The sequence below is a fragment of the Staurois parvus genome, unplaced genomic scaffold, assembly GCF_062004578.1.
Source record: "Staurois parvus isolate SC_StPar_1 unplaced genomic scaffold, SC_StPar_1.0 ptg000564l, whole genome shotgun sequence".
Taxonomy (NCBI): domain Eukaryota; kingdom Metazoa; phylum Chordata; class Amphibia; order Anura; family Ranidae; genus Staurois; species Staurois parvus.
In genome coordinates, this window is record NW_028318360.1 from 1594985 (window position 1) to 1655932 (window position 60948).

Genomic DNA, 60948 nt, shown 5'->3' on the forward strand with positions numbered 1-60948 from the left:
GAATGGATGTGCAGCCGACAAATCTGCAGCAACTGCGTGATATGAATGGGCAGACTGGTTCGAGATGATAGAAGGGTAACAGTAACTCATATCAATATGGACCAAATCTCTCAACACCTTGTTGAATCTATGCCACCAAGAATGAAGGCAGTTCTGAAGGCAAAAGGGGGTCCAACCCGATACTAGCAAGGTGTACTTAATAAAGTGGCCGGAGAGTGTATATTCATAAGCGGCTGCATTATCTCTCATTACCTCCATCAATTTTTGGTGTTGAGCGTCTTTTGGACTTTTAGTCTCTAGTGCCACCCGCAGGCTTCAATGGGTATTTTACTACAGCATAGACATACTTCACAGTATACTGTATAGTCAATTCTCTAAGCAGTGGTGGTCTAATTTCGTGACATGGGGGGCCTCAAGTGTAGACTCCGAAATCATCAATGAGCCTTACATAAAAGTCAGTGACTGTTCAGTGTCAGAGACTACAGACGCACAACAGGATATAGTCAAAGGCTATATACATGATCAGGGGTGGACTGACCATTCGAGCACTCGGGCACTGCCCGAGGGCCCAGCGTCAGTAGGGGGCCCCATGAGATGCCCGGTACCTTTCATTGGCTTTTTCATAGGCTTTTTTGAGTGTGGGCAAGGACACAGGGGCCCCATGATCCCTTATTGCCCGGGGGCCCCATGAGTTGTCAGTGCGCCCCTGTACATGATACAAGATATGGTCAGGGATTGTGCACATTACAACAGATGGTCAGATACTGTGAACATGTTCTAAGAATTGTTATAGACTGGTGACATGCGAATGCTAGAAATCACTACTATAACAATGCAACCTGGACACACAGATTAGTGTCTGCAGACTTCTGGAGGGTGGTAAATTGTAATCCAATCTAAAAAAAAACAAAAAAAACCACCCAAAACAGTCCCCCTACAATATACAAATAAATGTCATAATGTGCTAGTATGTACCGTATACTCAGGGCCGGTGCTAGACTATTTTGTGCTTTCGGATTTAGGGTGCGTGCATGCGTTCCTCCACCCGACTCCCACAGTATTTGTACACAGCGGGTGCCTGTCAGCAAGTTGTGGCCAATGATTCATGGGCAGGACTTGCTGATTGGCTGTGCGCAATCACAGCCCAGAGTTCTGTGTTGGTAAACAACACAGAGCTCTTTAGGAAGGGAGCGATCTGTCAGATCAGTTAGTAAAAGTAGCACACTGTACACACATTACACATAGTTAGGAACATATTTAATGCCTTGATCACCCTAGATGTTAACCCCTTCCCAGCCCGTGTTATTAGTAGTGTGACACTGATAACTGCATTAATGTCACTGCTGATGTCAGTCAAATCCCCTCAGCATCAGTAAGGCTGGCCATACATTATACAATTTTCTTGAGAAATTTGCTTTAGATTTAGAGAAAACCTTATAATATGAGGTCAAGCCTAAACAACACTTTCAATTGTATCCAATTAGGCAGGCCCTTGCACTACATAGTGGAAGGTAAATCTAAAGAAAATTGGACAGAAAATTGTATAGTGTATGGCCAACCTGATCGCCGCCATTAGTACTATAAAAAAAATTCCAGTATATACTGTATACCATAGTATGTAAGTGCTGTAACTTTCATGCAAACCAATCAAACACTTATTGGGATAAAAAAAAACATGTAGCAGAAAACATTTTGGACAAAATTTATGAAGAAATTAGATTTTTTAAGAAAAAATTACTGGATATGTTTCATACCAGAAAGTATTTTTTTCAAAATTGTTGAATTTTTTTCGTTCATGTCGCAAAAAATAAAAAACTCAGCGGTGATCAAGTACCACCAAAAGAAAGCTCTACTTGTGTGAAAGAAATGCTAAAAATATTGTTTTGGAACAGCATTGCATGACTGCACAATCGCCAGTTAAAGTAGTGCAGTGCCGAATAGCAAAAAATTACCTGGTCTGGCGCTGAAGTGGTTAAAGTGAAATGAAATAAATGCAATATGTTTGAATATAAGTAGAATGTACCTTTTACCTCATCTCTGAAATGCAAGATTTTTCTGCTATTCTCCGACTTCCTGTTCTAGGGTGACTACATTGGCTCTCCATGCCCCCCGTTATGTATGTGAATGTAGTCACCCTTTCCTGCTCACCACAAGATGGACTACAGATCTACGTGCGGACCCATTATGGGAATTGTAGTATACATAGAGTGTTTTACACCACCAGAAATACCGGCACTGCTCGCTCTACACTAGTAGCCATGAGGTGAAGGATAACATTCACAGGACAAAAATGAAGCCTCAAAACAATGGTAAGAGATTTTAACCGTTTCCATACCGGGCAATTTTACACCTTCCTGCCCAGGCCAGTTTTCAGGTTTCAGCGCTCTCACACTTTGAATGACAATTGCGCGGTCATACAACATTGTACCCAAACTAAAATTTTATCATTTTCTTCACACAACTAGAGCTTTCTTTTGGTGGTATTTAATCACCGCTGGGGTTTTTATTTTTTGCTAAATTAACAAAAAAAGACCAAACATTTAAAAAAAAAAAAAAGTTTTTCTTTGTTTCTGTTATAAAAGTTTGCAAATAAATAATTGTTCTTCATAAATTTAGGCCGAGATGTATTCTGCTACATGTCTTTGGTGAAAATAACCCAAATTAGGATGTATTATTTAGTTTGTAGGAAAGTTATAGAGTTCACAAACTATAGGATTTAGCTGAAAACTGATCAATCCTGAAGTACTGACAGCCAATCTAATTTCTTGAGGTCCAAGAATGTCAGAACAGTACAGATATCCCCCAAATGACCCCTTTTTGCAGAGTAGACAGTCCGACGTACTTCATAAGAGGCATGGCGAGTTTTTTGAAGTTGTATTTTTTTTGTCATAATTTTTCGGAAAATGAAAAAATTAAAAAAATTAGTTTCACTATTTTTTTTTTTACATATTGTCACCAATGCAGTACAGCGTCATCATATAACTGGCATGGCGGTGATCAGGGACACTGACTGGTGACAGTATGAAAAAAAAAATATATATATTTTTTTTTTTTATTATTTTTTATTTTTTATTAATTTTGTTTTCTTTTTTTTAAGATTTGTTTTTCATATTTCACTATGACCAAAGTAGTACAATGTTACCATAGTAACATTGTACTACTTTGGGGAAGTGATCAGTATTTTTTTTTTTTTACACAATTTGCTTATAGCAAAAAATTACTTTGCTATAAGCAAGCATTTACCTGAATGTCATTGATTCATTCAGGTTTTTTTTCTTTTTTTTTTTTGTGCTTAGCTGTGATTTGGCCACAGCTAATCACATGACATGTGAATGTGATTAGCTGTGACCATTCACAGCTAGACACTAGTATACAATGGATGGCATGAATGAAGCCATCCATTGTATACAACTGTCATGTGATCCGCTGTGATTGGTCACAGCAGGTCACATGATACCGGCAACGGGGGCCGATACTCAGATCTGTCATCGGCCGTGTCCGAGGTACACGGTCGGTGACAGATCGCGCCGCTGCGCAGCTCTGCAGGAGCGCAATCTGCTCATGTGTGGGAGGACGCCATATGGCGTCCACCCAGAACGCTGATATTTGCCGGCCACCATTCGGCCATAGGGCAGGTGGCAAATGGTTAAACAAAGAGAAAAACAGAGATATTGTATATTTGATATTTTAGAACAATTGATGTAAAAAAAAATTTGACTTTAGTGTCACTTTAATCCTGCATGTGCAGATGTGCTTCCCCTGTAGCACCTCTCTGTACACGTGGTCTCCCCACACATCTGCATACACACATTAAATGCCCATAAACAAAGACACATGCAGATGCATGGAGAAACCACACGTGCGCAGATGATATGTTGCAGGGCTGTCAGGATCTGAAGCTTGCAGTACCATACAGAATCCAGGAGGGGGAGCTCAGACATCAAGAATTGTGTAAGCATAATAAATATTTTAAAAAGTGTATATACAGCGGGTAAAATAAGTATTGCACACGTGGTGGAAAATTTCATGGGGTATGAATACTTTTTCAAGACACTGTAATATTGAACGCGTCACCATTTTTTTTGGTAAATAAATTTCTAAAGGTGCTATTGACATGAAAGTTTCACCACATGTCGGTAGCAACCCATACATACAAAGAAACCAAAACAAATAAGTTCCGAAATTAATTTATGTGTAATAAAATGGAATGACACAGGGAAAAAGTATTAAACACGCTAACTGAAATGTATTTAATACTTCGTACAAAATCCTTTGTTGGTAATGTCAGCTGTAAGGCACCTCCTGTATGGAGAAACTAGTCGCATGCATTGCTCAGGTGTGATTTTGGCCCATTCTTCCACACAGTCTTCGTATCTTGAAGGTTCAGTGGATCTCTTCTATGAACTCTGATCTGTAGTCCTTTCCATTGATTTTCTGTTGGATTCAAGTCAGGTGATTGGCTGGGCCATTTTACCAGCTTTATTTCCTTTCTTTGAAACCAATTGAGAGTTTCCCAGACAAGCAGCCCATTCATTTCTATATATATATATACAGTGGGGCAAAAAAGTATTTAGTCAGCCACCAATTGTGCAAGTTCTCCCACTTAAAAAGATGAGAGAGGCCTGTAATTGGCATCATAGGTAGACCTCAACTATGAGAGACAAAATGAGAAAAAAAAATCCAGACAATCACATTGGCTGATTTGGAAAGAATTTATTTGCAAATTATGGTGGAAAATAAGTATTTGGTCAATATCAAAAGTTCATCTCAATACTTTGTTATATATCCTTTGTTGGCAATGACAGAGGTCAAATGTTTCCTGTAAGTCTTCACAAGGTTGGCACACACTGTTGCTGGTATGTTGGCCCATTCCTCTATGCAGATCTCCTCTAGAGCAGTGATGTTTTGGGGCTCTCGCTGGGCAGCACGGACTTTCAACTCCCTCGAAAGGTTTTCTATGGGGTTGAGATCTGGAGACTGGCTAGGCCACTCAAGGACCTTGAAATGCTTCTTACGAAGCCACTCCTTCGTTGCCTGGGCGGTATGTTTGGGATCATTGTCATGTTGGAAGACCCAGCCACGTTTCATCTTCAATGCCCTTGCTGATGGAAGGAGGTTTGCACTCAAAATCTCACGATACATGGCCCCATTCATTCTGTCCTGTACATGGATCAGTCGTCCTGGTCCCTTTGCGGAGAAACAGCCCCAAAGCATGATGTTGCCACCCCCATGCTTCACAGTGGGTATGGTGTTCTTTGGATGCAACTCAGAATTCTCTCTCCTCCAAACTCGACGAGTTTTCTACCAAACAGTTCTATTTTGGTTTCATCTGACCATATGACATTCTCCCAATCCTCTTCTGGATCATCCAAATGCTCTCTAGCAAACTTCAGACGCGCCCGGGCATGCACTGGCTTAAGCAGGGGGACACGTCTGGCACTTCAGGATCTGAGTCCCTGGCGGCGTAGTGTGTTACTGATGGTAGCCTTTGTTACGTTGGTCCCAGCTCTCTGCAGGTCATTCACTAGAACTCCCCCCCCCCCCCCGTGTGGTCCTGGGATTTTTGCTCACCGTTCTTGTGATCATTTTGACCCCACGGGGTGAGATCTTGCGTGGAGCCCCAGATCGAGGGAGATTATCAGTGGTCTTGTATGTCTTCCATTTTCTAATTATTGCTCCCACAGTTGATTTGTTCACATCAAGCTGCTTGCCTATTGCAGATTCAGTCTTAAAGAAGAAGGTACAGGTCTGTGAGAGCCAGAAATTTTGCTTGTTTGTAGGTGACAATTTTGTTTCTGGTGTCCTTCGATAGCTCTTTGGTCTCCACCATAGTGGAGTTTGGAGTGTGACTGTTTGAGGTTGTGGACAGGTGTCTTTTATACTGATAACAAGTTCAAACAGGTGCCATTGATACAGGTAATGAGTGCAGGACAGAGGAGCCTCTTAAAGAAGAAGGTACAGGTCTGTGAGAGCCAGAAATCTTGCTTGTTTGTAGGTGACCAAATACTTATTTTCCACCATAATTTGCAAATAAATTCTTTCCAAATCAGCCAATGTGATTGTCTGGATTTGTTTTCTCATTTTGTCTCTCATAGTTGAGGTCTACCTATGATGCCAATTACAGGCCTCTCTCATCTTTTTCAGTGGGAGAACTTGCACAATTGGTGGCTGACTAAATACTTTTTTGCCCCACTGTATATATATATACACACACTTTAAAAACAGGATTCTGTGAATGAATGAACTACAAGTCCACTGCATAAGATGGCTTGTGGTTCTCAAAGAACTACCAGGGTGCTGAGTAGTGCCTTGGTAATTCACTGACACTTCTGCAGGAGCCTAACATTGCACCCACTATCCACTGATCACAGATGCAATGATTTGCAGGCTCCAAGGTAGAAAAATAATATTTTTTTACCTGCAAAATCATATGCATTTATTCTTTTTTTGTTGAACTTAGTTTTAGGGAGCAGGTCCTCTTTAAGACTCACCCAACACCGGAGAAAAAAGAGGGTGCATGTCTTTGGAGGCTGACATGAGTATAGCTATCAGTAGAAATAAATGGGGTTGTAGTGCGCATGTGCAGTATGCAGGGCTATGTCAGAAGAAAGATCACTGGAAGCAGGACGAAGGTAAGTACTTGAATGCACTCAGGGGTTAGAGGGCAATTTTTAAAGGACAGCTGCACCAAAGGTGAAGTTGTCCTTTAACCCTTTTGCTGTTACCCACCTATATGTCATGCGTTGGCTACGGGGGTTACACACAAGTATGGCTTATTCAGCAGCCAAGAACATGTGTAACTCAGACAAGCCAGCTGTTGGTTGTACAGCTGTCCGACTGGTTCCATGCACCCCCAATACACCCCCCCCCCATGTTTCCCAGTTTCTGCACTTTCATCTGCAGATCCAGGACCAGCATGGTGGGTGGCATCATATAGAAGGAAGTAGACCAGCGGTTGTCTGTGTGCTGATCTTCCCAGTCTACTGGGTATGAGCCCAGAAGTGACAAATGACTTCACTTCTGGGTTCAGCTGTCACTTTCCCTGGTTGCTGTGGCCAGCTACCAAGCTAATCTATCCATCAGTGCCACCTCATCAGTGCAGCCTCATCAGTGCCCATCAGTGCAAAAAAAAATGTTACTCATTTGAAAACTATTTTTTGCAAAATGTTCCATTTGTTTATCAAAAAATAAAAAACCCTGTGGTGATTAAATACCACCAAAGGGAAGATCTGCCTGTCTCAAAAAAAAAGAAAAGGAAAAAATATCATTTAGATACAGTGTTGCATGACCGTGCAATTGTCATTGAAAGCTGGACAGCGCTGAAAGCTGAAAATTGGCCTGGGCAGAAAGGGGGTGAAAGTGCCCGGTATTGAACTGGTTAAAAAGAATCTGTTACAACAAAATTCTATCACATGGGGGTCTTTTGGTCCCCTATGTGATTAAAAAAAAACAATTACTGAAAAAACACACATACACTGAAGCACCTAAAGCACCCCAAACAATTTTTGAGCCCCTCCACCCCAACATATGAATGTAGACACGAACGTTGGGGTAGGGGCGGACTGACAACTCATGGGGCCCCCGGGCAATAGGGGATCATGGGGCCCCTGTGTCCTTGCCCAAACTCAAAAATCATGGTGCCCTCTACTGACCCTGGGCCCTTGGGCAGTGCCCGAGTTTCCAAATGGTCAGTCCGCCCCTGCGTTGGGGGCACGTACAAACGAAAATGTCGATTGCACTAGATGTAACTTACTGCCAAGCATGCTTGATTGAGAGCAATAATTCTAGGGGCATTATTGACAGATACCCTGTAAGAGGCTTTAACCACTTGCCATCCAGCATATGTATATATAAACATCCTGGACAGCAAGTGGTTATACCAGGATCATGGCTGATTATGATCCTAGTACTGTTTTTTTTTTTCTACAGGCAATGAGCTGTCAGGTAAAAGTGATCACTTTTCCCCTGCTGGGAAGCTGGTTCCTTGGCTCTCCCATTCCTTTGGGGAGCCCGGGACTGCCCTAAGTGATTGGGATAGCTGCCCCCAGAGGAGATGGGCAAACCCTGTGAGGAATAATCCCAGAAGCCACAGGAATTTCGCCACGTCTGATTTCAGAGCTGTCACTCCCTGGCTCTTACAGCCAGGAAAGCATCTAATCCAACACGATCTGTATATGATCAGGGGCTTTGAAGGGCAGAGGTGGAATCAGGGGTCTAATAGAGTAATGATATCTTAATAAAGAGTACCTGTCACTGCCCAAAGCCAAAGTGGAATTGTTTACCTCCTGATAGCAATAAAGGTAAATGAAAAAAATAAGTGAAAAATAAAATGAAAAAATACATTTAAATAAACATAATAAGAATAATATTAAACATAACAGCATCCTTATCTGTACACACATACATACACAAATGCAAGCACACAGCCAGGTTGGGTAGCTATTTACTCAGCTCAACCTTATCTTTTATATTTTGCCAGGAATTGTGTATTATATTGTGTTTGTGTGCACTAAAATGAACTGTAATGTATTTTTACTGACATTTTGTGCTTAATACACCCTTGTGTTAACATCTTGCAAAATATAAAAATAAACCTACCCCTAATTTATTCTCCAGGTCAGGGGTTAGCAGGGCAGAGGACAGGGGAGTCAGGAGGTCTCTGCATAAGGAGGTCAAGAGGGCATGGCACAGGGGGAGGTTAGGAGGACATGGTACAGGGGGAGGTCAGGAGGGCATGGTACTGGGGGGGGGGGGGATTCAGGAGGGAGCGTTATAGGGGGTCAGGAGGGATCGGTATACCAAATAAAATTTTTGTCCTTTTTTCCCACACAAATAGAGCTTTCTTTTAGTGGTATTTAGTCACCACTGTTTTTTTTTATTTTTTGCCCTATAGATGAAAAAAGACCAAACATTTTGAAAAAAAAAAAAAAAGCATTTTATATCCTTTCTGTTATAAAGTTTTGGAAATAAGTAATTGTTTTTTCATACATTTTTCTCAAAATGTTTACTGTTACATTGCTTTGCTAATAATAACAACCCCAATCAGTGTATACTATTTGGTCTGTGTGAAAGTTATAGAGTCTTCAGACTCTGATACCGATCATTGAATATTGATCACACCTGATCAAACCTGATGTACTTATAGCCTATCTCATTTCTTGAGACACTAAAAAGCCAATACAGGTCAAATACCCCCCCAAATGACCCCTTTTTGGAAAGTAGACATTCCAAGGTATTTAGTAAGAGGCATGGTGAGTTCTTTGAAGCTGTAATTTTTTTCCCACAACTCTTTAGAAAATGAAGAAAGTAAAAAAAAAAAGTTTTATTTTTCACACAATTGTGATATTGACAGGTTATTTCTCTCCCACGGCATATGCATATATGCACCTACACCACAGAACACATTCTACTACTCCTCCTGTGTGAGGCTTTTTCATAGCCTAGCCACATAGAGAGACCCAAAATGCAAGGAGCACCGTCAGGTGTTCTAGGGGCATAAATTACATATTTAATTTCCTGACTACCTATTACAATTTTGAAGGCCCTGGAGCACAAGGGCAACAAAATGACCCCATTTCGAGAAGCAAACACTCCAATGTATATTCTGTGAGGCATAATGAGTCTTTTGAACATGTCATTTGTTTCCCACAAGTTTTCGGAAAATGCAGAAAGAAAATGAAAATGTTTTTTTTTTTTACACAAAGTTGTCCATTTATACAATATTTCTAACACACAACATGTACTTACCAAAAAGTACACCCCAAAATACATTCTGCTGCTCCTCCAAAGTATAGGGATACCACATGTGTAATACTTTTCCACAGCCTGGCCACATTCAGAGGCCCAACATCCAAGTAGAACCTTCAGGCTTCTAACATATAGCATGTACATATCAAGAATTACACCCCAAAATACATTCTGCTGAGCAAAGGGTAAACAAAAGATTACCTGTGGTTTTAGTAGTGCAGTTATCCACAGAGGACAGCATTGGTCTAGGCAGCAGGCTGGGACGTGGTCAGCGACAGTGAAAGGAATTGCCCAGGCAACAGGCAGGAATACTGTCTATAGTCAACACAGGCAGCTGGCAGAGATATTGCCAACACAGTCAAAGCATTGGTCCAGGAGACAGACAGAGATGTGGTCAGCAACAGCCAAAGGAATTGTCCAGGCAGCAGGCAGGGACATGGTCAGCACAGCCAAAGTATTGGTCCTGGGGTAGGCAGGAACATGGTCCATAAGCAGGCAGTACAGGTAGCAGGCAGTGGCGGGATCACTTCAGGTGGCATGCAGAGGCATGGTTGATTAACAGGCCAGGGTCAGATGGCAGCAGGCAGAAACATCAGGTTTAGTGACTCAGTCAGGTAAGACCTTGACATAGAGGTAAAGGCTTCTTCCCACCAAAATTTCTTCTGAGCCTCTGGTCTGCAGACCCTAATCCGAGAATTACAAAACCTGGAGAAAACCAAAAACTTTGTTTTCTCCACTTGGAAAAACTATTCTGGAGCCCCTCACATATGCAAGATCCTTGTGTTGTCTTGAATCCCACTAATACAGTGGCAGAGCAAAAAATTAGCTAAGGAGGCAGGCAAAAAACCATGGTTGATTAACAGATCGAGGTCAATTCACGTGGAAGAAACGCAGTTGATAGTTCAAACGGCAGGCAGAGGCATCATCAATAAACAGTCCAGAGTCAGTTCAGGCGGCAAGTAGAGGCATTGTCGATAATCAGTCCAGGTCATACAGGGAAATAGCAGATAGTGGACACGGGAAGATATCTTCACTTCACATATACTTCACTAATTGTGTAGTGATGTATGATAGCACTCTCCAATACAGAGACCTGGCTGGGAGGGACATTGGGGGCAGTAGTATCGGGTGTCACGGCGATTTCCGTTACTGTAACATACACAACATTTTTTGGGGGGTTTGCAGCCTGTTTGGGTAAGAGGGAGGATATCGGGGAAAGGCCTCTCATGGAGTCTGGTCACTGAATCAGTGCAAATTTGTTCAGGGGCATGGCCATGCAGATAGAGAAGGGCTGTAACAATGTCCCTCTTGATATTTCAGGTAGGTTAGGGATCTTTGTGTGCACTTAGAAAAGATGACATAAGAATTGTATAGGGTTAACCGAAACTAGCAGATGGTGACCTTTTTATACCAATAGATTGATCTCCTGGTGGCTAAGTAGGGCTGTAACATCTGGCTGTTCATTTTTTAATATCCACCCCCCCCTTCATGAACTGGGTATAATCATGTATGCATTTTGGTTTCTGGAGGGGACCGTGAAGTTCCACCGAGGTGTCATAATGAATTGAGGAAAGGATATAGACATCTATTTTATCCCTCCACTTTAGGGCTAGTAGCTCTTCATTTCACAAACTGGCTGTTTCTCCTTATTTTAGTTCTTTGGTGACCAATCTTTGTGGGAAGCCCTTGCGATTGGCCTGTGCTGTCCCACAGGCCACAGTTGTCTTTAGACAGAGATGCCGGAATAGTGGGAGACTTGTGTAGAAATGATCTACATACAGATGGTAACCCTTCTCTAGCAGCTGTTCTATAAGTACCCAAACAAATTTTCCACATGCCCCATATAGGTAGGTCATCCAGGGATGCCTAGCTGGCTGTTCTTTCCTTCATACATTTTGAAGTTGTAAGTATATCCCATGGCCCTGTTGCATGCCTTGTAGAATTTTACTCCATATTTGGCCTGTTTACTAGGGATGTACTGTTTAATGGCAAGCCTTCCGGTGAAGTGGATTAGTGGATTCATCCCCACAAATATTTTTGTTGGGAGTAATGATTTCCTTGAAGGTACAGCAAAAAAAAGTTGATTAATAGCTGAATTTTGAACCGTTTGTCATGATCAGGATAATTTTGCGGAGGGCACTGGGTATTAATATTTCAATGTAAAAACCTCATCATTTCATAGCATGCTCTGGGCATACAAGGTGAATAGACTGGCATATGATGTATAGATTGGGTAGACCAGTAGGCATGTACTTCATTTTTTTTTTCAGTCCCATGCAGGGGTAGACTGACAACTCATGGGGCCCCCGGGCAATAGGGGATCATTGGGCCCCTGTGTCCTTGCCCAAACTCAAAAAAGCCTATGAAAAAGGTACCAGGGGCATCTCATGGGACCCCCTACTGACCCCGAACCCTCGGGCAGTGCCTGAGTTTCCAAATGGTCAGTCCGCCCCGGTCCCATGTACAAAGTAAGTTCAAAGAAAATTTTAAATTCCTATACGGTGAGGGGTTTCCACACAGATGGGTGGGTAACTGATGAATTAGGATTGCTGGCAATATATTGGCTGGCATGCAGGTTACACTGCTTCACAGTGTAATTAAGTAGATCATTAGTAAAAAATAAATAAAAATTAATTTGGGTAACATTTTCTGCTTGTATCTGAGGGCCTGGCTATGCTATAAAGGGGGGAATTGTAGGTTCTGACGAATTAGTGGGCAGCCATGTGAGATGTAAAAGTACATCTGGGAGGCTAGTAGGGCCCTACCTCATTGTTTTGGATGGGACACCAGTGGTGGTCAGGTTTCCTTACCTGGGCCATGTCTCTGAGCACTGAACACCTTGTATTTCTGGGCACTCCAGGTAGGTTGCAGTTCTGGAATATGACAGCACTAGAAGATAATGGGTTCCTGGTAGCTGCACGTTTGATTCTTCTCAAATCTTGGCAGTAAATTTGCGCCTTTTTCTCTCAACATGTTTCTTGCGACCCTGTCGACTATTTGCAACAAAACGTTTGAAGGTTCTGTGATTAGCAATTAGCATCTTAGCAATTTCAAGAGTGCTGCATTCTTCTGAAAAGTCAAAAATTTTAAAAAGTCTTTCAGAGTCAGTTAAATCTCTTTTTTTTGGCCCATTTTTCTTGAGGAAAAGAAGCTGCCTAATAATTATGCACACTTTGATATAGGGTGTTGGTCTCCTTAGGCCACACCCTCGCTCATTACACAAATACATATCACCTAATATGCTTAAATCCAATAAGCATTCAAGTTTATGCAGCTTGGAGTTGGACAATATGCATGAAAATGAGGATTTGGTCAAAATATTCCCTCGCCTAATAATTGTGCATACAGTGTAATTTATATTGTGAATGTGTTTGATATCTGTTTGGGCAAGTGATTTTCCCTTTCTGCATTTCCATGGCAATAGCCAGCAGAGGAGCATAAAGTATTAGATTAGCTTTATAAGCCGCGCTCCCAAAATACATAACAGTTTTGTTGGTTAAAGCGGTTAAAGTGGTTGCAAACCCTTACATATACCCAGTGAAGTGACTCAGGTGATACACAGAGATGAAAAAATCCTCCTACATAAGTTGTACTTGTTTACCTACAGCCATTTGTCCCCTAAATCTTTTCAAAGTGCAGAATTTACACAGGATCTCTCAGTTCTAAAAAGCAGGGGGTAGGGAGCTGAAGTTACATTCAGTGAGACAAGCTCTGAGAGCTGATTGGAGAGAAGGGACACAGGAACAGAGCTGAGACTGTCAATCACAGGCTGTGCCCTCCTCTGTCACCATTTTCTCGTGTTGTCAGGAAAACCTGTCAGAAGTGATTCATGCTGATCGCAGAGGAACAAGGCAGCAGATAGAAATGACATTTAGTGCTATAAGATTGAGAAAAGTACACACTATAGAGGGATATGCTTTGTTCATATTTTATGTGTGAGGTTTACAACCACTTTAAAGAAAGTGGGCTCCATTCATTAAAGCAGATTGCATGCAGTATTTACATGGCAAAAGCTGTCTGAGACATCACACCTGATGCTTTGCTGATCCAGCCACGTAGTTCCACTTTGGAGCCAGGGGCACTGGATTGTTACCCCCCCCCCTTTGTCCCTATAGTCCCAGGGTACTGTTATTGTTTTGTCCTGTTGTGGGGATATACCCAGTGGGAATGCCTCCGAGGTTGTCGGTACAGTAGCATGGGCTAAAAATGAGTAGGGTTTTGATTTGACCTATTTGAATGATTTGTAATATTTATTTGCAAAGACTGGGATTATCTAAGGCACCCTTTTGTGGTTCAGAAGTATTTTTCGGTATGTTACTCTCTCAAACGGAATGGTCCTCTCCTCTTTTGGTGGATCCCCTCCATTGCTAGATTGCTGGGCAACCATGTTATATATATATATGTATATCATCCCTGAATGAGTACCTAAGTAACACACCATGCACCTACCCACAGGAAAATGCTCATATGCCCAATGACAAAAAGGAAATTACATCAACATCCCAGGATGAGACCCCTTCCAAAACAGAAAATCATGCTACACTCCATTGACAACCAAGAAACCCCAATACTGGTTCCAAAATGCAAACAATAAAAAACAAGAAGAAAAAAAGGGAAAAATGGCCAGCATGAATAAAGAGCCACCCATAAGCACCATCCATAGGAGTCAATAGCTTGCCCAAAAATAATATCTGTATGCTTACCAGGGATCAGTCACATGTCCCGCCTGCAAAAGGTATCTTACATGCCAGTTGCTGTGGCGTGTATCTGTTATAGTTTCTGCAAACCATTTTCTTATTTAAAGAAGAATTCCAGCTATAGATATTTTATACATGTAGCTATGTACAGTACATAAACCATACCTGGCCAATACCCCTGTAAGCTGGAAATTACTGAAGAAGGCACCGCTGCTTCAGTGATCTAAAGCCATGCTGAATGGCTGCCCTGCTGCACTCTGAACACAGGAGGTTGTCTGCTCAGCAGGAGTACCATTCAGAGAATGCTTTGCACCTTTTGAAGGAATGCAAAATGCTCTCTGATTGGACAAGGTGGGGCAGTGACATCACACTCTCCACCATGTCCAATCAGAGAACACCTTGCATTCTTTCAGAAAATGCAAAGCATTCTCTGAATGGCACTCTTGCTGAGCAGACAACCTCCTGTGTTCAGAGTGCAGCAGGGCAGTCATTAACCACTTGCCCGCTGCCCTATAGCAGAAATACTGCTACAGGGAGGCAGGGCTGCACAAAATCACGTATATACTGTGTACATATTGCTTTTCTGGTGTGGGGGCGCGCGAACACCGCGTGCGCACCCTACCTGCTTTGCCATTGGTGGCCTCAGCTGTCGATCACTGGGTCCCGGCCAGTGATTCCCCGCTGGCACCCGGCGATCGCCGAGCATCACTGATGGGGGAGAGGTCTGTATGTAAGCAATACAGATTTCTCCCCTAACAGCCCCTGCACATTGCTTTATATTGCTCTGCACAGCACACAGTAAAGCAGCACACAGTTAACCCTTTGATCACCCCAGATATTAACCCCTTCCTGCCAAGTGTTATTAGTACAGTGTCAGTGCTTTTTACTAGCACTGATCACTGTATTAGTGTCACTGGGGATGTCAATGACAGTTCCCCCTAGTGTCAGAATGCCGCTGATTGGCGCCATTACTAGTATAGAAAAAAAAATTCCAGTATATATACCGCCATTTGTAGACGCTATACATTTCACGTAAAATAATTAATTTACATATTGGGATGTTTTGTAGCAAAGACATGTCACAGAATACATTTTGGCCTAAATTTACGAAGAAATTTGATTTTTAAATTTTTTTACTGGACATGTTTTATAGAAAAAAGTCAAAAATATAGTTTTTTTCTCAAAATTGTCGGTCTTTTTTTGCTTATAGTGCAAAAAATAAAAACCGCAGAGGTGATCACATACCACCGTAAGAAAGCCCCATTTGTGGGAAAAAAGGACATAAAATTTCATTAGGGTGCAGTGTTGCATGACTGCGCAGTTGTAATGCAGAGCCGTATCGCAAAAATTGCCTGATTAGGAAGGGGGGTAAATCCTCTGGAGGGCGAGTGGTTAAGCACAGAACCCAGAAGCAAGTGGAGATCACTGAACCTGTGTTGTCTACTACCGTGATATCCACCGTTCAGGGGAATTGGTGTGGGATGGCCATGAACGCTGAAGTGAGAGCAATAATTCTAGGGCCAAATTTCATGGTTAGCTGTAAATTGGTAACCTGTAAAAACCTTTAAAGCCCTGTACAGCCTACCTGACAGGGTCCCCCCTTCCTTAGGGCTCATTCACATTTGAGGTTTTGGGGGGCAGTAAAACCCCACGGTTGAGCTGCTCTTTTTAGGTTATTTTCACACTGCTCCTTTGCAAAAACGCTCTAAAAATGCATATGCATTTTTTATCGTGTTTTTTATATGTGGAAATAGGACATGTGACTCAAAAAACGTACCAAAAACACAACCGCAGGTGCGTTTTTGATGCAATTTTGTTGTGTTTTCCACTCAATTCAATTGGGATGTGTGTTTTTGGTGATTTTTTTTTTTTACCAAATGTGCACCAAAAATGCAGCAAGCAGGAATTTGAAAAACACAATGAACCCACAACTGACCAGTGTGAAGAATTCCATAGGATTTAACGACCATGTGTTTTTCTTCCACTTTTTTACATGTAAAGAAAAACAGATCAGTGTGAAAGTAACCTTACCATCCCCCAAACACTACCCCCTTTAGTTGCAGAGGCAGCGGCTGGGGGTGTACAGCATTATTAAAGGATCTGCTCCCCACAAAACTGACATTTTTAATAACATACTGTATTTATACACTGGGGCATGTCCACCAAAGTAATGCATGGCTCCCCATGCCCTTTATTTTATTTGAAGGTTCCCCATTCTGTTTTTTTCAACACAAAAAAAAATCTAATAGGGAAATACTATTCAGCAGCAAATGGTATTTTTTTTTTAAATGTAGCACACCCTGTAAAGAGCCGCTTGTAAATTTACTCCTATTTCCCACTTAGAGCAGACACGGCATTTTCTTCATTCTTCCACTGGCTCAGAAAACAGTCTAGGGGTTCTTTTTAGGGTTTTTATTGGTAACAGTGAGCTGGCATAGAGTAAGGAGAGCATGGAATGCTCCACAACTGGATAGACTGAGGACTCCTCCATTGCTGGCTGTGCTGCACTGACTAATGGCCAGGGCCATGGATAAGGGGGTACCACCAGTCCTCCTGTATGGGGCCCAGGCCAGCTGGGGGGGCTCAGGCAGCTGGGATAATTGGATGTGGGCAGGGAGGGTAATCAGCATGAATTACTGGAACCGATCCCCTGTATGGCTGTTCCTGCAGCAGCTAAAAGCTGGCTTCTTTCTTCTCCTCTCCCTCCCAGCTGCTGCAGAGATAGTCATACAGGGGATCAGTTCCAGCAATTGCGGTCTGTTCCCTCCCCCCCCCGCACCCATCCCCCTCCCTGTGCACCATACGTCTCCCTCTACTGCCCAGGCCCCCCTTTGTGCCCCCACCCCCTGCAGTGCTTCCAGCTTCCCTCCTCTCTTTCCCACCAGCAGCTACAAAGCACACAATAGGATCCTTCAGAATGGAGAGTGGGGGATGGGTCCAGTAAATATGCCACATTTACCAGCCCCTTTCTTTCCTGAATTAACACAATGAGTGATTGGTACCAATCACTCACTGTGTTCATTCATACCTGAAGCCTAGTAAGCTCTGTTTTTTTGAGGGGGCCCTGTCAGGTCAGCTGTATTGGGCCCTGTGGTTTCTAACAGCAGCCCTGGTAATGACTGCTCTGCACAGACAACTGATTATCCCACTGTAGGTGACCTGCACTTCTTCCAGAGATAAGCAAAGCTACACACAGTCACTTTTCCTCCAGCACTGAGGATCAGCTACTCACTAAGCCACAGGATCATCGGCTGCCTCCTGCAGATACTCACCAGGCTCTTCCTAGTGAGGGAGATGAAGACTCACATCACCATAGGACAACTGGACTCTTTCCCGCCAACTGCCTCCTGGCTCTCTCCCGTGAGCTTCTCTGGACCCAACTTGACCCCGGGACTTCAATTTGCGAATAAGCCCCTCAGCTAAGCCTAACTGGGAACTTGATGTCTTCACACAGGCTTCTCTAAAACCCCTGCCCCAGGAGACAAAGCCCCTGCATAAGTGTCTCCTCCTGCAGGACTAGGCCTAGGAACACTACACCTGCTGCTCATGCCTCCCCTATTTATGGGCTCTCCTACCACCTTCTGGGTGCACCTCCCCAGGGATTGGCTGCAGTTTTATAAATATTTAGGCTACCCACTCTGTCATTCCTCCCACTATGTTTCTAGAATCCTCTAGAAGACAGAGGAAAGTAACAGAGCAGCAGCCTGTGAAACACTGAGTAGCCCTAACCAATAAGTCCCCCACTCCTCTGAATACTAAATTTTCCCAGCAGCCTACTCTATACTTGGAGGCGCTACATAAATATCACTTTTACTGCAGTAAAATCCTACAGTTGTATCACATTATTCAAAAGAATTGTATATTCTGATGTTTCCCATCAAGCATTATTAAAAAAACTGCTCCCAGCACAAGATTTTTTTTAGTAATTATTTTGCACCAGTTGATGGCCATCAGGACAGTGCGCTGCCCCTATGCCCTTTGCTCATTCCTTGCCTACTGGCCTTGACAATGGTCAGAATTCGTTTTAAAGATTTGGCTCCCTTTTATGTGAATGGGGTTTGAATTAACATTCAAACTTGACAGCAGTTTGATGAACATCCCGCCAACCAAGCTCAGGATCATTTGGCTCATCACTACGTGGGGAGTGACATTTTTTTCCTTGCTCTGATATTTGATTTGCAGAAAATTTCCTCCTGATTGCCAAGGCAATGGCAATACACTAGCTGGGAATACCTCTTCTACATTTAGGCCCCATTCACACTTGAGCGTTTCGTAGCTCATAGCTCCAAACCTCCAAAGTCCCATGGTCTTCAATTGTCAGAGTAAGGTCACCTGAAACTTGTAGCTTGAAAAAGTACGAGTACAAACTTGTAACTAGCTTTCCATTGGCTACATTTTTTTTTTAAATTCAAACAAAAATGTTCAAAAACACCTGTACAAATGCTGTAAAAAAAAAATAAAAAAGGACAAAGACTCTCAACTCAAGTGTGAATGCAGCCGTAGTCAATGCTCCTGTTCGCGATCGCAAGCTTTCTCTCTCTACTTTCACATATTTGTGGTGATCACTCTTTTGGACTTTGTCTCTAGTACCACCAGCAGGCTTTAATGGGTATTTCACAACAGCACAGACATACCTCAAAGTCAATTCTCTAAAGCCCTATGTGTGTAGTATATTAATAAGTGTGCATTAAACCCCATCTCCAGAAAAATAAATAAATCCATCCTAGCTGGGCCCCCCTCCTATTTGCCCCCCCCCCTCCACAATTCAAGGCTTAAAGCAGAGTTTCACTCACCCTGTCAAAAAATAAAAGTCAGCAGCTACAAAAACTGTAGCTGCTGACTTTTAAAAAACAGCCACTTACCTGAATCAAGCACCTAGGCATCCAGACTACTTCTACAAACATTTCTGAAAGAATGGGTAGCTCTCAGGAGCTCAGTGAATTCAAGCGTGGTACCGTGATAAGTGGCCACCTGTGCAATAAGTCCATCCGTGACATTTCCTGGCTGCTAAATATTCCACGGTCAACTGTTAGTGGTATTATAAAAAAGTGGAAGCAACTGGGAACAACAGCAACTCAGCCACGAGGTGGTAGGCCACGTAAAATGACAGAGCGGGGTCAGCCCATGCTGAAGCGCACAGAGCTCAGAAGTCATCAGCTGTCTGCAGAGTCAACAGCTAAAGTCCTCCAAACTTCATGTGGCCTTCAGATTAGAACAACAACAGTGTGTAGAGAGCTTCATGGAATGGGTTTCCCAAGCCTTACATCACCAAATGCAATGGAAAGCATCAAATGCAGTGGTGTAAAGCACGCCACCACTGGACTCTAGAGCAGTGGAAATGTATTCTCTGGAGTGACAAATCACGTTTCTCTGTCTGGCAATCTGATGGACGTGTCTGGGTTTGACGATTGCCAGGAGAACGGTACTTGCCTGACTGGATTGTGCCAAGTGTAAAGTTTGGTGTTGGGGGGATTATGATGCGGGGTTGTTTTTCAGGGGTTGGGCTTGGCCCCCTAGTTCCAATAAGGGGAACTCTTAAGGTGTGAGCATACCAAGACATTTTGGACAATTTCATGCTCCCAACTTTGTGGGAACAGTTTGGAGATGGCCCCTTCCTGTTCCAACATGACTGCACACTAGTGCACAAAGCAAGGTCCATAAAGATATGAGTGAGTTGGGGGGAGGAACTTGAATGAAATAGTTGGCGACATATTGCAACATTGATCTTTTTCCATTCTTCAAGAACGACCTCTTTTAGAGCCTGGATGCTGGGTGGAGAGTGATGCTCAACTTCTCTCTTTAGAATTCCCCATAGGTGTTCAATTGGGTTCAGATCAGTAGACATACTTGGCCTCTGAATCTCCTTCACCCTGTTCTTCTTCAGAATTGCAACAGTGGCCTTAGTTGTGTGTTTTGAATCATTGTCATGTTGGAAAAGCGCACGACAACCAAGGCCACAGAGTGATGGTTCATGACTCATGATACCATCAATGAAATGTAGCTCCCTGACACCAGCAGCACTCATGCAGTCCCGCAGAAGGACACTGCCACCACCATGTTTCACTGTAGGAATCATGCATTTTTCTTTGTACTCCTCATCTTTGCGACACCATACAGTTTTGAAGCCATGTGTCAGGGATCGCAGCTCCAGGGTCAGGGATCGCGGCTTCTCTCCCCGCGCATGCGCACTGGCGGCAGATCACGCCGGGACACAGGCACTAGGTCCTGGCGAGCCGCGGCTGACAGGACGCCGCGCATGCGCAGTAGGAGCCGCGGGCGCGCCTCGGGCGTCCAATGACAGCCGGGGGCGCGTCCTGGCCGGCCAATGACAGTGCAGGGCGCACTATTTAAAGATGCCTTGCACTGTCACAGATTGCCGCAAGGTCTATCTGTGATCCTGAGTTCCTGTACCTGTTGTGTGACCCTGATTGCCCTGACTACGCTGCCTTCTCCTGAGATTTGACCCGGATTGCCCTGACTACGCTGCCTTCTTCTGTGCCCTGACCCGGATTGTCCTGACTACTCTGCCTTCTCCTATCCTGACCCCCGGCTTGTCTGACCACTCTGCGGACTGATTTACCCTGCTGACCCTGCATGTGAACTGACTACTCTTCGCCTTCCGATTCGGTACCTCGCTTACCCCACGGGACCACTGCTCGTGACCATCCTGCTAGGTCCTGCCGTCCTCTTCACATCTGGCTCCCCGGTACCTGCATACATCCCCGGAGGCTCCCTCTGCCACTGGTGGGCCTGCTCGGAGGTCGTGACCTGGCCCTGGTCTGTTACAAGTCCATCCCCACCATCAGGGGCCCTGGTGAAAGCACAGACCGGGCTTAGACTCCACGCTCTGGGTAGGTCTATCCAGTGGGCAGCCTGAGGCATCACCTGGCAGATCCTAACACCATGAGTTCCAAAAACATTTATCTTGGTCTCATCACTCCAGAGTACAGAGTCCCAGGAGTCTTCATCTTTTTTGCCATGGGCCCTGGCAAATTCTAGGCGGGCTTTTTTGTGTATGGGCTTTAGGAAAGGTTTTCTTTGTGGATGACACCCATGCATGCCATTCCTCTGCAGCGTACGCCGTTTTGTGTCACATAAAACATTCACCCAAGTTTGGCTTTCTACTTCTTTAGCTAACTGCAGTGAATTTGCATGGTGATTTTCTTCAATCCTCATCAGAAGATGCTCCTGTTGAGGTGTTAACATCTGTGGAAGGCCTGGACGTCTCTGTGAGATGGTTGCAGTTCAATCTTTGTTACATTTTTGTATCACTTTTACCACAGTATTGTCACTGATAAGTAAAGCTTTGCTGATCTTCTTGTAGCCTTCACCTTTCTTGTGTAAACAAATTATTTTCTTTCTCAGGCCTTGTGACATTTCCCTTCCATGTGGTGCCATTGCTGACAGCATGAAATGGGAAGGTGTTTTCTTTGTTAGGTAACGCTCTTTTATAATCAACTGTCTGCTGGACACCTGTTTAATGAATAATTAGACTCACCTGTAGTTGAATTCTTTTAATTAGGATTTTGTTATTTAAAATTTAGCTTTGCTCCTAAGACTTTCATTAGGGTGTATTCATTTTTGCAGCATGGTCTTGAATGAATTTGTTAGGAAAAATACTTTTTTTGTGTGTGCAAATCACAAACCATGTTTGCAATCAATGGCCAGCATTGGTGGAAGTATTTTGTAGTATAGTGTCCCATAGAAAATGTTGATTCTGAAAGGAAAGTAAAGGTTCTCTGACAAATCTGTTGGGGTGTATTCATTTATGCTGAGCACTGTGTCTATATATATATATATATATATATATATATATACACACACACAGTGGATATATAAAGTCTACACACCCCTGTTAAAATGTCAGGTTTCTGTGATGTAAAATAATGAGACAAAGATAAATAATCTTAGAAATTTTTTCACCTTTAATGTAACCTATAACGTGTACAACTCAGTTGAACAACAAACTGAAATATTTTAGGTGGAGGGAAGTAAAAATAAAAAACTAAAATAATATGGTTGCATAAGTGTGCACACCCTTAAACAGATACTTTGTTGAAGCACCTTTTGATTTTATTCCAGCACTCAGTCTTTTTGGGTATGAGTCTATCAGCATGGCACATCTTGACTTGGCAATATTTGCCCACTCTTCCCTGCAAAAACACTACAAATCTGTCAGATTGCGAGGGCATCTCCTGTGCACAGCCCTCTTCAGATCACCCCACAGATTTTCGATCGGATTCAGGTCTGAGCTCTGGTTGGGCCATTCCAAAACTTTCATCTTCTTCTGGTGAAGCCATTCCTTTGTTGATTTGGATGTATGCTTTGGGTCGTTGTCATGCTGAAAGATGAAGTTCCTCTTCATGTTCAGCTTTCTAGCAGAAGCCTGAAGGTTTTGTGCCAATATTGACTGGTATTTGGAACTGTTCATAATTCCCTCTACCTTGACTAAAGCCCCAGTTCCAGCTGAAGAAAAACCGCCCAAAGCATGATGCTGCCACCACCATGCTTCACTGTGGGTATGGTGTTCTTTTAGTGATGTGCAGTGTTGTTTTTGCGCCAAACATATCTTTTGGAATTATGGCCAAAAGGTTCAACCTTGATTCCATCAGACCACAACACATTTTTCCTCTTGCTTTTGGGAGACTTCAGATGTGTTTTTGCAAAATTTAGCCGGGCTTGGGTATTTCTTTGTAAGATAAGGCTTCTGTCTTGCCACTCTACCCCATAGTCCAGACATATGAAGAATACGGGAGATTGTTGTCACATGTACCACACAGCCAGTACTTGCCAGATATTCCTGCAGCTCCTTTAATGTTGCTGAAGGCCTCTTGGCAGCCTCCCAGACCAATTTTCTTCTTGTCTTTTCATCCATTTTGGAGGGACATCCAGTTCTTGGTAATATCACTGTTGCGCCATATTTACTCCACTTGACAATGACTGTCTGCACTGTGTTCCATGGTATATCCAATGCCTTGGAAATTCTTTTCTACCCTTCTCCTGACTGATACCTTTTAACAATGAGATCCCTCTGATGCTTTGGAAGCTCTCTGCGGACCATGGCTTTTGCTGTCGGATGCGACTAAGAAAATGACAGGAAAGACCGACTAGAACAGCTGAACTTTATTTGGGGTTAATCAGAGGCACTTTAAATGATAGCAGATGTGTACTGACTCCTATTTAACATGATTTTGATTGCTTAATTCTGAACATAGCTACATCCCCAATTATAAGAGGGTGTGCACACTTATGCAACCACATTATTTTAGTTTATTTATGTTTACTTCCCCCCTAAAAGATATCACTTTGTTTTTCAATTGTGTTGTACAGTTTATAGGTCACATTAAAGGTGGAAAAAGTTCTGAAATGATTTATCTTTGTCTCAGTTTTTACATCACAGAAACCTGAAATTTTAACCACTTCCTGTCCGGCCCATGTATATAAACGGCCGGACGGGAGCAGTGCAGGGGTGGGTGGCCGTTTATAAATGTCCTCCCCGCTTCCCTGTTTGTGCGCGCTCCCTGGGAACATACAGCACTGCTATCTGGTGCCTGCTGTGTCCTGCGGACACAGCGGAACACTGATCGCTGTATGGGACCTCTGTATGAGGTCCTGATCATGTGATCACTGATTGGCCAATCAGTGATCACATGCAGAGTAGTAAGCAAGATGTCACTTGTGACATCATTGCTTACTATGTGTGAAATCTGTGAATGATCACAGAGGTCACATGGTACAAGGCTATTCACAACAGCCTTGTACCATGTGACAAGCTGTGACCAATCACAGCTTATACAGTATTTCTCAATGGCTGCAAGAATGCAGCCAGAGAGAAGAAATGATTGCTTTTACTGACTTTATGGATGTAAAAGCAATCAGTGTAAAAAAAAAAATCTTCATCACCCCCCACAAGTAGTACAGTGTCACTATGGTGTCACTGTACTCCTATGGTGACAGTATGTTAAAAAAAATCCATAAATAATAATATAAAAAATAAAATAAAAATGTAAAGAAAAAAATTTGAAAAATTATAATTTTTGGTTATAAACTAATTTGGGTTTTTGTTTTACTAAAAAGATAACTGAATACATTTTGTCCAAGATTTATGAAGAAATATTATTTATTTGCAAAATTTTATAAGAAAAACACTTTTTTTCAAAATATTTGGACTTTTTCATTTATTTAGCAAACAAAATAAAAATCCCAGCGGTGAATAAATACCACCAAAATAAAGTTTTATCTGTCTTAAAATAAATGCTAAAAAATTCATATGGGAACAGTGTTGCATGACCGCGCAATTGTCATTCAAAGTGTGATAGCGCTGAAAGCTGAACATTGGCCTGGACAAGTGCTGGCAAGTGTTCAGACTTGAAGTGGTTAACAGGGGTGTGTAGACTTTTTATATCTAATATATATATATAATGTAAAATGGCACTAAACTCACCTCCTCTCTGAAGGCTTGTTTGCACTTATTGTGCTCTCTGAAGAGCAATCTGTGTTTGGATTGCTCTTCAGAGAGCCTATGACAGACAGTGCAATTGTCAAGACTTGGCATGTTGGGTATCTATGTTCTTGATGCAATGTCTTCTTTATATATATTTATATATATGTGCGTGCACTAAAATGAACGTCAGTATCAGGGGCGGACTGACCATTTGGAAACTCTGGCACTGCCCGAGGGTCCGGGGTCAGTAGGGAGCCCCATAAGATGCCCCTGGTACCTTTATCATAGGCTTTTTTGAGTTTGGGCAAGGACACAGGGGCCCCATGATCCCCAATTGCCCGGGGGCCCCATGAGTTGTCAGTCCGCCCCTGGTCAGTATATTTTGTATCTGAAATGTTGTGTTCCATACACCATTGCACTCATATTTTGCAAAATAAAACAATCACAACTACCGCCATTTTATTCTCTAGGATCTCTGCCTTCCAGATATATATATAATGCTTTGCGGGGATCAACCAGGGGCGGACTGACAACTCATGGGGCCCCCAGGCACTAGGGGATCATGGGGTCCCTGTGTCCTCACATTAACTCAAACCACAAAAAAAGCCCATGAAAAAGGTACCAGGGGCATTTCATGGGGCCCCCTACTGACCCCGGGCCCACGGGTAGTTCCCGAGTGCTCAAATGGTCAGTCCGCTCCTGGGATCAACCAATCTAAAAAGACCAAATTTATGTTCGCAAACCTGTGTGTCAGGGAAAGGGCTGAGCAAACCCATAGCAGCTCCTTTTGTTCCTCCCTACACCTCTCTGTACACACTGGCGTCAGATCAGCTCTCCTACCCATACAGCTCAATGGGCTTGGACCTCAGAAGCCAAAACTGAGCCACGGCGAGCCCACCTCGCAATGATGCCACAACTGACCAATCACGCTCTCCAAGCCATCGCCCAGCCCACCTCTTGTTTGAACCGCGAATTCCCCGCCTTACGCATGCGCTCTGCGAGCTGATCTGCCATCTGACAGGACTACATCTCCCGGCATGCTTCGGGCGAAACCGGAAGTTGAATCGAGGAGTAGACAGTTGTGTACCGAGCCGGTTGGAAGCCGTTTGTGGGCTCCGGAACGGGTGACCGAGGTGAGCTAATAACGGGGAGAAGCAGCTCTCTGAGTGGCGGGGCTTGTCATGTGGTTTCTGTCATGGCAGCTCATAGTGAGGTGTACAGTCCAGGTTTAGGCCTTACAGCTGTCTGCTTCACACATACACTGATTGTCTTCAACCGGTGTGACCGTGTGCCCGGTGTGACGAGTGTGTACGGATGTCTGGTCATAGCAGTGCACTGACTTAGGGGCCCTCACCCCTGGATGGAGGAGTGTGACCTCTGGGCCTGCTAGGATGAGGAGTGTGTGAGATCCTTCTCCTTCCTGGATAAGGATCAACCCCCCCTTCCTTAGCCCTCTGGGGGGTGAGGGCCTCTTCTTTTGGCCCTCCGGGAGTTGGGGGAGAGAGCCCCTTCTTTTAGCCCTCGGGAAGGGGGGTGGTTGGGGGGTGGGCAGAGCCCCTCCTCGGGAAGGAGGGTGGTTGGGGGGGGCAGAGCCCCTCCTTTTGGCCCTCGGGAAGGGGGGGTGGTTGGGCCCCCCTTTTGGCCCTCGGGAAGGGGGGGTGGTTGGGCCCCCCTTTTGGCCCTCGGGAAGGGGGGGTGGTTGGGCCCCCCTTTTGGCCCTCGGGAAGGGGGGGTGGTTGGGCCCCCCTTTTGGCCCTCGGGAAGGGGGGGTGGTTGGGCCCCCCTTTTGGCCCTCGGGAAGGGGGGGGGGTTGGGCCCCCCCTTTTGGCCCTCGGGAAGGGGGGGGTGGTTGGGCTCCCCCTTTTGGCCCTCGGGAAGGGGGGGGGTGGTTGGGCCCCCCCTTTTGGCCCTCGGGAAGGGGGGGGGTGGTTGGGCCCCCCCTTTTGGCCCTCGGGAAGGGGGGGGGTGGTTGGGCCCCCCCTTTTGGCCCTCGGGAAGGGGGGGGGTGGTTGGGCCCCCCCTTTTGGCCCTCGGGAAGGGGGGGGGGTGGTTGGGCCCCCCCTTTTGGCCCTCGGGAAGGGGGGGGGTGGTTGGGCCCCCCCTTTTGGCCCTCGGGAAGGGGGGGGTGGTTGGGCCCCCCCTTTTGGCCCTCGGGAAGGGGGGGGGTGGTTGGGCCCCCCCTTTTGGCCCTCGGGAAGGGGGGGGGTGGTTGGGCCCCCCCTTTTGGCCCTCGGGAAGGGGGGGGGGTGGTTGGGCCCCCCCTTTTGGCCCTCGGGAAGGGGGGGGGGGTGGTTGGGCCCCCCCTTTTGGCCCTCGGGAAGGGGGGGGGGGTGGTTGGGCCCCCCCTTTTGGCCCTCGGGAAGGGGGGGGGGGTGGTTGGGCCCCCCCTTTTGGCCCTCGGGAAGGGGGGGGGGGTGGTTGGGCCCCCCCTTTTGGCCCTCGGGAAGGGGGGGGGGGTGGTTGGGCCCCCCCTTTTGGCCCTCGGGAAGGGGGGGTGGTTGGGCCCCCCCTTTTGGCCCTCGGGAAGGGGGGGGGTGGTTGGGCCCCCCCTTTTGGCCCTCGGGAAGGGGGGGGGTGGTTGGGCCCCCCCTTTTGGCCCTCGGGAAGGGGGGGGGTGGTTGGGCCCCCCCTTTTGGCCCTCGGGAAGGGGGGGGGTGGTTGGGCCCCCCCTTTTGGCCCTCGGGAAGGGGGGGGGTGGTTGGGCCCCCCCTTTTGGCCCTCGGGAAGGGGGGGGTGGTGGTTGGGCCCCCCCTTTTGGCCCTCGGGAAGGGGGGGGTGGTTGGGCCCCCCCTTTTGGCCCTCGGGAAGGGGGGGGTGGTGGTTGGGCCCCCCCCTTTTGGCCCTCGGGAAGGGGGGGGTGGTGGTTGGGCCCCCCCCTTTTGGCCCTCGGGAAGGGGGGGGTGGTGGTTGGGCCCCCCCCTTTTGGCCCTCGGGAAGGGGGGGTGGTTGGGCCCCCCCCTTTTGGCCTTCGGGGAGGGGTTGGGGGGGAGAGCCCCTCCTTTTGGCCCTCGGGGGGTGAGAGAGCTCCTTCCTTTGGAACCTCGGGGGGTGAGAGCCCCTTCTTTTGGCCCTGGTGGGGGAGGGATTGGGGGTAAGAGCCCCTTCTTTTGGCCCTGGGGGGGGAGGGATTGGGGGTAAGAGCCCCTTCTTTTGAGTCCCTTTTGTAAGAACACAATAGCTCAGCAGGGAATTGCTGTGGTAACATTGGATGGTTAGTACACCGAGCTCTTCAAGTTGCTATTTTTGTTCAGCTTGCTGGGTTGAACAAATAACTGATAGTGTGTACTCATTGTATGCATTGGGTTACTTTCACTTTGCTCCGACGGAAAAAAAAATGCATATGCATTTTTGCTGCAAGGCTTTGTGTTTTTGATATGCATGCATTGCGTTCTTCCTCCACTGGTCAAAGCACTTCTCACAGTTGCGTTGCAGTTTCCAATTATTTCATTTTGAGGGATATATGTATTTTTTTTTCTGAACAAACGTGCCAAAAATGTAGCAAGCAGGATTTTTGCTCCACAACTGAACTGCAACGAATCCGTGTGAAGAGCACCATAGGATTTATAAGGATGCATTTTTCTCCTGCTTCTCTTCTGCTTTCTTTTAGTTGAGGAGTGCACCAAAACGGATCAGTGTGAAAACTGAAAATTGTATCAAATACTTGGGCAGCACAGTGGCTAAATGGTGAGCACTTCCGCCTGGCAGTACTAGGGTCGTCGGTTCGAATCCCAACCACGGCACCACCTGCCTGGAGTTTGCATGTTCTCCCTGTGCCTGCGTGGGTTTCCTCCGGGTACTCCGGTTTCCTCCCACACTCCAAAGACATGCTGGTTGGTTACTTGGATCCTATATAAATTGTCCCTAGTATGTGTATGTATGAATGTGAGTTAGGGACCTTAGATTGTACACCCCTTGAGGGTTAGGGACTGATGTGAATGTACTATATATATGTAAAGCGCTGTGTAAATTGATGGCGCTATATACAGTCAGGTCCATAAATATTGGGACACAATGGATTTGAAATGAAACAAACAAGATGTGCTTTTTTATATATATATATAACAATTTTTTATTGGTTTTCATGAAGTACAAACAGTATGTTTTAAAAAGGATAAGGAGAGAAAATAAACATAACAGAAAGGTACATCAATGGCAAAACTACATAGGGTCAGGACCAGCAGAATCATAAAATAACAGTGTGAAGGTTATCAGGGCCTTACAATTTGGGCCGGCATAGAAGAAGTTAAGGTAATCCATGGGAGCCAAATCAACAAGATGTGCTTTAACTGCAGACTGTGAGCTTTAATTTGAGGGTATTTACATCCAAATCAGGTGAGCGGTGTAGGAATTACAACAGTTTGCATATGCGCCTCCCATTGGTTAAGGGACCAAAAGTAATGGGACAGAATAATCATAAATCAAACTTTCACTTTTTAATACTTGGTTGCAAATCCTTTGCAGTCAATTACAGCCTGAAGTCTGGAACGCATAGACATCACCAGACGCTGGGTGTCATCCCTGGTGATGCTCTGCCAGGCCTCTACTGCAACTGTCTTCAGTTCCTGCTTGTTCTTGGGGCATTTTCCCTTCAGTTTTGTCTTCAGCAAGTGAAATGCATGCTCAATCGGATTCAGGTCAGGTGATTGACTTGGCCATTGCATAATATTCCACTTCTTTCCCTTAAACTCTTTGGTTGCTTTTGCAGTATGCTTTGGGTCATTGTCCATCTGCACTGTGAAGCGGCGTCCAATGAGTTCTGAAGCATTTGGCTGAATATGAGCAGATAATATTCCCGAAACACTTCAGAATTCATCCTGCTGCTATTGTCAGCAGTCACATCATCAATAAATACAAGAGAACCAGTTCCATTGGCAGCCATACATGCCCACGCCATGACACTACCACCACCATGCTTCACTGATGAGGTGGTATACTTAGGATCATGAGCAGTTCCTTTCCTTCTCCATACTCTTCTCTTCCCATCACTCTGGTACAAGTTGATCTTGGTCTCATCTGTCCATAGGATGTTGTTCCAGAACTGTGAAGGCTTTTTTAGATGTCGTTTGGCAAACTCTAATCTGGCCTTCCTGTTTTTGAGGCTCACCAATGGTTTACATCTTGTGGTGAACCCTCTGTATTCACTCTGGTGAAGTCTTCTCTTGATTGGTGACTTTGACACACATACACCTACCTCCTGGAGAGTGTTCTTGATCTGGCCAACTGTTGTGAAGGGTGTTTTCTTCACCAGGGAAAGAATTCTTTGGTCATCCACCACAGTTGTTTTCCGTGGTCTTCCGGGTCTTTTGGTGTTGCTGAGCTCACCGGTGCCAAATGTTTTTGCTATCTCTCTGATGGGTTTGTTTTGTTTTTTCAGCCTAATGATGGCTTGCTTCACTGATAGTGACAGCTCTTTGGATCTCATCTTAAGAGTTGACAGCAACAGATTCCAAATACAAATAGCACACTTGAAATGAACTCTGGACCTTTTATCTGCTCATTGTAATTGGGATAATGAGGGAATAACACACACCTGGCCATGGAACAGCTGAGAAGCCAATTGTCCCATTACTTTTGGTCCCTTAATAAGTGGGAGGCACATATGCAAACTGTTGTAATTCCTACACCGTTCACCTGATTTGGATGTAAATACCCTCAAATTAAAGCTGATAGTCTGCAGCTAAAGCACATCTTATTCGTTTCATTTCAAATCCATTGTGGTGGTGTATAGAGCCAAAAATGTTGGAATTGTGTCGATGTCCCAATATTTATAGACCTGACTGTAAGTACCTGCAATAAATAAATACTAACCATAATTTTCCCTTCCTGATGCCAATCTATGGCAGCGTACATGTGATATAGCCTCCCCCATATCCACCCACAGGACCTGTGTAAATCTATGAAAGTCTGAGAGTAACCTCCCCCAATCTCCGTACAAAGAACAAGATCAAATAAGAGAGAAAAGTTACGTTAAGTATTTGATATAATTTTCTGTGTTCCTGTCGCCAACATGGCAGCATACATGTGATAAATAACCAGCTGAACAGGAAGGATGCACTATGTTATCAGGATGACTTTGCCTGATGGAAACACAAACAGCCTCCCAAAGGATTTATATTAGGAAGCAGCTTAAACACCCCCCCCCCCTCCGGTCACAAAGCCATCTTCGAAATTGTGCGACTTACAGTGAAAATACGGCGATTTCAAAGTCGGGTGACTTGCCAATTTGAGGTGCGATTTGCAAGATATCTGACACAGATGTCTATGCAAATCGCTCCAAAAGTAGTGCATGCACTATCTTAGAAATCGGTGCGGCTCCGACCAAGTTCGAACCGCACCAATATTACCACTCTAATAGCGGACAGTAGGGTGTGACTTGGCATACAATTTGCGAGTCACATGGCATGCAAATCGCATGCCAGGTCGCACCCAATGTGACCAGGGTGTAAAGGCACCTGGTACATCCAGCTTGTATTGGTTATGTTCTTTCTGTGCCAGAAAGGATGCATTCACCAATTTGTAAGATGAAAACTTTAGCCACCTGGGGACAAAGGTGCTTGAGGGGCATAGGCCTCAACTTGTTCAAAAGAAATAAGATGTAGGACTATGTAGCATGAAGTGCTTGCAGATCCAAAACTCTGCCCCCTGAAGTTATCACCTGAAGGGACACTGCTTCTTGAGTGACATCCCACTGAGGACTGCTTTCTGTTGGTGCAGAGTCCTGGCAAGGAAATCCAGTACCCAAATAAAATCCCACGGGCGAAAGTTATTCCTCCTCAGGACTAACCTGAAATACTCCCCTGGCATCTCGCATGGTCATATTCCTTGATGAAAGCTGAAATGGATGAAATTTGAGCCCTTATAGAACTAGGCTGAGCCCCATATCCAGATCTGTGTGAAGAAATTATAGCAACTGGGTGACCCCTGGGTTGCTAGGATCAAAATGCTGCTCAGCTGCGAAGACTGTGAACCTGTTCCAGACCTTGGCTTAAATGGCATTTGTTAACATCCTTCCTGAAACCTTGCCAGGATTTACCATTGCCAGAGGATGGCCCAAGTACTTCAATCCTTCTCTATCAATTTCCAGTCCATCCTGGACCAGGTGTCATGGAAACACAGGTAGCTGAAGTGCTTGGTCCAGACTCCAGTTCCATGGCTAGGGTAAAACCCAGACCTGCAGGCCAATTGGGCATGCTTGTTATCACAGTGAGACTCTCAGACAACAGTCCCCCCTGGAACGTCATGACCAAAGGCAATAGAGGAAAGCCATTTGCTAGGCAATTATTCCTTTGGTGAGTGAGAGCATCCACTCCAGGTGAGGGTAGCAAGAGAGGTACCTCGTGAAAGGATGGTGATGCAAACAGAATCAATTGAGGGAGGCCCCATACTTGAGTGATATAGGCAAGATCTTTTCGATTAACCTCTCCCCGTCCGCCCTATAGTAGCAATACTGCTACGGGGCGGCACAGGTGCGCAAAATCATGTATACATACGTGATTTTGCCTTTTCCGGGCTAGGGGGCACGTGCAAACGCACCCTACCGGTGCTGCCATTCGCTGCCCCGGCTGTCATTCAGCCGGGACTTCATCGGGTCCTGGGTGGTGATTGCTGACAATTACCGACAGGGAGAGACCTGTGTATAAACACAGATCTCTCCCCTGTCAGCTCCTGCACACTTCTTTGTATGGCTCTGCATTGCAGAGCCATACAAAGCAGTGTGCTTACAGTGAAGCACACACACAGCCCCCATAGTAAAACGGCACACAGTTAACTCTTAGATCGCCCCACATGTTAACCCCTTCCTGCCCAGTGCCATTAGTACAGTGTGGGTGCTTTTTATTAGCACTGATCACTGTATTGGTGTCACTGGGGATGTCAGTGACACGAAGTCACTTCCCCCCAGTGTCAGAATGCCCACCGCAGTCCCACTACAAGTCGCTGATCGCTGCAATTACTAGTAAAACAAATCCCAGCATATACTGCCATTTGTAAAAGCTATAACTTTCCCATAAACCAATTAATTTACCCGTATTTGGAATTTTTTTAGCAAAGACATGTAGCAGAATAAATTTGGCCTAAATTTATGACAATTTTATTTTAAAAAAATTTTTACTCGACACCTTTAATAGCAGAAAGTAAAAAATATAGGTTTTTTTTTTTTTTTTTTTCTTTCTCAAAATTGGAAGTCTTTTTTTTTTTTTTTTGTTTATAGCGCAAAAAATAAGTGCACAGGCAATCAAATACCACCGAAAGACGGCTCCATTTGTGGGAAAAACAGACGTAAATTTAATTTGGGTGCAGCGTTGCATGAGCGTGCAATTGTCAGTTAAAGTAACAGCGCCTTATCGCAAAAAATGGTGTGGTAAGGGAGGAGGGTAAATCCTCCGGAGGGCAAGTGGTTAAAGACCCGTTCATTGGGAACCAAAAACACCTGGTGCCACAGCCCCTTTTGGCATTCTGGGCACCCAGAAGGAACACCACCCGGAGCCCTTGAAGATTACATTCAGTCAGGGACTTGATAGCTCCACTTCCATTGGAACCTGCTGTTGAGTTTCCCTTATTTCTAAATGCATAGCGATCTGCCCTGTAACACAGGCATCGGTGGTGACATTGGTTCGGGATAATGAACCTAGCATATGAGATTGAGTGATCCCTTGTCGCCCCCATAACCAGAGACTCCTGCACATCTGAAGAAAAGCACTTTGAATCAGCTCAAGTGCTGCCTTCTGCGTTGCAAAAAAAAAAATCTTTGGAATGTCCAGAGAATACAGTGTGTCCAGGGTAGCATACGGATGCAAGACATCATCAATTCCAGGAGACCTCTGAATTGGAAAGCTTGACAAAACTGACTGAGATGTCACATTCTGAAGATGATCCTCACTGCTTGGCCTATTCTGTGAAGGAGCAGAAAAGTACTCGCTTGAGCATTGAACTGGGCTTCTGTATTGATGACTAGATGGGTCTGCTCAGGCTGGCCAGATGAATATCCTTTTGAACTAGTAGGTGATCTGGGCTATGGGCCAACAGTAGAATACCTCCAAGTAATGATGAATGCAAAGCACCCTGTTTCTTTAGAGGGGCTACACAGAGATTAGGCTATCCGTAAAGATCATCTGTGAGGTGGAGAACTGTGAAGGAAGGTATGCAAACTAGAATTGTCAATCCCCCACTGAGACTCCAGTTTCTTTAAACTCAACATCAGTTGAGTCTTCAGTCTTCATATAGACACCAAAGGTAATAAAAGTTCTGTGTGGGAGGACTTAGAATCAATGCCCTTTGCAGTCGTATAATATTATGTACTGAAAGAGGACATCCACCTCTTCAGCAAAAAATGTTACCCTGGTCGAGATGAAAATTAATTCTAGAGGGCGATGTCTGAACCCCCAACAGTAACAGAGTTGTACTATAAAGATCCCAAAAATAAGTTTTACCATCTGTGTGCCCAATTCAAGAGCACTGTCCACAAACATGTTAGTCTGGTATTGGGTCCGTGCTATAGGCTCAGCACTTTTTACCCTTTGTCACTGTTCGTGCTCAAGGAAGCAGAAATGCTAATACTCACTGTGAGACCTGCGTGGTTGGATGAGCTACTGTCCACAATGGACTTGTCATGACATGGCAATGCTCTTTTAGTGTGCCCTTAAGCAAGAGCGGGCTAGGTTGTACCAGAAGATGAAGGAAACGCTCATGGAAAGACACTTTTTCCTCTTCTTACTTACATCACTGATGGTCCCTACCTGAGCACATGGAGGTCTTGGTTATGTGGCAGAAGGCTCATGTTGGAGCAAAGATGTCAGCAGAAAGTAAAATGAAAGAGACTCCGAGAAAGAAGCAGTTAGATCATAGACATGTGCTTGAATCGGCTCTGGTTTCCAGTACAAACCCACCTCGCATATTTGTGAGCCTGGACATGCCATAACAAAGATGGTCGCCGCAAGAGGCCCTCTGCACAGTGGATTCTATAGCAAGCCATGAGACTGGAGTTGGCCACAAACCCTGGACCGGATCGTGCACACACGCTGGTCAAAGGGAATGTCACGGGTGAAATGGAAAAATACTGCTTACAAAAGAAAACCTCCAAATCACCTTCACAAAGGAAAAATGACAAAACCTAATGAAGGCAGAGGCAAGGGAAGAAGACAAAAAGAGATGGCACTAACCTGCGGGAGAAAAGAAACTTAACTAACCATGACTCTGCTCAAGTGTGCAGAGCAACATATGCAGCATGGACTGCAGCAAACAAACACCAGCTCGGGTGCAGCACATGAAGTTCTGATGTCTCTGGTTAGAGAACTCCTCAGCCCCAAAAGACCACCAGAAGGGGCTCCCTTGTTGGGAGAGGCTGAACCCAGACGGACTCCACCTCAGTTGGCAGGTAGGGTTTTATCAGTCTCGCAGGTGTAGATCTTGAGTACAAAAGAGAATCATAGAGGTTGCTCTCAGGCAGACTTTTATAGATTTACATAAGTCCTGTCGGTGATTATAGGGTTGGAGCTATATCATACATATGCTGCCATGTTGGCGTCAGGAATGCAGACTTAGAGTATTGAAGGGTGCCTGGAACACAGTGGGGAAAAAATGGGAGGAATGTTGGGAGGGGGTGGGGTTGATTCCCCCCCCCTTAGGCTTTAGTACTGGCTTCCTTTTTAGTTCTGGACCCCGGCCCAGTAATTGAATAAATCTATATGTATAATAGTTGTGATGCCCTTACTTATAATAGTCTGCTTTTTGTTTTTGTCATAAACACGTCATTGCTTCGTTCTTCATTATCGTGCTTCATAATCAACACGCGTGAACGAGCCCTAAAACTATTTAACTTTGTGATTTAGAACTATATGAATATCTGTCTCTATAAAACTTTTGGAGTGCATCCTTGGAGAAATGGATGTAAATATTTAGATTGTGGTTTAGGTTTACCAGAAATGAGGGTGTACATGAATGACCATAGAGGACTGACGCTCATACAGAGTAGAATGTGGCTGTGTATCCGCTCACTGAATGACAGGACTTTGATGCTGAAACTGGCAGCCATTTCTTTGGTACATTTCGATTCCAAGCATCATTGGATTTGACAGAACTGGATGTTCGGCTTGGTACTTGGGTCTTGTGAAATTAGTTTTTCTTTTCCCACCATTGGTAACCCCTTGACACAAACGTAACTGGGCTTTTTTCCATGGGGCCGCATATTTGCGTACCTGTCTTTGTAGTGGGAGCACAGTGCACTCCCAGTACAAAGACTGGGGTGTCACTGAGAGCCCTGGGTCCCGTTCTAACAAATGGGACCCAGGACTCCCTATTCTGGGTCATGTGATGGCCTCTGATTGCCTATCACAGTGAACAGCCACTGTACAGCCTGGCCCCCTTGTGTGTTGTTTTTTTTTTTTCTCTCTATGAATGTAGGAGAGAGATACATAGTATCTCTCTAACTCCTGGCGTAGAGGGGAAAAATGTTTGTTAAAAAAAAAGATAAATATTAAAAAAATACCTAGATCAAGATTTCATCTAGTTCAGTGCCAGGGTAAGTTGTTGGGTCTGGGTCAAAGGTCAGGATTTAAAAAAAAAAAAAAAAGTGTCCGTGTGATTTAGGTAAAAAAAAAAACAAAATGTGCACTATTTTTTCTGGGCTGTACTACGGGTACAAACAACAAATATCATACACATATATGGTATTGCTGCGATCGTCAAGAGCTGGAAAATTTATTTTGGGTTGTTCATTGGTGGTAGGTTATAGTAGTAACAAGAAACGCACAGCTAAATTTAAAAAAAAAAATATATATATTTTTTTTTTTTTTTTTTTTTTACTATTTTGGGCCAGTTTTCCTTTTGATAATATAAAAATAATCAGGGTATATCCATTACCATTTACCACCAAATGAAAGCCCAATTTGTCCTGAAAAAAAGGTATAATTTACCTGGATGTACAAAGTAGTTGTGATATGTATAGTTTTACGAACACATGTCAACGTTGCAAATTTGTGCTTAGGCATTTAGATTTGTTTTACCCTTAGGCATGAAGGGGTTAATGACTGCTGGGTATATCTAACTCTGGGAGGTGTCAGCTTTGTCTCTGTTATTTCTGAGACTTTTTCAAATTTTGTTTTGTATGTCCAAGCGCCTGGGTTGGGGCAGCGATGAGGATAGAATAAACCATTCATCTGGGTTGTCCCGAGATCAGCTTTAATATAAAAGTGAGGTGAATTTGTTGAAAGCCTGCTGAATACTTGTTTAAAGTGACAGTTAACCCTTATTTCAAGTTTAACATCCTCAGACTGGCTTGCTGGTTGATTTAAAGTTTGTGGGCAGGTGCCAAGTCCTGCTGGAAAATGAAGTCAGCATCCCCATAAAGCTCGTCTGCAGAAGGAAGCATGAAGTGCTCCAAAATCTCCTGGTAGACGGCTGCGTTGACCCTGGACTTAATGAAGCACAGTGCACCAACACCAGCAGATGACATGGCTCCCCAAATCAACACAGACTGTGGAGACTTCACACTGGACTTCAAGCATCTTGCAGTGTGTGCCTCTCCATTCTTCCTCCATACTCTGGGTCCTTGGTTTCCAAATGAGATGCAAAAGTTGCTCTCATCAGAAAAGAGGATTTTGGATCACTGAGCAACAGATCAGGTCTGTCTTTCTTTAGCCCAGGTAAGACGCTTCTGATGTTGTTTGTTCAGGAGCGGCTTGACAAGAGGAATACGACATTTGAAGCCCATGTCCAGGATCCGTCTGTGTGTGGTGGCTCTTGATGCACTGACTCCAGCCTCAGTCCACTCCTTGTGAAAGTCCCCAACACTTTTGAATGGCCTTTTCCTAACAATCCTCTCCAGGCTGCGGTCATCCCTGCTGTTTATGCACCTTTTTTTCTTCCACACTTTTCCCTTCCACATAACTTTCTATTAATGTGCTTTGATACAGCACTTTGGGAACATCCAACTTCTTTTGCAATTACCTTTTGGGGCTTTCCCTCCTTATGGAGGGTGTCAATGATGGTTTTCTGCACAACTGTCAGGTCGGCAGTCTTTCCCATGATTGTGATTCCTACTGAACCAGACTGAGAGACCATTTAAAGGCTCAGGAACCCTTTGCAGGTGTTATGGCTTAATTTGCGGATTAGAGTGGAACACTTTGAGCCGAGAATATTGCACCTTTTCACAATATTCTAATTTTCTGAGATTGTGGATTTGGGGTTTTCATGAGCTGTAAGCCATAATCATCACAATTATGACAAATCACGGCTTGAACTATCTTGCTTTGCATGTAAAGAGTCTATCTCATATATTAGTTTCACCTTTTACGTTGCATTACTGAAATAAATGAACTTTTGCAGGATATTCTAATTTTTCGAGTTTCACCTGTATTTGTAAACGATAACCAAACCAAAACTCCTGATGTGCATTCCAGTCAGTGACTGGATTGTTTATACCAGTCTGCCTTACAGCTAGGCAACTAGCATTTTTAGGGGGAAGTCAGCTAGCGCACTCTGTTTTTCATGACGGGTTTTAAATATTTTATAGCATTGAAATGTCTGCGTGAGTTGGATAACATCTTCTTCATTCCTCCCTTCTTCTTGTGCTTCTCTGTAGGTTCTGAAGAGCAAGCCTGTAAGAATCTGGAATCTTAACTGTAATGCTTGCTATGACATGGGCACCAACACACTTTAAGAAGCTGACTTCTCACTCTGCACTCTCTGGTGTTTTCTTCACTTTTTATATCTAATTTCCTATTCAACGCTGGTCATGAATAGTGTAAGTATATGATAGTGTGTCTTTATCACTTTTCTGAATAAGATGGGTATGTGGAAACATATCAGTTCTTTAATGCACTGTGGTTACACCTGCACATGGATCCAAGGGGTTTGCTATGCACTGCATGTCCTATATTGGTCGAAGTCACAGCCACGTGTGTGTGTGTGTGTGTGTGTGTGTGTGTTGCGCTTCTCACAAAAGATAGCAAGGGTTCTTTTACCATCCCAAGAATGCTATAGTATAAAAATGGCGCAGAGGTGAACTTCATTACAGAAAAAAACAGATGGTCGCTCAGTGGGCCCTTTGATCGTCTGTCATTAGACAGCACAGATCACAGGCAAAAATCAGAGAGCCAATGAGAATAACTCTGCGCCTTGTGTTTGCAGTGATGGCCAATCACAATGGCTGCTGCTGGTCTCTTCTCAACTCCAGCAAAACAGGTATCCGGTGCTTATAAGAAGGGCGCACTGACAACACCTGTGTGCATTTTTGTTGTTTTTTTTTTCTTATATTTGTAATGCCCACTCAGCTCTAAATTTAATTAAGGAAAATTAATTCAAACATAACGTGTTACGTTCTAACCTGCCTAGGTGTGGCAAGTGATTGTGAAGTTTGACTTTTTATAAAATGAACAGGTTTATAATTGGTGTGCTCAATGCTATTGCACAGAGCTGCCCTTTTATCTCCTTGTCTGGGGTCCCCCGCCGGTGATCTTGGCTTTTTTTTTCTCTGTATCTACCCCCCCATAGTAAGCCACTTGCAATGGGGGAAGATGTGCGGGCTTGCTCTGGAGCCCATAGATACACACAGTGCAGCCTGGCCCTGCTCACTGCATTTGATTGACAGCCGCAAGAGCCAGTGGCTCCTGCTGTTGTCAGAGGAAGGGAAGACCTGCATCCAGCAACAGCTCTGGATTGATAGAGGCGTCGGGTATGTGTTAGGAAGGGGTAACACAGTGGAAAAGGTTGTTTTTTGTTTTTTTTTTTAATGTTTTTTTTTTTTACCTTAATGCAGAGAATGCATTAAGGTAAAGAAAACGTTTAGACTTTGGAACCACTTTAAGTTTTTTGGGTAGAGTAGGGTAAGGTTAAACCCATTGCCAGTTTATCTTTTGGTCTCTGTGTGTGGTGAGGTGTGGCAGTTGTCCCTGGAACAGATGTCCACGTTGGAAGATTCCCCTCACCTCTTGCTTTGGGGACATCTCAAAAACTTTCCCTTCTTTTTTAGAAAAGCAGAATGTCTCTTCTGCCCCTGTCTAGCTTCATTACTCATTACTGAAGGCCAACTCCATACCTGTACTTGTTGTTTTGTGGTGTGTGTATTTTTTTTTTTTTTTTTTTTTTTTTTTTTTTTTTTTTTGTAGTTACTGGCTATTGTAGCCTCTTACTATATAGAAGGCAAATATGGTGTGTAAAAGTAAACCTGTCATTGGAGAAGTATGGGGACTGTTACTGCTGATTTCTTAAAATGCTACTTTCCAGGCAGTTGTGCTGAGTATCAATTCACCCAGAGTCATACCTAAAACAAGTCCTTGATCCCCAGACAACTGATTTTGCTTAGGTTGAGATGCTATCAATCAATATTTAAAAATATTTGCTCATTCTCTGCAACTTAAGTGATTAGACTGCAGTGCTGTAACTTTGTCACAAAGTGAGTGGTCTCAGCAGGGACTGATCTGTGTCCGACAATGGTGAACACAAAATTGCACAACCGCCACAATTTACATTAATATGTCTATGCCACATCTCGATCCAGAAAGTAGATGCCTATCCTGGGTGATGGCTGAACAAAAGTAGGTGTGTTCTTCTAGAGGGCGCAAAGTTTTTTTGTTTTTTTTTTCCTGATTCGAAGTTTGTAGGTATTGGGAGTAATGTTCTTCAACAGCATCTACTGAATAACACTTCTCATATAATTTGTTTCACTGCTAAGCTTTCTTGTTTGAGAGGACTGCACCCAGGTACAGGACAACTGTGCAGACAAAGCTGACTTCTAGGTATGTTCCTAACTTGGGGTGATGGCAATTTTTATTATGTAAATACAATCACCCCCCCCCCTTCCCCAATGACACAAACATAAAATACTATTAGTTAAAAAAAAAAAAAAAATTCAAATGTGGAAAACCTCTCAGTATGCTTTTGTGAAACTCCTATATGGATATAATTAGCTTCCATAATTGTGCCCTGTATCTGTTTGCAGTACTGATCAAGGCAAATTTTATAATTTTCTAAACTTCATACTGACTTTGGTGAATTGCGCTCGCCTGTAATTTAGCTTTGAATTTTTAGTAAGATGATTTAAGGTGGCAAGGCCTATCCGGTGTGTAGATCTATACAATGAGCACGCATCCAAGGACACCCACAAATGAGACTCTTCTCATTTGTAGCCCTGGTGGATCTCTAGAAGATGTATAGAATCTCTAATGTAAGGTGGTACTGTTACAACAGGCGATCTATGTGTTGTGTAAGGCTGTTTATGCTATAAATGATGGATCTGCCTGAAGAATTTTTTTCAACTTTGGGCAGAGGGTGAAAATGGGGGTATTTTGTATACCTTCCTATATAAGAAAAAAAAAAAAAACAACAACATGTTTGTTGTGTATGTGCTATATTTATTATTATATTATTATTATTTTTTTATTTTATTTTTTTTAAATACATTTTTCCAATTGGACCTGATCTAGCAAACTGTGCTGAGCTCTCTTGTTAGCCAATCAGACAATGCAAGCTGTGTACAAGATTTTTTACTTGTATTAAAGAAACATGAACACTTTTTAAAGACTATGTATTCGCTTTATAATGACTACAACCTGTTCTGGTTTCTTTATGCATTCCTTCCTCCTGTTCTAGGCCCAGAGAAAGCGTAGAGGATCAACAAAAAACAGATCTTCACACAAGAGAAGAAGAGGGCAAACTTCAACCAGTGCGATGACAGCAGTTTCAGATCTGATAGAACTGGAAGAAAGTGGTATGTATTGACATTCAAGAAAACTGTCAATTATTTCTGAAACGTGCTTATAATTACATTTTATTTAAAGGATAAGTACACCTTTGGAACAAGTTACATATCCTATTACCATGTAATGTGTTCCAGCTCATGCACCTTCTCCCCTGCTGTGAATGAATGAACTACATGTCCCGCCAGCTTGGTTCATTGATTCTTCCTGCCATTGAGTAAGTGCCTGCCCGACCTGGAGGTATGGGCAGACAGCTGTCTGTGGGTTCCTGGCATTGCACCTATAATCTGCTGACTGCGAGTGCAATGCTTTACAGACTGCAGAGTAAAAAAATAATAAATACACTTTTTTTACCTGCAAAAAGATGTGCATTTATTTTATTTACAAAAGGTGAAATTGGGCTTTAAATATTTTGCGTTGTATGGAACTGGAAAATCATCTGTTTGCTTTTGAAAAGCAGAGACTGCACTTTAAGGAAAGAAAAAAAAAATTTGCCGGGAAGTTTTTCCCATTTGCTTATCAAAATCTACAGTAGTCCTATTGATTTGCTCTTTGTGTATGTGTGTCTTTTTGTTTTTTTTGTTATAAATGTTTTAATAAATCCTAATGTACAGTATAGTGCTGTTTATATTGCTATTTTTTTTTCCGCTCTGCATCCCGTTGGTGAAGTGGTTTCTTTTCTCTTTCTGTTTTTGGAGGCACAACAGGAAGTGAAAGGGAACCTCTCCAAATGAGGCAAAATGGTGGGTTTGTTAGGGTATGCAATTTGCAATATATAGCTATGATTTAAAGTGGTATTTAAAGTCCAAATTTGAAATGCCACTGGCAGTCAGGGTTTTTATAACCAAAACGCCTCTCCCAGCAGTAATGTGATCTGAGCCATGCATGCACAGCTCGGACCACATTAACAATACTTGTTCTGTGCCATGAAGTGACCATTCAAGCAGCCAGAGAGAGTGAGGATGGAAGAACATGGGACCCACTGGAGCGGTGATAGCACAGTGTTGCAGGGCTGGTTTGACAGGTAAGTCTGCCACAGTGTGCTAATCTCCTGTGTATACTAGAATATATGGTATACACCTCCTTTTAATTACTCTGACTGTGCTGTGAACTGATGAAAGATCAAGTAGTTTGATTGCTATGGGATAGAGAAATTATTTTCTCTGACTAGAAAATCTAGTTTATGTTCTGCTGTTTTAGTAGCAAAAAAAAAGAAAGTTGTTCCTTCTACAGTAATTCTTTTTGTGTATGTGTGCAGTGGAAGAAGTTGTGGATTTGACTTGTGAATCCTATGAGTCTTCTGTTGTCGACCTAACCCACAATGACTCTGTGGTGGTAAGTTTGCATGAGTTCATACTTCTACCCCTCTAATTTTATCAATTGTATTTATATAGCGCTGTTTTCCCATGGGCTGCAAAGAGGGGTTATTTGGCAGGCATTTTGATATTCTCCAAGAGCTGCCATTTGTTGGGTCTTAAAGGGAAATTTAAAGTTTCAGATATTTGCTTCCTCTCCAACATCCCTTGCTAGCACTGGCATCCTCTCCCCATATTCTTCCGTGTGCCAGTCTTTGGCTGTCTTGCTTGGCCAGCATGGGATAATATAACTCCTGAGTTACTCATCGCTGCACAATAGCACTGCCGAAAACGTACACTGAGCTGCATATGTGCAGTTCATTGTACATTGTAGTAAGGACCGCGGGTAGGCAGGGAGGTTTATTTCAGAAGAGGCATTGCATGTCCCTCTGCCAAAAGTGATTTAGTGTAAATACATTCTACCAATGTTACAACATATTTATCATTTACAAAGGTCGCTGCAGATTATACGGACAGAGGGTGAAGAAACCTGGTTTGTGAGATACACCCATGACAGTTAAATGATTTTTTTTTTTTTTTTTTTTAATAGGGGCAAAGTTCATATACCCAAGATTGTTTACAAGCTAGTTCCGTTACAGCTGCACTTAGCAGTGTGACAGTATGCAAATCTCTGCTTGTGTTTATTCATATTTCTATTGTGGTATTATTGCTATTGTTTATTTTAGATTTAACAGTGTTGTTTTATTTTTCTCCCTCCTCCTTATTTTCTACATTTTACCAGATCGTTGAAGGTGAGTTTACTTTGGTTTCCTTGTATTACTTCTCACTGCTTGATTTCTCACTTATCACATATCACCTTCATACTCTCGGGCTTTGTCCCTGAACCCCTGCCTTGTTCTTAAACCAAAATTGTAGATACTCAGTGAATATTACCTGCCCCCCTAAGCAAGCTGTCTTGTGCTGCGTATTATCATCATTCAATTTTTAATCCTAAGCATCACACTAATAAGATCCCATTTCATAACCCCACAAGACATTTAGGAACAGAGGCTGAAGGCAACACGTTTCTTACGGTATGAATAGACTTTAAACTGCAGAATACACACTAAACGTGATCCTGCATGTATAGACCCAGGAATGTTGACTGTATTTACAGAATACACTATTCCACCAACAAAACTGACAAATACAGCATGGATGAGGAGCTGGCTAGATTTCACTGACAAACTTTTATGTGTATGGCCAAGTCCAGCAACACATTCTCATTTATAAGTGCCCGATGTCCTTTTGAATCTGTACTTAAACGATTACAGTGACTTGAAGCTGTGTTCTTTATATTGGCGATGAACTGTTTGGAATTGTACTATTGTGTTCACTAGTTTGTACTACCCTTTTTATTTTGTTAAAATGTATTGATACTGGAGAATGTGTTGTCAGTAAATGGAGTGTGGGTGGCTGTTTGCAGTGGCTGGTTGTCCTGCTTCTTGCGTCCAAGCCCTAGCTTTAAAGTATTTTTGCCCCTTATGTGTTATGTCTTGTAAGGAACAGATGGAACATTCAAAATTCAGTTGTCACAAGGAACAGTAACTTCGCAGACATTTTCCAATTGGGATACCTTTTCAGGTATCCGTTGGGGGATTTTTTTTCTTTTCTGGAAAACTCTCAAATGGGATAAGAATCCATTCAACACTTGTGCGACTTGCCATGCGATTTTGGGGTCCAGAGTATGACAAGTCACAGCCCATGTTTCCCAATGAGTACCTTCAAATCTGTGCGACTTCAAGTTGCAGCAACTTGAAAGTAGTTCCTGCACTTCTTTGGTACGACTTTTGATATGACTTTAGCCCAGTGAATGTTAAGTTGCACCACAGGTCGCATCAAAGTCACACTGGAAATTGCATAACTTTGGAGATGTGCTTATGTGAATGGAGCTTAGAGGAGCTCAAGTTCTTTTTCTTAAGACAGCAGCTGCAGTTTTTTTGTAGCTGCCGACTTTTAATTTTAAGAGTCAGGCCATTACCTGTACCAGGATTCAGCAATGTGCTCACCCGAGAGATCCCGGAGACCAGTGTTTTGGTCCTCTACACTGGCATATTAACTCTGGGCACTCAGCTGTGAAAGCTTGCAGCTTCAGTCTGGTGACCACTGCTCATGCCTGAGCCACGCTGTGCATTGTGAATGGTCCCGCAGTCTTCTGGGACCTGTGACATGTCCCAGAGGACTGCGGGGAGGGGGGGGGGGGGAAGAGTGGAATCAGGTACCGGTCAAAACCAGGTACCCACTGCCCCCTCCCCCCAATAAATTGAGATGTCAAAGAGGAGCAGGGGAGGAGGCCCTAAAACGGAACTTCCCTTTTTGGGTGGAGTTTCACTTTAAATCTTTCTCTACTCTTTTTTTCAAAAGCAAAGTTTGGACTTAACATACACTTTAACCACCTCCCACCCGCCATATAGTCCAGTGACGGGTGCAAGGCTATTCTCTCGTTCTGGGAGGACGTCATATGACGTCCTCCCATTCTCACCGTACATGTGCGACTCCGGGAGCGTGCAGCGAGGTGATCTGTGCACTGTGTCCCTCGGACACAGCGGATCACCGATCCACGGAAAGAGCCGAAGATGTCAGCTCGGTCATGTGATCAGCTGTGTCCAATCACAGCTGATCACATGTAAACAGGGAAATGCCGATTATCGACATTTCTCTCCTCACGAGCTGTCATGCTGACAGCTCGAGAGGAGAGCCGGTAAACGGCATTCCTCGGAGGGGACGTGTACACTGATGATCAGTGTAGCCCCAGCAGTGCCACCTGTCAGTGTCCATCAGTGCTCATCCATGCCACCTGCCAGTGCCCATCAATGCCACATATCCGTGCCTACCAGTGCACATCAATGCCACATAAGTGCCCATCTGAGCTGCCTTTCAGTGTCACCCATCAGTGCCAGTCAGTGCCGCCTATCAGTGCCAGTCAGTGCCGCCTATCAGTGCCATATCAGTGCTGCCTTTCAGTGCCCATCAGTGATGCCTGTCAATGCGCATCAGTGCCACCTACCAGTGCCTCCTCATCAGTGCCACCTATCAGGGTCCAACACTGCAGCCTCATTAGCACACATCAGTGAAGGAGAAAAATCACTTGTTTACAAAATTTTATAACGAAAAACTAAAACTTTTTTTTTTTTTTTTTTTTTTTTTTTTTTAATTTTCAGTGGTTTTTGGTTTGTTTAAGAAATAATAAAAGTCCCAGAGGTGATTTAATACCACCAAAATAAAGCTCTATCTGTCACAAAAAAAATGATAATGTCATATGGGTACAGTGTTGCATGACCGCGCAATTGTCATTCAAAGTGTGACAGCGCTGCAAATTGGCCTGGGCAGGAAGGGGGTATAAGTGCCTTGTAGGCTAGTGGTTAAATTAAAATTTAAATAGTACCTGTATGGGTTCCCTCATTCCCCCTCCTGTCAAGTAGGCCCCTGCATAGACCTGAAATGCGGTGTGGATTTACTCCCCACTGCCAGGGAGCTACATATTCTGTAGGGATAAAATGAGGAACCTTCTGCAGTTGAGCCAATACTAAGGAAAATGTACACTAATCAGCTATAACTGTATTACCACTAATGGGTTAAGTGAATAATCTTGATTACCAGGTTACAATGGCATCTGAAAGTCAGTAGGATATATTAGGCACCTCGAAAACATGTCTTCCCTGATACTGATGTGTTCAAAGCAGAAAAAATGGGCATCACAGCTGGTTGTATATGGGGCAGCGTAGCTGCAAACTTTTCAAGGTGCCCATGCTGACCCATGTCCTCAACCAAAATGCCTATAATGGCTTGTGAGCATCCAGACCTGGATCACAGAGGTGGGCTGGTTCGATGAATCACATTTTTCTATACATTATGTGATCATGTGGAAGGTTGGGGGGTGTTGCCTGAAAGAGATTGCACCAGGATGCAATCAAGGAGGCAAGCTTGCAGAGGCAGTGTGATGCTTTTAGCAATTTTCTGCTAGGAAACCTTGGGTCCTGCTATTCATGCCAATGTTCCTTTACACATACCACTTACTTAAACATTGTTGCTGACCAAGTAACCTCCTTCATGGAAACTGATGGCAGTGGCCTCTTTCAGCAGGACCCTGCCACACTGCCAAAAATAGTTGTTTGAGGAACACAACACGGTCTTTGAGGTGTTGACTTGGGCTCCAAAATTCTCCAGATCTCAATTCAATTGAGCATCTGTGGGATATTTTGGAAAAGCAAGTCTGATCCATGGAGGCCCCATCTCCCAACTTACAGGACTTAAAGGATCTGATACAGATGGCTTGGTACCAGATAACACAGCATACCTTCAGAGCTCTAGTGGCACCCATGCCTTAATTGGTCAGGGTTGTTTTGGTGGCAAAAGGGAGACCTACTTAATATTAGTAGGTCATAAAGTTAGGGCTGATCAGTTTGTCTCAGGGCTGCTATAGAGGAAGAAGTGAAAAAGGTATCCTTGCATACAAAAATAGGATATCCATAGCTTCTCAATGACAGAACAAAACGTTTTGGCCTTTGTAAGTTTGTAATTTTTGAGAATGTTGCACTGAAAATCTGGGGAAGGGTGGAGATGGGACTTTTAACATGTCTGTGTGGTTCGGTCCTTTTCCCTCACTAGCGATGGAAGGCATCATTTAGCCAGGGCTGTAATGGAAGAGTTCTAAAAATTAATCTATCAATTAATGCTGCAATTTTCCTTGTATGCAGAGCACCAAGGCCAAAGAGGAAATGCAGGCCGGGGGTCCTCGCTGGTTTCAAGCTGTATATTAAGCAGTGACGATGAAGATTCAAGAAATAATGACGTTTATCTCAGTGGCAGTAGATCCAGTGACTTAACTACTTCATACAACAGATCCAGGTTGGGAACGTTTAGCCATTCAAAGGACCAATTTAACTGCTGTATGTGGGGAAATAAGATTGATTCCCCTCTCTTGCCTATAACAACCAATAATTTTTTCTCAAAAACGTCTTCCAGGACAGCCCCTTGAGACGTTGAGCTCCTCCGTCCGGGACAGGAAACGCATAAGCCCAGAACCTTAAAAGGTGGACCTCCAGGTCTTCTTCAGTATTTGTGTTTCCTCCGGAAGGACAGGTTGCACTTTTTGGAACCTGTGTAGGAGCCCTAGTCTCAAGTGTGGTGCTGGTAGGCTCCTATCTAGGTATGTACCTCCTGCTTGCCCAGCGCGATCCCTCCATCTCAGAGAGGAGTGGGACTGCCCTACTGTTGCCTTCCAGTCCTCAGAGGGAAAGACCGCTGAGATGTCCAGCGTCACCGCCAGTAGGGACTGGCAGAATCCGTTGTTCTTACTGCCGGGCAGGCGGCTGCAACTTCTAGGGGGCAGAGCTGTGCGTTTCAAGCTGGTTAAACCATCCCGATCTCCGTGGATGGCACAGGCAGCAGTGCTCGGGCGGCTGGTGCAGGGTGAAGAGACCAATTAGAGGCTGTGGCTACCACACCATAGGAACATGATGGAGGATGCTGCCCCCCAGCAGGCGCACCCTGGTTCCTCAGGCATTGGCTCCTCTCAGGTAGGCTTGGGGATTTGCTGGTTCCCTCTTGCTGACTTCTGGAGGTGATCTTCTTCCCAGTCTGAATCCAGGTGTTGGTGGGGCACACTTTTGGTTTCTCCCCCAGCACAGTGGTGTGTGGGATAGGGAGCCTGGGCTAATTGTCTCCTGTATTGTGTTTCTGCTTATTGTAGGTTTAAGTCCAGGACAAGACATAGAATCAGGCCCCCAAAAGGAAGTGTGCAGTTTGTGTGGCAAAATTGGGTTCAGTTTGGGAAAAGCCCTTATACCGCAATTGTGCGGATAGTTTGGTTTAGGATGAGTCATTTACAGCCTGCCATAAGGTTCTCCATTAAGTATGACATGACGACTACATTTAATTTAGATCCTTGCTAGATAGAATGCAGACGCCGCTAGGGTCTTGGACCCAGTCTGCGGGTACTGCGGTATCAGAGACTTTAAGCTGGAGGACCCGGAGGAGGATCCTAGGTCCCTTGCCTCTTCCCAAGCAGGGTCTGGCTAAGAGGAGGATGACGGAGAAGGTGGCTCCTCCAGGGGTTCCAGGTACAAGTTGGCCCTTTATGAGGTAGATGACCTCCTTAAGGCTATCTATGAAACCTTCGAGATTGAGGAGGACATATGTCTGTGTAAGCATGACATCATGTATCAGGTTTGCATGTTAAAAAGGCTAGGGTCTTTCCGGTCCATAATTCCCTGGTTGATACCATTAAGCTGAAATGGGAGAACCCCGAAAGAAAGCCCTTTTTTCTCTGGTAGTCTTAAAAGGAGATTTCTGTTTTGAGGAAAACTGATCCCAGCCATGGAACAAGGTTCCAAAGTTATAATATGGCAAAGTGAGCGCTCTGAAATAGCAACTGTGGCATTAAAGGTAATCAAAATAAACCTTCATAGAATTGTAAAAATAGGAAGTGCAGCGCTTCACTTCCTATTTTTAAGGTTCCAAAGTTGGATGCCCCCTTTTCTAAAGTCTCTAAGAAAAAGGACCTAGCATTTGAAGATATGGGGGCTATAAGAGATTCTATGGATAAGAGAGGAGAGATTTTGCTTCGAAGGGCCTGGGATTCTACCTCTTAACCGCATCAAACCGGCTTTATTGGCCACCTGTGTCGCCAGAAATATGGAATGCTGGCTTACCCAGGTACAAATGCATCTTTCGGCAGGGACCTCCAGACAGCAAATACTAAAGTCCTTTTCTTTGCTGTTAAGAACGGTAGGTTTTCTCGCTGATGTCTTGGCCGAATCAGTCAAACTAGCCGCAAGAACATCTGCCCTGGTGAATTCAGCTAGAAGGGCAATTATGGTTGTAGACCTGGGCAGGGGACTCAGTCCAAACTACGCCTTTGTGCCTTACCCTTTTCAGGCGATAACCTTTTCGGTCCAGGTCACAATGAGGCCTTGGCGGGTATAGCCTATAAACAGGGCATTTCCAGAGCGTAAGAAGAGATCTTACTCCGAGAGGGTTTTTCGTCAGAAAATGCAGGTCGAGCAAAGCAGGGATGTGCAGCCCAAGAAGCAATGGACAAGGCACAAGAACAAGGGTAAGGGGGGTATCTTGTTCTCCTCAGGGCCCTGCCAAGTCTCCATGACTCAAGCGTCTCAGTGGGAGGAAGAGTGGGGACTTTTCTCCCTCAGTGGGCTTCAATCTCATCGAACCTGTACACCCTGGACTTGATAGCAAAGGAGTACAGGTTGGCGTTCAACACCAGTCCCCCCCCCCCCCCCCCCCGCCAAGTATCTGATAATCAACCTTTCCAAATTTCAGGAGAAGGCGCAGGCTCTATGTGGTCTGATTGGAGATCTGGTGGATCAGTGGGTCCTTACTCAGGTTCCCTGGAACAAGGAGGGGTTGGAATCTTATTCCCATGTTTTCATGGCAAAAAAGCCCTCTGCCAATTTTCGCCTTTTCTTAAACCTGTGCCCTTGCAATCAGTCTTTAAGATACAAATACTTCAGGATGGAATCAATCTTCTCTGTAAGAAACATCCTTTACTCAGATTGTTTCATTGCTACTCTAGATCTGAGGGATGCGTATCTTCACATCCCCATACAGCTTGTGTGTCAGAAATACCTAAGGATAATGGTAAGGATTGCTACAGAGATTCACCACTGGCAGTGTTGGGCCCTGCCTTTTGGTCTGGCCTCAGCACCAAGAATTTTTACAAAGGTGCTTGCGGATGCCTTGGCACCCCTAAGATTGAGGTGTATTACGATCATTCCCTATCTGGACGATCTCCTCTTCATGGCCTGGTCCCTCAACAGTTGACAGATGATCTGCGGATTGCCCAGGACTTCCTTCAGAGTATGGGGTGGCTCATAAAAGAGACGTCTTGTTTTAGCTCCCTCCCAGAGAGTCACCTATCTTGGGTATGAGATTTCCTCGGTAGAAAGAAAGATCTTCCTTCCACGGGAGAAGATTCTCAAAATAGATACGGTGCTGGTGGAGCTGCAGATCAGTTTGTCCATTAAGGGATATGAGGGCAGTAGGTCTCATGACATTCTTCCCAGCTGTCCCCTGGGCGAGGTTCTACCAGCTCCCATTGCATTATTTTCTCCTGCGGGTTTGGAACGGGGACAGGTCTGCACTGGAGCTTCTAGTCCTACTTCCATCCAGAATCAAGAGATCCCTTTTGGTGATGGCAAAGACAATACAATCTAGCCAAGGGTCTTAAGTGGACCACACCATATCCGGTTATCACGACCAGGGCCAGTAGCTTTGGATGGGGAGCAACCCAGGGGTTGTGGTCCTTGGAGGAAGCTTGGAGATCCTCGAAGCAGAGGGAGCTCCTAGCAGTCCAGTGAGCGCTGGATGCCTTTCAAGCAGATCTTATAGACCGACATCTGCAGATCCGTTCGGACAATATGACTACGGTGGCATACATTAACAAATGGAGGTACAAGAAGTCCTCCTCTCACAGCGACCACGGACATCATACTGTCTTGGGTCGAGCGAAACTTGTGTTCAATATCTGCCATCCATTTGAAGGGGGTGCAGAATTCCTTAGCGGACTTCCTAAGTCGGCATTGTGACGGTCGCGGCGTCAGACCCCAGCCCTTCTCACCAAACTCGTAACCGAAGGACTAGCCAATCTAAAACCGCGCTGTCACGTGCGTAACAATGCCACACCCAGCTGCACCCTGCACAACGATTTTCCAGCTAATGGACCACGGATTGATGTACCGGCAGCTTGAATGTGCTTGTTACTGGGTCGGGTTAATTACGCAATTAACCCTTCACACTGCCACCACCTCCTTTTTATACAGAGAAAGCGGAAACTCAGCAATACACTAGGATGATTGGTTAATCGACTGTATACCGCTATCTCTACAGACCGGTTATACAGAGGGTTAAACACTCATAGTAGCTTTCTTTTTAGAGGCAGGGATTCGTAAATTGCAATTAGGAGCTGTAGAAACAATTCAACACTTACAAAAAGTAAGATTTATTACCAAAAGGTTAAAAGGGTGCAGTATGAATATTTACAGACAGAAGATGTAATATATTTATATATATATATATATATATGTTACAATTTAAGAATTTAAAAGACTTTGTGACTTGTCATGCGATTTTGACAAGTCGCACCATATTGTTGGCAATGGAACCATTCAAATTGGTGGGACTCACTTTGCAGTGCCACACCGATTTTAGGAAAAGGTTTCTGCACAATTTTTTGCATTTTCAGGTGGGACTTGCATTGAGTTGAGTGCTCTATCATCTGCCCTGCAGCTGCTGCTGGCTAACTTAGGAGATCATGTGACGTGAGCATGCTGAAAATAGGCAAGTGTGTACGTCTTTCTTACACAGATTAGTCAGCAAAGGTGTTATGAGGGAGAGGGGACAATATTTTAAAACATTTTGGTGGCATCCTGGAATTATACTTTAGGCGCTGTTTAGTGACAATTTCCACCCAAAATAATTCTGAATTTTGACAAGTAGATTGTTTGCTTCTTGTGCAGACCACGTTACCGATGGAACTCCAATAGATATATCAATTCTCAGTCTACCCAACACATACATAGACATACATTTTTTTCTGTAGCAACATGAGGCAAAATTGAATGCTTGGTTGGATTAATTTCTAAATCAATGGTGGCATCATCTGATTTACAAAACACACAATTTCTGATTTTTTCTAAAGAAAATTTGTTCGGAATTCGACCCATGTATGGTCTACATTAGAATGAATGCAGATGTAGAGAATGTAATGCAGCAGGTTTCTAGAATGTGTGTCTCTTATCTCTTTAACCACTTTCATTCTGCCCTAGAGCAGAAATACTGTTACAGGGTGGCACGGTTGCACAAAATCACGTGTATATATACGTGATATTGCAGTTCTGGGTAGGCTGTCAATCACCGGGTCCCGGCCGGTGATTCCCCAGGGATCTCTGAGGATTTCTGATGGGGGAGAGACCTGTATGTAAACAATACAGATCTCTTCCCTGTCAGCTCCTGCACACTGCTTTGTATGGCTCTGCATAGCAGAGCCATACAAAGCAGTGTGCTTACAGTGGAGCACACAGTAAAACTGCATAGAGCACACAGTTAACCCTGTGATCGCACCCCATGTTATCCCCTTCCTGCCCAGTGCCATAGGTAAAGTGTTGATGCTTTTTATTAGCACTGATCGCTGTATTGGTGTCACTGGGGATATCCATGACACCAAGTCAGTCCCTCCCCCCCAGTGTCAGAATGCTCTCTACAGTCCCACTATAAATCGCTGATCGCCACCATTACTATTAGAAGAAAAAAAAAATTCTAGTGTATATGTACAGCCATTTGTAAATGCTCTAACTTTCACGTAAACCAGTTAATTTACATATATTGGGATTTTTTTGTAGCACAGACATATAACAGAATACATTTTGGCCTAAATTTATAATGAAATTATTTTATTTTTTTTTAATTAATTTAATAGCAAAAAGTAAAAAATATAATTTTTTTTTCCCTCAAAATTGTCTTTTTTTTTTTTTTTTTTTTTGTGCAAAAAAGTAAAAATGCACCGGTGATCAAATACCACCAAAAGAAAGCTCTTTTTGTGGTGGGGGGAAGAAGTAAATTTAATTTGGGTACATGACCGCGCAATTGTCAGTTAAAATAAAGCAGCGCTGTATCGCAAAAAATGGCCTGGTCAGGAAGGGGGGTAAATCCCCAGGAGGGCAAATCCTCAGGAGGGCAAGTGGTTAGTCACATACTTTTGTACATCTGCATATACTTGGTCTGCTGAACCTGCTTATAAGGGGCCCTTATACACTTTCCTCTTGACTGTGAAGGCCTATTTCGGGAATCCCTCGATGAATTCATCAAGAAGGTCACTGGAGAAATAGTGCTTTTACCCCACAAGGAAAGTCCTCTATTCCTGTGGCTACTACCAAGGCTTCATAGAAATGTCCCCTACCCCATTTTACTACCTTGCTGCCTATTCTGTGTAAAAAAGATCTGTATAGTTACTTTTTGTCCAGTCACATGGTCCCACAGCTTTTCCTTCCCCTTACTCAGTGAGTGACTGGCTACAAGGGAGAGGAGAGAACGTTGACAATGGCTGAGCTATGGGAGCCTCTAGCTGACGTCACCGCGTCATGAATTCCAAGCTGTTCTCTAGTGTTCCCTGACAGAGGTGAGTCGGAGCTTTGGGATCATGTGACCAGACCAGAGCAGACTGAAAAAAGGTATACAGTTTACAGTTTTTGGGGTTTTTTTTTTTACGTAAGGCAGGTAGAATGAGGGGGCATTTTAAAGAATAGTTATAGTTTGACAGTCTGTTTTAACCCGTTTTTTTAGGCCTATTGGCAGTTTGCTATGTTGGTACCCTCCCCCCTCGGTTTATCACTTTTGGGTCATTCACTGTGGCCTGTACTGTACAGGTAAATCAAAATTCCTATTTTAATCGGAAATTCTTTATCGTAGAGCATAGTACAGGACACAGGCCCATCCCAGCTGTCTGTGGTCACTCCTTGCATTGCTTGCATAAAAACTGGAGTCTCATGGAGTGGGTGAGGTTATATGAGCATGCATTAGGGGAGGCCCTAGCAAGATTTTTACTAGTGTCCAATAATCTAAAGGTAGCTTGCATGTAACCATGATCTATGAATACAGGCCCTGTGTTCTGTACTGTATTCCATGATGAGAAATTTGTAGTTAAGTATGTTTGTCTAACATTGCCTTGTTTATTTGTTTTTTCCAGATCGAGTGCAGGAAATGTTAGTTGTCCTATTTGCATGGATGGGTATTCAGAGGTAAGTTTTTTTGTGTCCACAAATCCCGCTTTTTTTTTTTTTTCTGCTTGAAAAAGGGTTCCACTGGGTGCCTGATTCTTAGTGATGTTTAGGAAGGGGGTTTCTTGCGATATTTGTCATCAGGCATTAATAATCTGGGCATTAGTAGTAGTCACGTCACTAAGAGAGGCCTTGTTGTGTAGGATCTTATTGCTTTATGATGACGTGAGCAGATGTCCTGCCCCATGGGTGACATGGGAAGTGATCGAGGCCAAGTAGAATGGCACATGCATGCAAACTAGTCGACCGACTAAACTGCACAAAGCAGGTGCATGTCCAGAGGGACAGTGTGGAAAATGGAGAATGCTGTCAGAAGCTTGGCTGAAAAAAATAGAGCTTCGTGCACATCCAGACGATACTGGGCAGCAGGGAAGATTGTATTTAGAGCAGGTGTTCCAGCCTATTTTGTCTTACACTGTGGGTTTTGGTACAAAAGTAATTAAGAGCAATTTTTATGTCGGTTGCACAGTTAAAGTGTAAGGTTCAAGCAAGGATAATTGATAAACTGCTCCATGTCCAACTGGAGGAAACCTTACAGCAGACCTGGTGTTTTGACATCATTCATAGTATTGCACTGCATTAGTGTATGCACCTTTTAAACACACTGCATTAACCTCCATAACGGTATTCCCGAGTGTAGCTCGGGGTAAAATGTCAGTACCAGAAGCGGTAACCCCGAGCTACACTCGGGCTTACCATGCGGCACTGCATAGGGAGTCCCTGCAGAGCTTACCTTGTCCTTCGCTCCCGCTCTGTCCCCCCTGCAGCGTCCCTGGCCATCTCCTCTGGCCGATGCCGGCATCCGGCTTTTGTGTTCCGGTCCCTGTGACGTCGGGACGTACAGGCGCCGGCAGCGGGAAATTTGAAAATTTTAAAAAAATGTCATTTTTTTCAAAACGAATTTTACATAGTAAAACATTGCTGTTTCAAACCATTTCACATACATTTTGTCCCGAGTGCTTTGTCCTGTGCCCTGTCTGCATTTTGACTGTTCTTTCTGCCTGGAAACTTAGAAAAGTCCATGGCGTCCAAAAAGCGTCCCTTTAGGTCAAAAGCAGGTTTAGATCAGCTAGAGAACAGCGATCGTAAATCAGAATCACTTGCAAAATTGAGTGATAATGATTCGTAGAGAAATTCGTCATCAGACACTGAAAACAATTTTGCAACTTTGCTTAGTGATGTGCGAACTTGGCGCTATATTTAAAATTTCAGTGTTTTTGGTTTGATTATATTATTGAATTAAATATATTATTATATTATTATTTTTTATGATTATTTATTAAATTATAATTTATGATTTTGTGTTTCAAATTTTATCATACCCGGGATGTTTAATAGACTCTTGTTCGGACAGATTTCAGTGAGTTATTCCTAAATATTACAGCTTACAATAAAAAAACTAAATATTTCCATGCAAAATAATGGTACCGCTTTCAGCACCAAAAATCTGAAATAATCATACCGCCAGGGAGGTTAAGGCAGCCTATTGATTTAAATGGGCTACTCAACACACACAAAAGGTGCATGTAGAATTTTTGATTGCTCACCTCACCACATGTATGTCAGCAAGACGTGTTGGAGTGCCATTCGTGTTACCACAGCACAATAGTGCCAATGGTCCCAAACTGCTGTTACTGAGAGACTGTCCAGGTAGTAAACTTTGTAACAACAGATTAAAAAAAATATGATTTGAAAAACTGTGTAGACTGAGGTATGTTACTATTTATACTGAAAATTAGATTTTGTTTACTTAAAGTGGAACTTAAGTCAGAAAATAAAGTCCTGCTAGATCATTCATGTTGGCCTATTTTGCAGATATAGCTATGCAAAACATTAAAAATAAGTGCCTATACTGTTTAAAATCCACTAATTTATTTATCGCAGGTACTTGTATAGGAGCATCGATTTACGCAGTACAAACTCCAGGCAGGATGTGCCGTGGCTGGGATTCGAACCAACGAACCTAGTACTGCCAGGCAGAAGTGCTAACTATTTAGCCACTGTGTTGGCCATACACTGTCTCACTCTGCACATGCTCAGTTGCTCTCTATTTTTTTTTTTTTTTTTTGGCACGATGCTGAATTTGTAGAGTCCGATCTGCTGACAGCCTAAAGGTTTACTGCTGTTCCGGACTCTAGGCTTCAGCTAAATGGCAGCCTCTGGCAAGAATAAACAGGAACAATGCTGCAGATAATTTACAGCACACACTAATTTTGGTAGCAGAATTATTAATGGAAATGTATGTTCCTTGCTCAAAAAAACCAAAACTTTTTTTTTTTTTTTTTCCAAGTTATGGGTAAAGTTCCACTTTAAACTTTTGTCTGTAACAGAACGTGCCCTTTATTCTTCCAGTGTTTGAAACCCACCAACACTAATAAAATTCCTTGCTTTCATGTTAGATTCTTTAGAGCAAAAACAAATTGTGTATGAATCCAATTACTTCTTTGGGCACCACCCAAAAATGAAAACCAATGTCACTCCCCATCTCATCCAGTGTAAGGGAGATCTCGGGTTGATATCTGGTCTATAGTGAAATGAGCTCTGTATTATGTCAGGTTCATGTTCTATTTATGACATGGGAACATTTTGTTCATGCTGTGCTTATTTTCTCCTAGATTATACAAAGCGGACGTCTCATTGTGTCTACCAAATGCGGTCATATATTCTGCAGCCAGTGCCTTCGCGATGCCCTTAAAAATGCCACCTCGTGTCCGACTTGCCGAAAGAAACTGACACACAAGCAGTACCACCCCATTTACATATGAGGGATCATTAATGTGCTGTGTTCCCAGACTGAACCGACTCCTGAACTTTTTGCGATAGTGTTTTAGGTGGTGTGTATGTGGAGGGTATATTGTGCTGGGGAGGGCCTATTGAATTAAATTGCACCTAGTTAAGCTTTGCACAATGCTAGTTCTTGTGGCCTGTGACACAACCGTGACAAAACAATGGATTTTTTTTTTCTTTTATAGGTACCCTTCTTGTTCAAAGCACCTGGATATTGATAGTATTTTCTGGTGGCCTATCTGGGTTGCTTGCTTGAGCAGCTTCATACATGTCATCAAATTTCTTGCTGCCTCAATGTGAGGTTCATCTACCATTTAGACGTAAGCATACTGCCTACAAGCCAACATGGAATGCCTGGTATAACCTTTATTAGCCAGAAAGCGTGCTTCTGTGCTTCCCTTTGATTTGGTTTCACTTTGCTACTGTTACCTGACTGATCTCCACAAATTGCCATTTCATTATCAAATGAGTGATCTTATTGGCCTCTGTCTTACTGATCTCATATTGCTGAGTGCAATAGCAGTTTGCAGGGCTTAAAGTTGGATCAAGTTGGGTTTCTATAACAAGGTGCAACTAAATCGAAGAGTAACATAGAAATTCTACTATCAGTAGTAACAGGCATAGTATGTTGCCTACTCTTAGGTAGGACTTATGTTTATTATAAAATACAGGTTCGTTTACTTATTTTGGATCTGCTGCGCTGTCATAGGCCTTCAGTGTGAAATGACAGAATTTTTTTTTTTTTTTTCATGACTGTGGGGGTTATACATTTATACCTTTTTGAGTTGTTTCCAAAATGATCTTATTGGCATTGAAAATCTGGCACAGTTCTTGTCACGTAGCTTCAGCACTTGCCCCTTTAAGTGACTTACTATCACTAGGATCTATATTTTCCAATACTCTTATCAATCATTTATTTAAAAAAAAAAAAAATAGACTGTAATTCCATTTTTGGTGAAAATGATAAATGACCATCTGCAATTTTTGTTATAACCGTCTGTGTTTTTGCACGAAGGTAACTTTTAAATCCATAATGCACCCAGCTCTGTGGAACTTGCAGTGCTTAAACGGAAGTAAACTGAATCCATCATCTTGGAGTGAATATTTTTGGAGTCCAATTGCTTGTGTGAGAAGCCTTGGATTGCAACACTCTTCTGTACCGATCTGGCTGAATGCTAGTTTTGCAACCATTGTCTTGCTAATGTAGAAGCAGTAGCTTCTTCACTGCTCCACTTCAAATAATATGTGGCTCAGGATTTTGATGAACAGCTTTTTATTACATGGGCGTCTAAGGTGGGTTGGTAGTTTTGACATGATTTCAGGTGTGCTTAAAACCATGATGTGCCATAATAAAGGTCTCTAATTTAGCATGGCATGCCTATACCATTGCCTAAATTTTGCCTGTGTGCTAGCCAGACATTTATGGCACAGAAAGATCTTCCAAGCTGAGGGTATTTGTGTAGTGGATCCTGTGACATACAGCACATTTGGATTGCCTTATTTCAAGTGTGCCTGTTAAACACTCAGTTGTAATATATTCATTTAATTCTTACCTGTCAAAGGATTTGTGATGCTGTTCAGCTAGTCTTGTAATTCACCCACTACTGCACAAGCCAGCAAGGTAGTACCCTATATTTGGTTTCAGGTTTCCAGCTTCTTGCACCCTTATCCCATCTCTAACCTATTGATTGAGTGCTAGCAGAAACAATTGGTTTGTGAATTGTCATCGAGTTCTTTGTGTCGTGAGCAAGAAGCTATGAAGTGAAATCCAATGAGAGATGTGTGAATAACAAGACTTCCTGAGGAGAATGACACCCCTTTGTCAGTTTAAATGGGTATACAGCTGTTAGCCTAGAGCTCATTTGTAAGTAATGTTCAGTAAAAAAGGGTCATTTGCGTAGATTTGTAAGCGCCCTTTACATTTTCTGAAATGGCAAGCAATAATACAACTTTGAAGCACATAATACCCTATGATACCCCTCATGCCATGTGGCTTGCTGACCTCAGGAGTATCTATACAGTTTGCATTTTGTCTGACTGTCAATGGAAGGATACACTTTAAAAAAAAAGATTCTACTTTTTTTTGTTTTGTTTTGAGGCAGTGGATACTTGCTTTTGATCCCTACAACATTTTGAACTCCGCATCTGGGTCTTACTAGGACTGAAATGTGTAATTCCATTTTTCATTCATCGCATTGCTTCTCAGTTCTGATTTTCTAGGATTGTATTATTTCAGGCAGTGATGGATGTCAGACCTGCAAGTGTCAGCTTCCTGCTGCTGTTTAATGAGGAAGCTTTGGAAGGGGGAACTCCTTGTTAAAGGAAACATCAGAAGGTTTTTTTCTTTAAAACTCGATTTACACTTTAAATGCCTATTGTCTCAGTATTTGTATTTTATTTTTATGTGTTTCTTTCTTTGACAGGTTTTCTTTGCTGTCTTTTGATATAATTTCTTGGACAAATCCACCATTTTCTTACCTCATGACTTTAGGTTTCTTTATCTGTGACCTCCTTTTTATTGTAACTTTTAATTTCTAAAGAAAAAAAAAATGTATATGCATATAATACTTGTACATAGGATTCATGCGACAATTCGTTGTATGAGAAAAAATAAATATCTTTATTAAAGTTACTTTGTTTATCGTGGTAATGAATTAATGAATGGTTAGTGGTGGGGCCAGGTGTCTGATGCTGAGGCACTTTTTGTTTGTTTCTTGTAAAGGTAGGCAAATAAGAAATATGACCAAACTTTAGAAGAGACCATCGGGTTGATTTACTAAAACTGGACAGTACACAATCTGGTGCAGCTGTGCATGGCAGCCAATCAGCTTTTAACTTCACCTTGTTCAATTAAGCTTTGACAAATAATCCTGGAACCTGATTGGTTTCTATGCAGAGTTGCACCAGATTTTGCACTCTCCAATGTTAGTAAATCAACACCCATGTGACAATTGTCTTGACGGTAGACGCTAGTAATGAGCCAAAGGCGCCTGGTTTCCATTCGGGGCAGGTTCTGTGAATATTAACGATTGGGTGTCTAATTCGAACCCTATTGAAGGGGACATATACTATAGCAAAAAGAATTTGTAAATACTCTGTTTGGCAGGGAGCAGCAATTTTAGCATTGCTTAAAGTGAAAGTTTAAAAATATAAATTCCTTTAACGTGAAGTAGTACATCTGTGCCATGTATAAAACCTACTACAGCAAAACTGACATTTACGAAGAAATAAAGTATTTTTAACTTTTAACTGTCAGCAAAATGACAGTTCATGGCTGCTTTATTCTGTTAGTGAGAAAAGGTTCTCCCCTAATCCATATCAGGCCCTTCAGGTCTACTATGACTTTTAAGGGAGACTCTCTGTGCAGAAATCAATAAAAAATTTTAAAGTTCCCCAAAAATCCATACCAGACCCTTCTCTTCATGCATGCAGCTT

The 60948-nt window shown here is 43.6% G+C and overlaps 1 protein-coding gene across 1 annotated transcript; it reads left to right on the forward strand.

The window, feature by feature from the left end:
* Positions 1-25893: 25893 nt before the first annotated feature.
* Positions 25894-60145, forward strand: RNF4 (ring finger protein 4). The gene is made up of 8 exons (XM_089691532.1): positions 25894-26021; positions 38465-38626; positions 41473-41590; positions 42838-42914; positions 43677-43686; positions 47632-47782; positions 54636-54687; positions 57342-60145. Exons 2-8 carry the CDS (start codon positions 38618-38620, stop codon positions 57489-57491), a joined length of 567 nt encoding a protein of 188 aa, XP_089547658.1. The 5' UTR covers positions 25894-26021; positions 38465-38617; the 3' UTR covers positions 57492-60145.
* The last annotated feature ends 803 nt before the right edge of the window (positions 60146-60948 follow it).

Excerpts from the sequence above, each read along its gene's own strand:
- RNF4 (XM_089691532.1), top strand. Across the intron at positions 41,591-42,837 it reads GATAGAACTGGAAGAAAGTG|TGGAAGAAGTTGTGGATTTG; the intron begins GTATGTATTGAC and ends GTATGTGTGCAG. Across the intron at positions 47,783-54,635 it reads ACTTCATACAACAGATCCAG|ATCGAGTGCAGGAAATGTTA; the intron begins GTTGGGAACGTT and ends TGTTTTTTCCAG.